The sequence below is a fragment of the Clarias gariepinus genome, chromosome 13, assembly GCF_024256425.1.
Source record: "Clarias gariepinus isolate MV-2021 ecotype Netherlands chromosome 13, CGAR_prim_01v2, whole genome shotgun sequence".
Lineage (NCBI taxonomy): Eukaryota > Metazoa > Chordata > Actinopteri > Siluriformes > Clariidae > Clarias > Clarias gariepinus.
In genome coordinates, this window is record NC_071112.1 from 11096510 (window position 1) to 11166538 (window position 70029).

Here is a 70029-nt window from a genome sequence, read left to right on the forward strand (position 1 = left end):
AAACTACCATGCATTATCATCATGCTACCATGGTATTTTTTTAAGGGCTAGTTGTGTGGCATGTTTAATGATGCTCTGATCCCAATTCCTTTTTGTTGCAGTTAATGGTTTCCTCTTTCGTTACAAAATGTTCATGGAGATGAAACAATTGACAGGAGCACAGATAGATAATTAATGAAATGCTACAACTAGGATTTTTAAAGAGGATTTAAAAGTTGGGTTCAACACATCGCTATGTTTAGTAGTGACACTGTATAAAGAAAGACTTACTCTACCAAGTTGAGCAATTTGAACAACTTAAGTTTAATGGAAGAATAGTTAGTCCACTTTCGCATTACTTTAGTTACAGCCCTTGTTGTATGCCTTTTCTCCTTACTTTGTTTAGAAAGAATGATTAGACCAGGGAGCCTTACTTGTGGTCTAAAGATAATTGGCAACACCTTTGTCTCCTGAATATCAAAACATATTGCAACAAGGGGATCTGCTGTCCCAAGTGAGTATCAAAGTTGGGCGTGACTACACCCTATAAAATGCTTAACATTCTCTGACATGGCAGCAGGAACTACATTCATTCATTAAAAGGTCCTCAAAATGTGTTATAACATTCTCCGACTATTAAATATCCAGGTGTCGTTTTTGATCTTACAAGTAGGCATCGCTTCTCAATATTGAGTTATATTTTCAGATGTTTTTAACACTGTTTTGTGAGTGGTCAGAGTCAATGTAAATGTAATACTGAATAGAGGGTTGCGTTTAAATGTGGCTTTAGGCCTGTAATTATTAACTGACGTAGGTGGGGCGGTGGACAGTACAACATTGAACATTGTCTGTAAAACATACATCAAGTGGAAAAGGCAAGTCTAATAGACCTAAAGACATGGACAGCACACATAGGAAACTTCAGCTAAAGTCAGAAGTGGGACTGATGGAAGGAGTGTCCCTAATTGCAGGGGTCATGATTGGTTCAGGGATCTTCATGTCTCCACAGACTGTACTACAAAACATTGGTAGTCCTGGAGCTAGCCTAGCAAGCTGGGCAGGCTGTGGATTGTTGTCAATGCTGGCAACACTAAGCTATGCAGAGCTAGGAACAGTGATCCGTGAATCTGGAGGTGAATACATCTACATACTACGTACATCTGGCAACTTGATGGCATTTGTATTTGCCTTCACTTCTCTTGTGGTTGTGAGGCCAAGCAGCAATACTGGAATGGCTCTCAGCTTTGCTCAGAATGCAGTTGCACCTTTCTATGAAGACTGTCAACCTCCAACCCTGGTAGTGAAGTCTGTAGCTGCTTGTGGCCTTGTGCTCTTGGCCTTAGTTAACTGCCTGAGTGCGCGTGCTTCCATTGCTATCACCACAATCCTTATGGCAACTAAATTCTTTGCACTGACTGTTATTTCTATTGGTGGTGTAATGTTGCTTATTCAAGGAAACACCAACAATTTTCAAAATGCATTTGAGGGGACCAACCATAGTGTTGGTGTAATTGGAATGACTTTCTATCAGTGTCTGTGGGCCTATGATGGCTGGAACAACCTCAACTCGGTGACTAAAGAGCTTAAACGTCCTGAGGTAACTATCACATGCTCAAAAGATGACAACATAAAATAAAAAAATTGGTGGACTCCTCATATCATGCAAACTTAATCTGTGTGTACTGAATCAGCATTTATGTGAGCCTACGAACGGCCACAATATAGTAATTTATTTAACATATTATTGTTTTATTAATAAACAGGAACGACCATTAGCCCTGAAAAGGATGATTTTATGGTGCAAAGAGGACTAGTACAAATTTTTTAACTGTATAAGGTATTAGTTGAACTAATTGATAACTTTTTATTCAATTTTTAGCTGTAAGGTGAGGTGTGATTAACACCGCTTTAACATATTAATTCCTTTGGTTATATTAAGCATCCTACTGTATACACAAAATGTATCTTTCTTCTCTACTAACTGCCAGGGATGTACACTTAACATCTGAATGTTTCTATGTGGACTGAGATATTTTAACAAAAAAATATCATAAAATGTTGATAAATTGTGTTAATGAAACACAACTAATTATGAGGTATCACGTGAGAGGGAGTGCTGTTGTGATGGGTATCACCATGGCTGTGATGTGGTCATAGGCATGAGGGCATTATTAGCTTAATTTACTGTTTTCTTTGCTTGATGCAGTCCGAAAATGTGACTCTTTTGAAATGGCACCTTTTATTTGTTTATTTATTTTATTTATTTCTTTTAGGCCAGGAAGTGTTTGCCCAAGGACATTTTGTTTAAAATTTTGTAGTAGCTTGGATCTTAGAGATGTTTGACCAGACACTTGTTGAGTGTTAAGTTAAAAGACCGCCAACTGCAATTTTCCCTGGCAGAGATAGATGGCATGCTCTGACCCACAGCTATCCCCATTTAATTTTTCTTCCTTATTGCCAATTCTTCCCACCCAGCAAGAGCAAAAAGGTTTACTTGTGGCTTTGAGATAGGCAGTACGAATTTTTTGCACTGCTGCTTTTACTGGTTTATTAGTCTGATTTCAACAAGGTACAGACATTGAATGTATGCACATGTGCATAGCCCTGTCATATGCTCTCAGTGAGATTAGACCTTCTTAACTCTTACGGAAGCCCATTATTAAAAATTGGTTTACTGGTGCTGCTGATTACCACCTGAATGTGACAATCATCTTAAAGTCAGTATGGAATCCCAGGTATTCTTGAGTTTTCAATTCAATGCAGACAAATTTGATCACATAGGAGCAAATGCTGGCTTTAGATGACTGGCTTCATAAACTACAATAGCAATATGATGACATCTTCTTGACTGGTTTGTCATTAAAAGATATTGTAAAGAAGTTAATTTACATTTAGCAGACACTCTTATCCAAAACGACTTACATTTTTATCTCATTACACATCTGAGCAGTTGAGGGTTAAGGGCCTTGCTCAAGGGCCCAACAGTGGCAACAGGTTGTGGGATGTCCTTGAATTATAATAATATTGCTACTTGTATTAATATTTGGTCCTTCATTCATAAAAATGTGACAGCACTTGCTTAAAATAGATGTGAGAAGGCATAATTCTGTTTTTAAATATTTTAGGTGACAGATCCTGCAAACCCTAAAGGTTTAGTGTCAGCCTTAATCCATGAAATTAAATTAATAATTAAAAGTAAAAGAAGTAAAATTAATTCCTAACTAATAAATTCTTGAATTTTGATTATCTAAATAAAAGTTAAATTCAAGTTTGTTTATTTATTTATGGCATCATTATATATCTAGATACATATTTAAAACTGCTTAATACTTTTACTATATCCTAAGTCTTGATCAGGCTTTAAAGACTACTTAAAAAATGTTAATTAAATACATTTTTTTTAAATAAAGTTATTGTAGCTAGCTGATCATTTTCTCGCTGACAAGATGGGTTAATAAAACTCATGATTTACGTGACCAATGGAGAAAAATATTACACACAAAAAAGGGGCTTGGCATAATCATAGCTTCCCTGACTCTGTAGATAATACTGACTAGAGGGTTGAGTTTAAAGAGACTTTAATCCTGTAATTATTAACTGACTTAACTGCAGGTTGGGCACAGTGCGCATGAAGTACACAGTGCACTATGAAATGTATGCATTATAGCTCTGTTTGTTAATGCACGTGTAGACATGGACAGCACATCTAAGAAACTTCAGCTAAAGTCAGAAGTGGGACTGATGGGAGGAGTGTCTCTTGTTGCAGGGGTAATGATTGGATCAGGAATCTTCATGTCCCCACAGACTGTAATGGTGAGCATCGGGAGTCCTGGGGCTAGCTTGGTGATTTGGGCCTGCTGTGGGCTGTTGGCAATGCTGGCATCACTGAGTTATGCTGAGCTGGGAACAGTGATCCGTGAATCTGGAGGTGAATACATCTACATAATGCGCACTTCAGGCAACCTGATGGCTTTTATTTTTGCCTTCACCTCTGTGTTAGTTGTCAGGCCAACTGGTATGGCTGGACTGGCTCTCAGCTTTGCCCAAATTGCTATTGCACCCTTTTATGAAAACTGTACACCTCCAGAAGTGGTACTGAAGTCTGTAGCTGCTCTTGGCCTCTTAATCTTGGTCATAGTGAACTGCCTGAATGTGCGCATTTCCATTGCTGTCTCTACAATCCTCATGGCAGTTAAATTCCTTGCACTGCTGGTTATGTCCATTGGTGGTATGGTGTTGCTTATTCAAGGTAACACTGATAATCTACAGAATGCATTTGAAGGGACAAGCCAAAGCGTTGGGGTGATTGTAATGGCTTTCTATCAATGTCTATGGTCCTACGATGGCTGGAACAACCTGAACTCTGTGACGGAAGAGCTTAAGCGTCCTGAGGTAATTCTTATCTTATAACATAAAAACAAGATAAGGAAGATAACAGTGGTAAACCGCTTACTTATTGCATGTAATCTATTTAGTGAAATAATGTGAAATTATAAAAGGCGGCTTTAATAATTGGTGCAAATGTAAACTGTGCATCTTTCAACAAGGCTTTAATAAAGTAAGAGTAAATGTTTATAGAATAATCCACATGAGTCATTGTAGATTTAACACAGTCTTTTCTTTGCAAGCATAAGATAATCAAAACAATAGATAGATAGATAGATCTATAGATCAGAAAGTCACATGGCACACTTGTTAAAGGTACACAGGCACACTGGCTAAATTCAATGAGTAAATATCAGGGGGAGATTTAATATAATAACAGGTGGGGAATGGAAAGAAAATAGGTAAGGTTGGAAAAAAGGGCACCAAAATCAAACAAAGGAAAAGGGAAGTGCTGGTAGCAGGGAGGTGGCAGTCTGAAAATAAACAGAGATCAACATGGTGAATATATGGAAAGTCAAAAATGACAGAGTTGTGTGAATGTAATCAAAAGTAAAGAATCATGGCAACTTGAGCTCTTTTGTGGAACTGTGATTTGTAGGTAATAAATAAGCAACTCTGTCTATAAAGCATCTTATGGTGCTTATCAGTGAAAGATACAGTATAGCTGTATGAACTCTTCCTCAGCGTTCATCTCTTTATAGTTCATTGGCATTTCCTTATTTTTTAGGTTGTAGTGTGCATGATAAATCCCCTTCTGGGACCAACAGACACACTACAATGTGCTTTTCATCAGCTTTTTATTTAGATATAGACATACATTTGTGGACAAAACATCTCAATTTGGGGAATTTTGGACTCAGTGATGCTTGTTAATGAATTGATTTGTGTAAAAGCAAACTTTGAGCACCTGAATTGAAGTATAAGTGAATATGCAATCCATTTACATTATGGCATTTGTCAGTTGCCCTTATCCAGAGGGACTTGCATTTTATCTCATTATACATGAGAGCAGTTAAGGGGTTAAGGGACTTTCTCAAAAGCCCAAAAGTGGTAACTTGTCCAATGCCTTTATCACTAAGCTAGACCTGGCCCATACATCCTCACAGTGAAACTAATAAAAATAAATAAATAAAAATAGAAAAAGTAGCATGCAATGCTCGGGTGTTTTGTTAAGTTTAGAGTGATCTTGTCGTCCTAGGGGCAGATTATAGAACTAAAGATCTCTACTGGTACAGCATCACTATTATATGGGGAAATGGGGTTATTGCATCCCTTTTAGGTACTATATGTCATGTATATAAACATAACACACAGTTAAGACTTTTAACATAAATAGAACAAAATAGGTTTTACTGAGCTTCTTACAAATTAGACAAATATAATATAATAGGCGGAGAATAGGTGAATCATAAGCTTAAAATAAGTCACTAATCATGAAAACTGGAATGCCTGTGTAAAAACATAAGAAACACAAGACAGTAACGCAAACTTCAAAATTAAAGCACACTTGACATTAAGTCCATAAAGGTCCACTCCAGGACTCATTTCTGAGACAATAAACAACTCCAGAAGTAAGCTAGCTAAAAGGTGTTTTTCAGATGGGAAAGTGTTCCTTTGAAATAAAGGTGAAAGGGCAAAAAGCTTCACGCACATCTACACTACATGTTTACGTTTACATTTTGGACCATTGCAAAAAGACACTTTAATAACCTTTGCACAAAGTCACTTTTTCTATGCATATTTGCACACCATTATATTTCTATTTCTACAGTACATTTCTATTTTCAGTTTCTATTTTTCCTAGTTAAATTTCATTTTATTTTTTTTATTTAAATTTTCTATCGTATTTCTTTTATTCATATTTATTACTTATTATAAGCTTTAATTTTCTTTTTAAGGTCACTGGCGGTCGTGTAAGCATTTTACTACATTTCGTACTGTGTATGACTGTGTATGTGACAAATAAAATTTGAATTTGAAATTTGAATTTGAAAAGCAGCCTAGGTTGTCCGTGACAAAGATTCCTAACCTTTCCTTTGTGCTGTAGGCTACCAATTTAAATCAGTCTTAGCTTCTGAAATCTCGCAAATCCTCACACAACACTAAAGTTTATTCATTGTTCATTGTTCATAGCCTCAAACTCCAGGATATATTTAGTGTGGCAAACAGTTTCTTCCAGACTGTCTAGCATATGAGTCTCTTCTGCATCTTCATGATCTAGAGATGGTGAAATTATAAAAATAAGGCAGTGATATCTATTGAAAGGGAAAGATAAAGGTTGTACAGTAAATGGGACAGAACCCCATTGGGACTCCAAAATACAGTAGGTGCATCACTTTTAAAGCAAACCTTTTCCAGTGTCCATGTTGATACTAAACCCCATTATCTATATAGATATATAAGTATGGGGCTCCCACTGCACAATTTGATTATCAATCTTATTCAGTTTTAACTGTTATTGATTATACTGTTGTGTACAGAAATTACCATTGGGTTTCACATAAAAGTTCAAGCACAACATCAATGAATGAGGGTCATTCTGTAAGGAATTTGTTGCTTCCAGTTTGCTTTCTATGAGGGGTGTTTAAGTCAAACTCAGTTGTGATAAAGCTTATTGTGAATGGGGTAAAGCTGATTGACATTTACAAAAGTCTTCTAGCAGTGATGAGAAACTTAGCCACAATAAAGCATTTGAATGGTGTAAAAGGCTGTAAATCTGTGAATGATGAGCCCATCATAGTCTCTCCCATAAACATTCAGCGAGTAGAATTGTCTCATGAAAAAAAAAAAAACCTGGTCTGATCATCTAAGGCTTTCTGCTTTTGCAGACTAATGCATAACCTCATGCTGACCACCACATCAACAGCACAGTACATCACATCTTGCATACAGTCCTGACCTCACTTTTTTCTCACATGTTTGAACCATTAAAGGAGTTCCTGGGAGGCCAGCATTTCAGATGTGAAGCAAGGATCCGATCATCACTTCGGCATACTGAGAAATCTTTCTGCCTTGATGGTTTTTAAGCAGTAGTGAATCCCTCGGATTAGGGGGTAATATAGAGAAATAAAGGTTAATTTCTTTAAATTAGATATGATGTTTGTAAATATACAGTATGCAACAGATAGAGTGCCTCAACCTCCTGAGAACCAGACTATACAGAAATAAAGTAAGTTGCCCTAAACCATAGTGAATCTTCATCTCATTTTACATCCGAGCAGTTGAGGATTAAGGGACCTGGTTAAGGACCCACCAGTGGCAACTTTGTGATCATGGGGTTTGAACCTACAGTAGGACCTTCCGAACCATAAACCAACGACTTAACCCAATATCACAATGCTGAGCTCGTTGAATTTTAGCCAATCAGGGGCTAAAGGAGGAACAACATCAATTAATCAGAAGCTTGAGAAGGGGTAAATTCTAATGTAATCTAATTAATCCTGTTTCTGATTGGCTCCTTTTAACCTCTCTGTGTCCCTTAATGTGCATGTGTCAAATCACAATATTTTCTAACTTTTTTCTTTTTTACATTTCATTGTAAACTGTGTATTTAATTACAAACTACTTAACTGTCTCTGTGACCTTCACCTTATGCTGATAACAATAATAATAATAATAATAATAATAAAAACTAATACATGCAATGTTGAAGTAGTGGGGTGGCAACTTTTTTTTAAAATTGAAAGTCCTCTGTAGACAGACCTGAGATGCAATTAATATTTTGGTTGGAATATAAAGAGAAAACTATTTGAGGAAATTGTGATCTCAATTTCAACTGGAAAAAAATCATGATTGACATTTTGGCCTACTTGGCATAATCTTTAGAGAATCCGGAGGTAAATTTCTCTACATCCTGACAATCTTCCTGACAAGCATTCTTTGTGACATTTAAGTTTATAAAGTTGTTGAAGCTGGAAGGTTTTACAGCCATGGCCCCGAGTTTAGCTTAATATGCTGTGGCTCCAGCTGTATGCCACCTGCAAATGTATGGCAGTGATGTTCTTGTGGCCAAAGTTGTGAGGTTGATAATAACTGTGATTGGTAGAAAAGTGATCTTGTTTCAAAGTGGTCTGAAAAGCGTATTCCATCATGCTCTATTGGATATTGGATATATTTTTTGAAGTCACTTAGTGATTATTATGAAATGCTTAAAGCTTATCAGTAAAATATGTACTGATTTGTATATTATATCTGTTTACTGTCCATATGTAAGGTAAATCTCCCCCGGGCATTAATGATTGCCATCCCAATGGTAACAATCCTCTACTTACTGGTCAATGTCAGTTATCTGACTGTCATGACTCCAAGAGAGATGATGGTATCCAGTGCTGTGGCGGTTACTTGGGGGTAAGTTATTTTATTCCCTGTATATATAAAGATCAAAATGAACACTGAATTAATTGTAGGTCAAAGATTGAGCAGCTTTTAAAAACTCTATGTTTTGTCTCTAAAAAAAGAAATAAGGTCCTGGGCAGTTGGGGCTGGGTGATGTCTACTGCAGCAGCACTTTCATCCTTTGGCTCTCTGAATGGATCATTCTTCAGTGGAGGACGAGTTTGCTTTGTAGCAGCTCGAGAGGGTCATATGGTAAAAAAAAAAAAAAAAAAAAGAAAATTATTATTTATCTTTGTCATTGTATAGGCAGGAGTCTATTTTTCAGTGGCACATTTAATGTTAGATTTTGCAAAGTTGATCAAGATCATGCAGTATTTTCCCTTTAGAATGTTGTCATGTAGCTGTTTCTACATTGGTATTCTGTTAGTTTCTAAAACAATGTTTCTGCAGGTTGGGGGAAAATTGAAAAGGCAATATTTACTCACTCACTAACTCACACTGTCACGACACGTCAAGCCACAGCCCCGTCATGATCACCTGAGAACTTCCATTCCATTCCTCCAACCACCTCTTATCTCTTACCGCCTCACTCTCCGCTCTCCACACACCTGTTCACTATCAGTCATCACCCATCATACCTATTTAAACCATGCCATGACACCACCATGTCGCCAGATTATTGTGTGCCTTTTGATAGCCCAATTCTCCAGCGTTAATTCTATGTCTTGACTACCTGCTACCGACCACGCTTTGTCTTTTTCTCGACCCCGTCCTTGTCTCACGTTTGGATTCCACGCTCACAGACTTTTGTTATCGACCTTTGGATTTTCTACAACGACTACGAATTTGGATCACGGACTTTCTCTTGTCTCTCTGGCTCTGAACCTCCCTCGCCTTCGACCACGAATAAGCTTCTGAAACCCGCCACCAACCTGTGCGACATTTCCATCCTCGCGCCGGCTTTCCACGTCTCTGCAACACTGCGCGAGTCACGCTGCACACACAACTTCCCCGCCGGCTCTTTGCACTTCCGCATTCCTGCTCAGGACACACAAGGCGCGCTCGCCGACTCGCGGCGCTTCAGCATTCTTCCCAGGCCTGCGTCGCACACGGAGCTCTCACGCGCGCTTACGCATTCCACCGCGACTCTCCGCTCACACCACAGCACGGGGCTTAACCCGCGCCTACTCCTTAATCAACTCGGCCGGCTCAGTCTGCCCCACACAAGCGCTATCACGAACATATCTGTCACTCGGAATCACCGGCCTAATTCTAGCGCCCCTTGACAGAATAATCTGGCCCAAAAGGAATGGATCCAGCAGAGGCTGCCCGCCTGAGGGGGGCATTAGAGAGCCAAGGAACCCTCTTAGGGACACATCAGCAGGAAATCATACAGATCTCTAATATGCTTCAAACTATCACTGAAACCTTGCAAGCTCTTTCTGCTCAGATTCAGAATCAGCCACCTCCTGCACCCACTCTGCCACCCCCACCCCCGGTGGTCTCTCCTGTCCATGAGCCACGCCTCCCTGCTCCGCCTACCTATGACGGGAATCCAGCCACATGTCGCTCTTTTCTGTCCCAATGCTCTCTCGTTTTGGAACTGCAAGCCACGTCATTTCCCACAGAGCGTGCTAAGGTCGCCTACATCATCACCCTCCTCTCTGGAAAGGCAAGAGAGTGGGGAACGGCACTGTGGGATGCCCAAGTTCCGTGTTGCTTTACTTATAGAACTTTTACTGAGGAAATGAGGAGGGTTTTTGATCGTTCCTTCACAGGACATCAGGCTGCGAACCAAATACTTCAGTTACGCCAGGAAGCGCGTTCTGTCTCTGACTATGCCATTGATTTCCGGACTTTGGCTCCCTCTTGTGACTGGGACGAAAAAGCTCTTTTTGACTGCTTCCTCCATGGGCTTTCAGACTCAGTTAAAGACGAGCTCGCGGCTCGTGAACTCCCCTCAGATCTGCAGGGACTCATTGATCTAGTAACACGTATTGACGCCCGCAAGCGGGTTCGCCGATCTGAGCGGCAGCCCTGTCACACACCATGCACCCCTGCACCGGCCTTAGTCACTCCCGAGTCACCCCCCGAACCCATGCAAATAGGCCGCGCCCGCATCTCACCCAAGGAACGCCAGCGCCGCCGAGACGACGGCGCCTGCTTCTATTGCGGCCAGACCGGCCACGCTGTACGATCCTGCCCACTAAAAGGTCAGGCCCCCCTGTAATTCTGGGGATGCAGGAGGGGCCAGCTTCCCGTTCGTCCCCGGACCAGCGATCATGTTTTTCAGTGACCTTGACCCATGGTGACAGATCCTATGCCACTTATGCTCTAGTGGACTCCGGGGCGGACCAGAACTTAATTTCCTCCTCCATTGTCTCAGAGTTTCGAATTCCTCTCTCACCCCTACACCAACCTTTTACAGTTCAGGCCCTTGATGGTAGTAGTCTAACTCCCATTACTCATTGCACTGTCCCCATTACCCTACAGTTCTCAGGCAATCACGTTGAAACCATTACATTTCTAATCATTCAGAACGCTCATGCACCCATTGTGCTGGGGCTCCCTTGGCTAAGGTTACATAACCCCCACATTGATTGGATAAGAAGGAGCATCCTTGATTGGAGCCCCACCTGTCTCTCCTCATGTTTACACTCAGCTCTCACGAGCCGGACCACGCCTTCATCACGAGAGGAGATCCCCGATTTAACCAAGGTCCCGCCTGAGTATCACGACCTGCAACAAGTGTTCAGCAAATCACGGGCCGTATCCTTACCACCTCACCGCCCCTATGACTGTGCGATTGACCTCCTTCCCGGCACCGCCCCACCCAAGGGGCGACTCTACTCCCTTTCTCGGCCAGAAAGAGAGGCCATGGAACAGTACATTAATGAATCGCTTACAGCAGGGATTATCCGCCCATCATCCTCACCGGCGGGGGCGGGATTCTTCTTTGTTGAAAAGAAGGACAAGTCCCTCAGGCCCTGTATTGATTATAGAGGTTTAAATGAGGTCACGATAAAGAACCGCTACCCTCTCCCACTGATGTCATCCGCCTTCGAACTCCTCCAGGATGCCCGTGTCTTCACCAAACTAGATTTACGGAACGCCTATCACCTTGTCAGGATACGGGAAGGCGATGAGTGGAAGACTGCCTTCAACACACCCACAGGCCATTACGAATATCTTGTTGTTCCATTTGGTTTGACCAATGCACCGGCAGTGTTCCAGGCCCTCATCAATGACGTTCTTAGGGATTTCCTCAATGTTTTTGTCTTTGCGTATCTGGATGATATCTTAATTTTTTCACGCTCTATAAAAGAACACAAATGTCACGTACGCCAGGTCCTGCAACGGCTGTTAGAAAATAAGCTGTACGTCAAAGCAGAGAAAAGTTCCATTGTACCTCCACCTTCTTTCTGGGTTACTTCATCTCCCCGGCAGGCATCCAGATGGACCCCACCAAAGTCAAGGCGGTCACCGACTGGCCATCACCATCCTCAAGACGCGAACTCCAACGGTTCTTGGGGTTCGCTAACTTCTATCGTCGCTTCATTCGAAGTTATAGCTTAGTGGCGACCCCACTTACTGCACTCACCTCATTAAAGACTCCGTTCCGATGGAACTCACTCGCCGAAAGGGCCTTCAAGGAACTTAAGCGGCGCTTCACCACGGCCCCAGTTCTCATTTTTCCAGACCCTTCCCTCCAGTTTGTCGTGGAGGTAGACTCATCCGAAACAGGAGTAGGGGCTGTCCTGTCACAGAGAGTTTTGGAGGATAACAAGCTTCATCCCTGCTGCTTTTTCTCCCGCCGCCTTACACCACCTGAACGGAACTATGGCATTGGGGATCGTGAACTTTTGGCGGTCAAACTGGCCCTCGATGAGTGGAGACATTGGTTGGAGGGAGCAAAATCCCCCTTCCTGGTCTGGACCGACCATCGGAACCTTGAATATTTAAAGACAGCAAAGAGACTGAATTCACGCCAGGCACGATGGTCGCTGTTCTTCTCCCGCTTTCAGTTTACGTTGTCGTATCGCCCGGGTTCCAAGAACGTCAAGCCCGATGCCCTCTCCCGACAGTTTTCCACTCCCCAGGACATGACTATGCCGGAGACAATCATTCCCCCTCATTGCCTCGTGGCAGCGACCCGACTTGAGGTGGAGCACCTCGTCCAACATACCCTTGAACGAGAACCAGGCCCAAGCACTGTCCCCCCCAGGGGACAAACTCTTTGTTCCCATTTCTGTGCGCCCCCAGGTCTTGGACTGGGCCCATAGTTCCAGATTGGCGTGCCACCCCAGGGTGACACGCACCCTCTTCCTCCTACACCAACGCTTCTGGTGGCCCACCATCAGGGAAGACGTCAAGAGCTTTGTGGCGTCCTGCGACAGCTGTTCCAGGAATAAGAGTTCTAACCGACCACCTGAGGGTCTACTTAGACCTCTCCCCGTTCCCCACCGCCCCTGGTCCCACATATCCATTGATTTTGTCACGGGACTACCACCGTCACAGAATAACACCTGCATCCTAACTATCGTGGATCGTTTTTCTAAGGCAGCTCATTTTATTCCACTACCCAAGCTTCCGTCCGCCAAAGAAACGGCTGAACTCCTGGTTAACCACGTCTTTCGACTCCATGGACTCCCCATCGACATCGTCTCTGACAGGGGCCCCCAGTTCTCCGCCCGATTCTGGAAGGCTTTTTGCAACCTCATTGGTGCCACCCCCAGTCTCTCATCCGGTTTTTACCCCCAAACTAATGGCCGAACAGAACGGATGAACCAGGAACTAGAGAAATCACTAAGGTGCATGTCCTTCCGGGACCCATCCTCCTGGAGCCGCTTCCTCCCCTGGGTGGAGTATGCCCACAACACACTCCCTACTTCCTCCACAGGCATGTCCCCTTTTCACTGCTGTCTGGGTTATCAACCACCCCTCTTTCCGGCCCAAGAAGAGGAGGTAGCTGTCCCATCAGCACTAACATTCATCCGTCGCTGCAAAAAGACATGGCAACGTGCCCGCAATCAGCTGCTACGCACGGTAAGCATGTTCCAGCGTCAGGCTAACCGTCACAGGTCGTCAGCACCCCGGTATCGCATCGGTCAAAGGGTCATGCTGTCCACACGTGATCTTCCCCTCAAGACCACTTCAAGAAAGCTCTCTCCAAGGTTTGTCGGCCCCTTCACAATCAACCGCATCATTAACCCATGCTCTGTCCGACTCTCTCTACCCCTCTCCATGCGTCGAATTAACCCCACCTTCCATGTGTCCCAGATTCGCCGCCTGGTCCCTTGCCCACTATCCACACCCCCCCAGCCTCCCCCACCCCCCCGACTAATTGATGGGGGCGAAGCCTTTACGGTCCGCAGGCTTCTCAAGTCTCGCCGCCGCGGACGTGGCCTCCAGTACTTGGTAGACTGGGAGGGTTACGGCCCCGAAGAAAGAAGCTGGGTACTCGCTAGATTCATTCTAGATCGTTCTCTAACCACCAATTTCCACAGACTACACCCAGATGCACCCGCAAGAACGCCTGGAGGCGTTCATAGGGGGGAGGGTACTGTCACGACACGTCAAGCCACAGCCCCGTCATGATCACCTGAGAACTTCCATTCCATTCCTCCAACCACCTCTTATCTCTTACCGCCTCACTCTCCGCTCTCCACACACCTGTTCACTATCAGTCATCACCCATCATACCTATTTAAACCATGCCATGACACCACCATGTCGCCAGATTATTGTGTGCCTTTTGATAGCCCAATTCTCCAGCGTTAATTCTATGTCTTGACTACCTGCTACCGACCACGCTTTGTCTTTTTCTCGACCCCGTCCTTGTCTCACGTTTGGATTCCACGCTCACAGACTTTTTTTTATCGACCTTTGGATTTTCTACAACGACTACGAATTTGGATCACGGACTTTCTCTTGTCTCTCTAGCTCTGAACCTCGCTCGCCTTCGACCACGAATAAGCTTCTGAAACCCGCCACCAACCTGTGCGACATTTCCATCCTCGCGCCGGCTTTCCACGTCTCTGCAACACTGCGCGAGTCGCGCTGCACACACAACTTCCCCGCCGGCTCTTTGCACTTCCGCATTCCTGCTCAGGACACACAAGGCGCGCTCGCCGACTCGCGGCGCTTCAGCATTCTTCCCAGGCCTGCGTCGCACACGGAGCTCTCACGCGCGCTTACGCATTCCACCCCGACTCTCCGCTTACGCCACAGCACGGGGCTTAACCCGCGCCTACTCCTTAATCAACTCGGCCGGCTCAGTCTGCCCCACACAAGCGCTATCACAAACATATCTGTCACTCGGAATCACCGGCCTAATTCTGCACTTGGATCCATCACGCCCTCTAGCGCCCCTTGACACACACATCTTACATTCCGCTTTATCCTGTATTCAGGGGTGCAGGGGACATGGAGCATTTCCCAAGAGAAAAGTAAAAAAGTCACTTATTTTCATAAGTTACTTTTCATGCATATTTGCACAGCCATTGCCACTTTAAAACATTTTAAAATCTGTATATATATATATATATATATATATATATATATATATATATATATATATATATATATCCCCCCCATATTCCTATATTTTGTAATATTTTTATTATGCCCTTATTTGTACAGTTTGTTTATTTTACTAGTTACATTTATTTTCTTTAGTATTTCATTTCTTTTTATTAATATTTATAAATAGTTTTTATTTTCTTTTTAAGGTCACCGGTGGTCATACAAACATTTCACTGCATATCGTATGTGTATGACTGTGTATGTGACAAATAAAATTTGAATTTGAATTTAAGAGAGGGCATGAGGCAGGGTACACCCTGGACAGGGTGCCAATCCATCGCAACGGACACACACACACACACACACACACAAAATTTGGGAATGCCAATTAGCCTAATCTGCATGTTTTCAAACTGTGTGAGGAACATGCAAACTATTCCACTATACCACCGTGCCGCCCTTAGGCAATATTTAATGGCTTTGAACTTGTAGTATCACTGGAGTCATGATGAAAACAGTCTCCCTACATATTTTGCTCTTACTCTGCATGCGAGGTAAGACCAGCATTTTTAAGAATGTTGGCTGGGATGATACGGACCTCATAAATGGCCACCAAGAAGTCCAGATCTCCCTCCATGTGAGTTTTTCCCGTGGGTCTAAGCAGAGAAGGAGGTGTACAGGCAAAAGTCTCACACACTGGAGGACTCACGCAGGAAATTCTCTTAGCAATTTCCCAAATGACTTCCTTCAGGACTGTGCATTCGATCACTGGCCATTTGAGGGAACAGGTTGAAATTTAAAGATGAGTAAATGAGGAAAACCACACCAAGACAAGGATATGCCAAACCCCCACAGACAGTCAAATGCTTAATATGGACCTGTGAAGAAAGAATGCTTCACTCTGTCCCATCATGCTATATTTTTATTTCATTTGCATTTACAATATTAATATGGTTTATGTAAATATTGTTGTATTAGTTTTCCGTATAATAAAAATGTAAAACATTAAAACATTTCTGTTTTTGCACTCTCTCAGCCTAACATCCTGGCCATGGCCCATGTGCGGCGCCTTACTCCGTCTCCAGCTCTCATCTTCACCACCATCATCTCCCTCATTGTACTTATTCCTGGAGATTTTCAGGGCATAGTCAACTTTTTCAGGTCTGGATAACACATAACCCACAGCTTCACTGGTGCTACAAACTCAATATGTAATTATTATCTACACAGATAATTATTATCTACAAAAAAATCATTTGGCTCCATGCTTTCAAGCACCTGAGCTATAAATATTTAGTTAATTCAGGTTTTTTATCTAAAGTAATTTTACTCTTTTTGATTTTCAGCTTTACAGCCTGGTTCTTCTATGGACTTACGATATCTGGGTTACTCTATCTAAAAATTAAATTCCCTGATCTTCCTCGTACATACACGGTGAGATTGTTAAAATATTGTGGATGAAAAAATAAAAACTTTTATCTCCAAATCGAATTGTGAAAGAATACATGCACATGATGAGCCATGACACAACATTAATTTTTACCAGCAAACATTTTTATACCTTTTTCTCTTTCCTTTTTAAACACATTGCTATTCTGTTTTTTATATTATCTTCTCAGGTACCAATTTTTATCCCTATCCTGGTTCTACTAGCAGCCGTGTTCCTGGTTCTAGCCCCCATCATTGACAATCCGCAACTTGAGTACCTGTATGTCACCCTCTTTATCCTGAGTGGAGCTTTGATCTATATTCCATTAATTCACTTTAAATTGTGTCCCTATCTGTTGGACAAACTCACAGTGTTTTTACAGCTGCTCCTAGAGGTGGTACCAGCTGAAAAAAATGTATAACGCCCTTTACTGGACATTGAGGCAGAGCTTTTTGACCACTTATATTGGACCGTTTTTTTAGCTTTTTAAATGCACTGCAGCACAAAGCCTGATTTTATATGATAGAGCAGGGATTACACTGGACATGCCTTATTATGATCTTATACTTCAGATGAAATTGACTCATATTCCCTACCTATCTCATTGGTTGTTGTTGTTTTTTTAAACAAATAAATATGTGAAGACATGAACATGATTTAGTGTGTGTGTGTGTGTGTGTTAGACACTTAGACATAAGATCACTAAAATATAATTTTCATCCCACCTGTTGCTGTACTAAGTCTATTAATTATGTTATTATTATACTAATAATTATGTTATTAGGGCCCAAGCACTATGACTTTAGCCCTACTTTATCTCATCGTAGTGTGTGATGGGTCCTCTTTTTCTTCTAAGGAAAGGAAGCCTTTTGGGGGCCTTAACATGATCAAAAAGTCATAATAATCCCCAAACAGTTTGGAATCTTCTGTCATTAAGATGCCTAAGAGCCTTGGGACTGGACATGGCATGGGGCGCTCACATGAGATTTTGGTGCATAGCTCATACACACTTGCAGGTATGCACATGAAACCTGGTAAATCTTTAAACCCCATTTAGCTGAACAACTTTCGCACTGCATGTCATGGGCTTTACTCAACAGGAGATCAGTTTTTTTAAGTTGTTTGCAAAATGCACCCAATGGATTTTGATGAACTCCTCCCAGGGGATTTGTAAAATCGCCAAAAAACGGGCCTATGTGATCTCAATACATTGAGGAGGGATTTTTGAGATATTTCTGTACTAGCACTATTCCTGGTCAATAATGTTCCTAAAACTTTGTTTTACCAAATTTAAAGTTACTGTTCCTTGCATTACTTACATTTTCAAACAGCCTAAATCTAGAATTTCTAAATACACAGATGTTCATAATTTAGGTTTTCAGTAGAACTTGTGGCGGCAAGGTGGCGGAGTTTGCATGTTTTTTCCATGCTTGGTGGACTTCCCTCGGGTACTCTACAGTCCAAAGACCGGTAGGGTAGGCTGATTGGTTTCCCCAAATTGCCTGTAGTGTTTGTGTATGTGTGCTTTGCAATGTATTTAAACCCCGCCCTGGGTGTACCCTGCCTCCCATGAGCCTGTGCACAGGATAAAATGGTATGGATGGTGAGTGAGTGTGTAATATTTGTTAGCTTTTTAAGGAAAAAAAAAAAAAAAAAAAAAAAAAAATATATATATATATATATATATATATATATATATATATATATATATATATATATATATAAAACTTGATTTTTTTTGGGATGAAATATGATACAGTAAAATAATTTTATTTTTACTAATCACATGTGATTTCATAAAATTTTACTCTGCCTTTAAATTACTTATTTAAATTATTTTACTTTAAATTATTTTACTTATCTAAGTAATTTAAATTACTTAGGTTATTTACATTTACATTTAGGCATTTGGCAGGTTATTTAACTGTCTATGGTTATGGTTTAAAGTTATATAAACTTAAAATACTGGTGCTTAACACAAACGAAATGTATTAAGTTTAACTCCATGCTACCACACATAAATTATCATAATCTTCTGGGTTAATCAAAGACCTCTTCAGAATCCTGTAAAACAAGTTGTCTTATGTTAATAATTAATCACTACAGTTTGTGTTAAGTATCTTATTACCCATGATTCACATGTATTCCTTTACTGCAAGATGTTTTAGGTTCATTTTCACTCATACCACAGCACCATGACAGGCACCGAGCCTGAAGGGCTGAAGTTGAAACGGGAGGTAGGGCTAATTAGTGCGGTATCTCTGGTCGCAGGCACTATGATAGGATCGGGGATCTTTATGTCCCCCCAGTTTGTGATGTCCAACGTTGGAAGCCCTGGAGCAAGCTTGATCATCTGGGCTGTGTGTGGCCTGGTGACTATATGTGCTGCGCTCACTTATGCAGAGCTCAGTACGATTTTTAGAGAATCTGGAGGACAATTCATTTACATACTGAGACTCTACGGACCCTTGCCTGCATTCTTTGTGTCATTCACGGTAATAATCGTGCTGAAGCCGTCAAGTATTGCGGCTGTATCCTTAAGCTTTGCTCAGTATGTCGTGGCTCCTTTTTATCCAGACTGCATGCCACCTACATTGGTGGTAAAATGTATAGCAGCGGTGGCCATATTAGTGGTGGCTATTGTCAATATGTTGAATGTTCGCTTCGCCATGGCTATTCAGACTATCTTCTTGGTTGCTAAAACACTGGGTCTGATTGTGATCATGACTGCTGGAATACTTATCATTGCCAAGAATGGCCTGGAAAACCTTGATTCGGACATTGCCTTTGAGGGGACAACTTTGGGGCTCAGTAGTCTTGGAATGGCTCTGTATCAGGGACTCTGGTCTTTCTCAGGATGGAATAATTTAGCTGTTGTGCTTGAAGAGGTGAAAAAGCCAGAGGTAGGTTCAATTAGAGTTTGTATTAATATAATACAGTTAAATAGTCGACACATGATGTCTTTTAATATGGTAAATGTTTGAAGTGACCTAATTATTAAGTATAATATCCATAATTCCACAATTGAAAGTGGAATTTAGTCTTAAGATATTCTCTAAAGGACACAAGTTCTTCAAGAATGATATTTAAGCAATTTGTAAATACCACCAAAAATACAATTTAAACTTTAAGAAAGCCAGAGATAAAAACTTGAAAAAGCCAGAGGTGAGTTTTTTTTTTTAAAGATTTTGTGTTGATATTAAACCTAGACGTGTATCATTATATGAAATTACATCATACATAAATCATTATATGAAAATATGATTTGTAAATAATTGTACTGGGTTTTACATTATATTCATTTGCATAAGGTAAATCTTCCCCGTGCATTAATGATTGCCATCCCGGTGGTGACAATCTTCTACTTGCTGGTCAATATCAGTTATCTCGTCGTCCTGACTCCTAGAGAAGTGATGATGTCGAGTGCTGTAGCTGTCACTTGGGGGTAGGAGTTTGTACTCAACAGCACTAAATTTATGCATATGTTCTAAATAAAAAAAAAGACTCTTCAAAGATCATGTTTTCTCTGAGAATAGAAGTAAGGTCCTGGGCAGCTGGGGCTGGGTGATGTCTATTGCAGCAGCATTATCTTCCTTTGGCACGCTAAATGGATCATTCTTTGGTGGGGGACGAATCACCTTTGCAGCTGCCAGAGAGGGTCACATGGTAAGTACTAATAAAAGCTTTGATATCTTTTCTATCATGGCCAGCATTGAATTATTTTGGTTATTTGTCCTCCATTGGCTTGACAGGTTGGCCTTTGATCCTCATAAGCATGGGTGAGCCTCGGGTGCCTATGAATGTTAATGTGTTAATGTTTTGTGGTGTTAATGCGATGGTTCATCAGTGCATAACCTTTTTTTTTATTTAACTATGATTAACTGATATATATATTTCTATCAAGAACTCCTTAGATGACTTTTCTAAGATTTTGTATTCCAAATTGGTTTTGTTCTGTGCATTCTTATTTTATTTTTTTGGCTCTTTTAGCCTAGCATTCTGTCCATGGCTCATGTGCGATGCCTCACTCCCTCTCCAGCTCTCACCTTCACCACCATCATTGCCTTCATTGTGCTCATTCCTGGAAATTTCCGGGGCATAGTAAACTATCTCAGGTATAAGATATTATATGAGATATTATATGGCTAATAATATACTCAGAATGATTCATATCCTCAATAATAAATTATGAAATTAATTTAGTATGCATGAAAAGTGAAATAAATAAAAGCACACAACAGTTTTGTTTGTTCCACTCCATGTGCTCCTCAGCTTCACATCTTGGTTTTTCAACGGACTTACAATATCAGGACTAATCTATCTAAAAATAAGAAATTCTGATCTTCCTCATACATACAAGGTGAGACAGATTCACATGACCAAATTCCGCCCTTTTAATTTTCTTTGTCTTGTGTATTTGTGTTGACTTGATTAATTCAAATTATTTGCCCAAATTTCCATCATGAATCAGACATTTAAAACATTTTAAATTGCCCTTATTATAGCTAATTAAAATTTAAACTGCTTAATTATTTTAATATCCATTATGTAAATTAACTATATTAATTATTATATAAATTATATTATATGTTCTTTTTTATCATTTATAAAATAAATATTCTTAAGGCAATTTTGCCATATGTATACAGTATATAAATATAACATGTCTGTTATTAAAGTCTTTTTGCTATTCTGTTTTAAATGATCTTTTCAGGTACCCATTTTTATCCCTATCCTGGCTCTGATGGCATCTGTGTTCCTCGTTCTAGCCCCTATTGTTGACAAGCCTCAGATTGAGTACCTATATGCCACCATCTTCATCCTAAGTGGAACTTTGATTTATATTCCATTCATACACTTTAAACTGTGCCCTCACTTGTTGGAAAAAGTCACAGTGTTTCTGCAGCTCTTCCTGGAGGTGGCACCAGCAGAAAAAAATATGTGAAACACCAAAGCAGACTTGGAGACAGAGATTTTTTAGCATTTTGCTAGGATTTTTATAACCAGTAAATGAGGGCTAATGAACTTTTGGAAAACAAATAAATGAATAAAAACTTGGAACATTTTGCCTAAAAAAAAGCCACACTGTCTTGGCTTATAGTGAAAGCCTTAGAGCTTTACAGACTAAATAAACATGTTTTCAACATACAATTAAAATTTTATTTTATGGTTAACATATGCATTTGTGCATCTTTAAATACATTTAAAAAAATGTAACTGTATTGTTCATTTTGTTCAGTATTTACAAAATATATATAAAATAATAAAAATTTTAATAATATTAATATGAAATGGTACTCTAGGGGCTTTTGTGGCTTAGTGGTAGGCTTCTCATCTGCCATCTAAAAGACAACCCTTAACTCAAAATTAGAATAAAGTCCCAATTAATTTATTTTTGGTTTACAAAAGTATACATTGAAATATATTTTTGGTGTCAAGAGTAGTATACATTAAGTACACAACTAGTTCACATTTAAGTTTAAATGCATGTTTTTAAACTGCAATTATACCGTAAATGTATGGGTCCTAGTAATATACATGTAGCCCCCTGTTAAGTTTATTAAAGTATTATTTTATTTGCCATTTGCACCTATACATATGTGCATGTACATAGGAATTCCTGTCTGGTTCTCTTAGTCAGTTTTAAAACACAAGATATCACACAAACACAACTACAGTATTGCAAACAAATATTTACAGAAAGTGTAAACAGATATTTAAAGAAAAAAGAAACTTGATAAGGGCTACTAGTACATTTTAACTACTTTTTAATGTAAAACTACTGGTTTAGTTTTAATATTTTTTAAATAAATATTGTATTGACATAATCTATAATAACTCAACATTGCATATAAGAAATCAACATTGCAGTTCAAAACAAAACAAAACACAACAAACACATTGTAAGAACACTCTTAATCTGGGAAGGTATTTGTGGAGTAGCCAAAAGATGTACTCAAGTAGGAGTAGCTGTACTTCAAAATAAAATCAATCAAGTAGAAGTAAAAAGAAGGCATCAGAAATATTAATCAAGTAAGAGTAAAAAAGTATTCAGTGAAATGGCTACTTAAGTACTGAGTAACTGAGTAACTGTTTCAATCGCAATGTCTGATTTTTTTTTTTTTAATTATAATAATTATATATAAGTGCATATATATATTGTGGTGTGGGCGAAGTGGCGGCTGGCGGCCGTCATGCATTGCGGGGGTTTTCAATGTGTTTACCCTGTTAGGGAAGGGTGTTTGGGTTAGTAACTTCGGCCAGGGGTGTGTGTTAAGGTGTGTGTGTGACCTGTTGAATGTGCTCCGGTTTATGCTAAGGCTAAATTGGATGTGGTTCTCGTGTGAATGTGCTGCTCATGTTATACAAGTGCTGTGTTAAATAAAGTACTCCCAGCCATTGCATTGGGCAGCAATTAAGCTCGCTCGTCTCTCCAACATCCTTTCCCGGCGGTAAAATGATACATTGGTGTCAGAAGTGGGATGGAGAGTTACGAGTTGGAGCGCACTATTAAGGACCTAAAAAAGATCCAAGCAGGCCGCTGAGTAGCGGATCAACTACGGACGGAGAAAGAGCATCTTCCTGATGGGGCTAGCGCGAGCAAACCAGGGCGACCGAAGCAGCGCGGTGAGATGAAGATCCCGGCACTGGATCTCGGGGCGGAGCCCAACGTTGACTCTGCGCAAGCCCCGGAGCAAGCTACAGCTCTGTGCCCCGTCACTTGAACTGGAGGGTGACGCGCTCCGGGCGCTGCAAGACCTCTGGGGCGATGAGCGACACTACTCGTCGTAGCCAGGCAACAAGCAAGTCTCAGAGGTTTTACAGCGATGCCGAAGCACGGGACCTCGGGACTACCGCTGCAACATCCTCAGGCCTGGGGGACAGCGTACCCCAGCAGCCGCTAAACTAGCGCCGGGGGGCGCTAAGGGGAAGCCGCCTCCCGCAACCGTCCTTGTTCCCCCAACTAGTGCATTCAACTTCCGGTTGGGACGTGTAGGACATTGCGCTGGGAGCTATGTGAACTGTGTCCTGGACGGCATGTTACTACGGGCACTCGTGGACACCGGTTCTACTGTTGCACTGTGGATAACTGGGGCAAAGCGAGCGTGTTTGCAGACTGCCTGATCCCGCCTTCAACATTCGCACCATTACTGGGAGCTACGTGAAGGTACGGGCGTGTTGCACAGTCCGAGTCAAAAATAGGTGAGCGGATGCACTCTTATGAATTCTTTGTGGGAGACATTGAGGAGGACTGCATTTTGGGGTTAGACATTTTGGAGAAATGGGGTGCGGTGCTGAATTTAACTGACGGGACGGGGCATGTTAACTTCGGCGTAGCTAGGGTGCTAATATCCAAACCACAGCTGCACGTGTTAGTAGCAGACACTCGGGGGGCGGAACTTCCGGTAGCAGACCGAGCGGGAAATCTTCACGCTAACGCCGGCGCTTTATCCTGACAGCCGGGCAGCAAAGCACGTGGTCGGTACTGCGAGCGAGTTGAGCGCCGTAGGGTAAGAGATAAAAGCTCTTCGCTCCCAGTTCACTCACCTAGCCTTGCACAAAGGGTTACTCTACCGCCGCTGAAAACGGCCGCGTGGCGCGGGCGAATGCTTCCAGCTGCTGGTAGCAAGAGCTTTGCGAGCATGTATACTGGGTTTCGTGCATGGACATTCCAGTTCGGGACACTTCGGGGTAAATAACACTCTGCGGCATTCGCGCACTTGTTTCTACTGGCCAGGCTGTCATACCGACATTAAACTCTTTGTTCACCGATGCGATCTCTGCATGGCAAAGAAGGGGGCACCTATGGAACGTATGGGTGTGGACACACGCCGGCTAAACGTCGAACTCTGCGGAGGCCGGACCGCCTCAGGACACTGTTTGCGCTCCTCCTCCATAAAAGGACCCCGGCGTTCACAGCGCCAGCGCCGACCGCCTTTACCCCTCCAAGACTGAGAGAGTCACGGTGACCGTCCCGGTCACAGCTCGGGGGGCAATATTATATTATATACATACATACATTCATACATAAAATATCTATATTTCTGTACTGAAATATATTTATATATTCATAGACTGTTAAAGTAACATTATATGTAAAATTAAAATTAACATATAATCATACAAACATAAAAAAGCATTCTATACTGACCGCAAGATTGTACAATAACCGCAAGATCCCACTAGTAGCAGCATGGATTTATAAGCGTTCCGCAAAATTAGAGAAAGATGTGGAAACTTTTGTTCGTGCATGCTCAGTAAGAATGTAGGACGGATTCACAAGTAGAATTAATTTATAGAACAGCGGCTGAAGTTTTTTTTCCGCACTTTTGTTGTCGTGTTGTTTTGTCTTGTTATTGTTTTGTTCTGGAAGCTCTGTCACTGAAACAAATTTCTTGAACGTGCAAAAATACTTGGCAATAAAACTCTTTCTGATTCTGAGTCACCTAACCTAATTGGTCAAATTGATTGATTATTCTTGCTGCATTGCATTGATTAGTGAAACAGTCAGGTGGTAGATCTGCCAGCTGCATGGATAGAATTAATGGTAAGAAAAGTAATGAGTTCCATTTAGCCGAATGTAGTGGAGTAAGAGTAGCGTTTCTTCCTTACAAAGTACTTTTCACTCAAATAAAAGTGAAAAGTATGATGAACTGCATCATACTTTTCACTTTTATTTGAGTGAAAAGTACTTTGTACTTTAAACTGCTCATAAAAGTAAACTGCTCATAAAAGTAATTTTTTTCCCAAAAAGATACTCAAGTAAATGTAATGGAGTAACTCGTTACTACCCACCTCTGGTCATGCATCCCCTCCAAAATCAGTCTCTAGCTGCCTACAAACACTTGGCCCTTCTTTACAGTTTCTGCTCTGTTAATCTTTAACAGAGGTGTCAAGTAACGAAGTCAAAATACTTCGTTACTTTACTTAAGTAGAAATTTTGGGCATCTATACTTTACTGGAGTAATTTTTTCAGCCGACTTTTTACTTCTACTCCTTACATTTTCACGCAATTATCTGTACTTTCTACTCCTTACATTTTTAAAAAAAAGGCTTCGTTACTCCTATTTAATTTTAGCTTGTCATTCAAAAAACAAACAAGCAAACAAAAACATCCGGATAAATCGCGCCATCCGGATGGAATGAATTTGCTTGTGGTTGGATGAGAAGTATAAACATACCATTCCGACACCCTATTGGTTGGTACGCGATCCATCGCACCTGCACATGACGTCATGTCACACACTCCAGCAATGGACTTGTCCATTGCTTGTTACACTGCAGGAATAATACTGTCCCATCCAACTCTTTCTCTACACAGATCTTGAAGAATAATTTTAGCACATAGAATCACAGGAGACAAAAACCCAAGAGGGTCATAGATGGAACTAATGACAGAAAGAATTCCCCTTCTAGTAAGAGGTCTATCCTTGATGGTCACCTTGAATTTGAACACATCAGACTTAGCACACCACAACACTCCCAATGCTCTTTCCAAAGGTAAGGTGTTACGCTCTAAATCCAAATTCTTTACTTTCTTGTCTCTGTCTTCCTCAGGGATAGCATTCAACACAGTGCGGCTGTTACTTATCCATTTCGTTAAACGAAATCCACCTCTGCTACACATTTCCGTGAGACTTTGGTACAGTAGCACAGCATCGGAATCTGTAGGCACAGATACAAGACAATCGTCTACATAAAAGTTATTGCAGACAACGTCTACAGTCTTAGCATCGTATAGATCCTTATGATCTTCTGCAAACTTTCTGAGTGCATAATTAGAGCAACGTGGAGATGATGTTGCTCCAAATAAATGAACCAACATTCGGTGCTCTTCCAGACTGCCATCAATGTTTCCGCCTGGCCACCAAAGAAACCTCAAGAGATCACAATCATCAGGATGTACTCTGACTTGGTGAAACATTGATTCTATGTCTGCCATTACAGCAACATGCTCCATTCTGAATCGTACCAGAACACTCATCAGAGGACTGGTTAAGTCTGGACCTTGTAGAAGATGTTCATTCAGTGATGTTCCCTGATATGATGCTCCACAATCAAACACAACTCTGATCTTTTGTTTCGTAGGATGATACATCCCGTGGTGAGGTATATACTAAAGCGTCCATTAAGCCTTTCCAGTTCAGCTGTAGGAACCCTTTCAGCATGGCCTTTTGAGATGACATTTTCCATAAAGGTGGTATAATCTGTATGAAAGGAAGGATTTCTTCTAAACTTTCTCCGAAGACTTAGAACACGTTGTTCCACAATTGCTCTATTATTTGGCATAGCTAACCTTTCATTTCTAAGTGGAAGACTAATGTAATAATGTCCATTAATAAGTTCTGCAGAATGTGACACAGAATCCATAAATTGTTGATCTTCCTTAGACAGTCCTATTTGTTCTTCTAGAACACATTCAGGAAAGTCAACCTTGAACTGTCGTTCCCACAACTCATTCAAATTCATAACCGTGATCCTATTAACAGTCATGTGAGGATGGTCTTCAATAACCTGTTCTTTCAATTGTTTAATTGGTCCATTAACTGCCCATCCAAACATGGTATTTATAGCATATGGGCCATTGTCTTGACTATGAATGATCTGCCATGGCTCCAAAGCCTCTGGCACATTGGCTCCAATCAATATTTCCACATCAGCATCAATTGATGGCAAACATATGTGTCTTAAATGAGGCCAACATGCAAGGTCATTTTGTGTGGCAATATTAGACCTATCTACAGGCATGGTCTTTTGCGTGTATACCTCTGGTAAAGAGCAAAAACGTTCTTGATTCAAACCAGACACCTCCAAATCCTTCAGAACATGACAAGTGATGGATTTGTCCTGACTCATGGTTCTCATTAGAATATTAACCTTTTTTGCAGGAAGATTAAGCTTGGTCATTAAACTCTCAGTGCAGAAAGAGGCAGAGCTCCCAGAGTCCAAGAAAGCATAAGTTCTTACAACCTTACTTCCTTTCTTAGATTTCACACAAACGGGTACAATAGATAATGCACAATTATCTTTACCAGCCCCAGTAAGACCACTAGCTTGAATAGAGACTAAAGCACTACCCACTGTAGGCTTAAATTCTGTATCTCGATCATACTGAGTGCATTTTTTCTCTGGTGACAGAATATGAAGAAGACTGGGATGTTTAAGATGACATATTTTACATATGCTTCTCTTTTTGCAATCACGGCTGATATGCCCTGTACATAGACAACCAAAACAAATCCCCCTCTTCTTCAGAAAATTCATCTTTTCTCCATGCGATTTTCCAGCAAGCTAGTTACAAGAGTCCAATGAATGTTCTCCTTCACAGAAGAGACAAATCTCATTCACAAACCTCTTACTACATTCTTTTCCTCCAAGCGTTTCAGTAACTGTAGTTGCAAAACTACTTCTCGATTTTGGACAAAGTGATCTGGTATTCAAGGTTTTACCTCCACTAGGCAAAACATCTTGAATGTTTCCAAATACTGGATCCATAATTATCTTCACTTGTCTTTCTATGAAGTCAACAATATCAGAAAAGTAAGCTTGATCATTGCGTCTTTCCTGTAAGTCATATGCCACTACCCTCCATCTTTCTCTGAGTTTATAAGGAAGTTTTGCAAGAATGGCCTGCATATTAGTGGCAAGATTCAACTCATTCATATAACGGATGTTTTGCATAGCGTTGCAGCAACTCCTAAGAAATAGGCCATAATTCTGCAAGGCCTTAGCATCCTCAGCTTTTATCATTTTCCATGACAGAGCTTTCTCCATATATGCTGAAGCTATCTTTACTTCATTACCAAAGTGCTCCTTGAGCAAATCCTTAGCTCTTATGTACCCTTGTGAAGGAATCATATGTTGACAGCTCCGAACAAGCTCCCTAGGTTGCCCTCTAGTATACTGCTCCAAGAAATGCAAGCAATCTGCATAGCCATTTGATTTCTTTTCAACCATCTCTTCAAAAGTGCGCATAAAGTCATGATATCGTAATGGATCACCATCAAAGACTGGAACTTCCCTTGGTGGAAGCGAAGACAGGTTATTCTGTTGGACCAGTAGAGCTGCAATCTCATTTTGCTTGTCAATAAGCTTAAGAATATTTCCTTCCCCTGAGTCATTCTGCAAAGATAATCCATGTACATCTTGCAGCTGGGCTCCATGATTTTGTATACCATCATGACTGATACTAGATGGAAATACAGAATAAGTTGTCTTTAATCTAGACCGAAGATGCAGAGGTTGTTGTTGTTGAACTGAATTCTCTGCTGCCACTTGAATCTGTTTAGGAGGTACAAAAGGATATTTTGGCACTGCAGACGAACTTGAAGGTACAGATGGTTCCACGTTAGGATTAAGAGATTTGGTCTCTGGGGCACTGGCTGGCGAAGACTTAGAAATTTCTGATCTCACGTCGCTATATACCTTCATCTTGGCCATTGATACATTGATCTTAGTATCAAGCTCAATTTGTTCCTTTCGTCTCCTTAAATCCTCCTCTTCCTTTTGTAATGCATGTTTCCGTTGTAACATTTTTTGATATGTTTGCAAAGCAGCCATTTTAGCCTCAATCTTAATGCGAGCAGATGCAATAGAAGATCGACTGGATCGAGAGCCATGAGTAGTTGTTGCACTTCTAGTCGATGTTTTTGATGATTTTCCACTCACATTAGAAACACTATCTGAGGGTTGTATTTGATTGTCCACCTCCTCATGGTTAGACTCAAGGTTCTGATATTCACTTGAAATATGCTTATTTTGAGATGATGAAACTGCTTCAGGGAAAGATGGAATGTTAGAAGCACAACTCAACTGATGCTCAACCAGATTATCCGTTGCTCTCTGGCCAGGAATAACAGATTGTGAAGAGCAAAGATTTACACAGCTTTGAGAAGGATTCATATCTGATGTTTGAACTGTTTGACTCAGATTCTCGCTCTCATTCAACCATCGTTCAACATCTTCCATAAACCAGTCATTGTGCTTACACACAGAATAAAACCATTCATTTTGGTTTTCTTGTTCAATCAGAGGAAGATAAGGAAGTACATTGTTGTGCAACAAGCATCATTTTTCAAACATTTCAAGGATCCCAACATTGAACTCACTTCTGACGCATTACTATCACATTGTATGAAATCTTTCATTGACAGAATCATGTGCTTCATTTGATTCACCTTAGCTTTGCGATCCTTTTGCAACGTTTCAATTTTCAGTGCCACAGCCTTCGCCGTAGGCTTGGACTCTCTTTTACTGCTCTCAGCAGCATGCTCAGGCTCCTTAGTATCCATTTTACACACAACGCAATCTCAGCGCCTAGATTCAACGTGCACACACTTCTTTTAATTTCTTGAATGAGCGCTACATCATAGCGCGATAACAAGCACATAAACTTGCTCCGTATTCGTAACCATAATCCATCCAATCCAACGAAGCAATAAACAAATTTATCACGGCAACGAGTGCATCTTCAAGTTAAATACACTTCAATCGCACAGCCAAGCTTAGCAAACCGCTAACATACCTCGTCTGCCGACAGGATACAGGATCATTGTTTGTCTTCAGTGTGCACGCCGGCGCTTCTTCTTATATGGTATGCAAAACCAACCTTTCCAGAGATTGCCTTTTCTGTTGACTAAATGTAGCGGTGTCCAATATCCGCTAAGAGGCTGAGTAGTAGAGTAAATCCGTGACGCGTTTTGATGCATAAACAAAGAAGTTTTATTTACGACTATAAAAGTTACAAAGCAAATGATAACAGTAAAGCATAAAATGGACAGCAAAGCAATATAAATCTAGGCAAAGGATCAAAAACGATCTAAAACGGTCAACAGAAAGTGAGCACTCTAGCTACCCACCCCCTTCCTGCACACAGTAAAAACTACCAGATATTTAAGCACCTAGGCCACAGTGAGGTAGACAAACAGGAAACGATCATTTCAAAATAAAAGTCTAACCTTTCCCACACCTACATCTTCTTTTCCATAAAACAATTTTATGCTCAGTAGTACACATATATGGTTCTTTAATGTATTTACATTGTACTAAAATGCATTCTTTTTCAATTGCCATATACAGTAACCCAAATCACTATGACTGTTAAAAAATACAACAAAAAAACAACAACACATTTTTCTTTTATTTTTTTATGAGGTATTAGTGCAGTATATAGGCCCGTGGCACAGCTTAAGCTTTTATCCTTAATGCTTTTCCCTCCTTACATTACTTTTACTTTTATACGTTAAGTAGTTTTGAAACCAGTACTTTTACTTGAGTAAAAAGCTTGAGTTGATACTTCAACTTTTAAAGAAGTCTTTTAAACTCTAGTATCTATACTTCTACCCAAATAATAAATGTGAATACTTTTTACACTACTGATCTTTAATCCAACCAACTGTTCAACTAAATGGAAACAAATATTATCTTTGCAGTGGTTTGCTTGTCATATCAGCTAGGGCTCTGAGCTGCAACCAGATTTATTACATTAACATCATTTAACTTTAAATCTCTTACACTCTTCATGCAGTGTATAAGCACCTTCATGTGTATTCTCAACAAAAGTTTCAACATGATAAAGTGTTCATGTACAGTATTAAACATTGTGGTTTCTTTTAATATTAATACAATACAAATCAGTATTCAGAAAGAAAACCATGCTTTCGTAGCTTTAAACCAGAGTACAGAAAAATGAACTAAACAGAAAAAAACACTGTTTTGTGTGTACTAGTTTATCTCAAAAAACTTTAATGTCATAGAACGTCTCGGGTTACTTTGCTGTAACCCTGTTCCCTGAAAAAGCGGGAACGAGATGCTGCGCGAAAGCGCTATGGGAAACGATTCCTTGTGACCAGTTGTGAAGCGCGTGTGTGTCAAACACGCCAAATATTTTGGCATGTATAACCTCAGGCAGAGACGTCAACCGATGAGGTGCACCTGAAGGTTATAAATAGGCATAAACCGGAAACACCCTCAGGTCAATTTTGTCTGAAGGATGTCCAGTCACGCATGCAGTGCGGCATTGTAGCGCAGCATCTCGTTCCCGCTTTTTCAGGAAACAGGGTTACAGCAAAGTAACCCGAGACGTTTCCTTTTAAAAGCTACACTCGATGCTGCGCGAAAGCGCTATGGGAACGAGAATACCCACTCCGCCGCACTGCAAGTGTCTGGAACCCCGGGGTTGTGTAGTGTGCGCACAGTACCCCCAAGGAGTCTTAGACATCATTCTGGGATTCTGACTCGAGGCCCAGTGAGCCTGGCATCCAACCATGAAGCCTGACAGATGTCCTGCGGAAAGGCAACCTGCCGCATGACGTACTGGAAGCACCTCTTGCCAGAGCAGTTGATGAGGCAAGCTTCCTGGTCGAATGGGCCCTAATCACTAGAGGCGAAGTGTGCAACGCGCCTCCTAGGCTTGGGCACTAGTATTTATAGCCCGACTCGTGTAATAGCAGCTGCCCTTCGGCCGCGGCCCCAAGACGTATGAAACCCTGCTCTAATTTACGGCCCTGGCTTAATGCAGAGGTGCGCTGTAAATTGAAGAGCATGAGCTGGACACAGCGAATGAAGTCTTTACTGCTCCGGAGCTAACGGCGGAGGACAGAAGGCTTTGACTGTGGAAGATAGTAGGGCTGGAATGTAAAAGATCCCGAGGGACGGAATTTCTCCTGTCCTCCTAGGCTAGGGCACTAGCATCTCTAACCCGACTCGTCTAATGGTGGCTGCCCTCCGGCTGCGGCCCCAAGACATATGAAATCTGCTCTGATTTACGCCACTGGCTAGTGCGGTGGTGTACTGTAAATCCTAAGGAGCATGAACTAGACGCAGTTAATGAAGTCTTACTGCCCCGTAGCTGTAACGGCGGAGAACAGAAGCTTCGAAGACAACTGCAGAAGATAGTTGGGTGAGGATGAGGAATAGCTCTAGCTAGCCAATGGCAAAGCCTAAGCACAATAAAAAGGCTGATGAGGCCCGTGAATAAGCCTGCAACTAAGGGGTGCTTTCCACCAGCCCCATCAGTCAGGACGTAGGCGAGGAGTGGCTACGTATGTTCTGAGTGCATTAGGGCAAAGCCTGAGGTCAACTTTCTTGCAGAAGCTCCAGCACTGAAGCGGTTCGGCAGTGGACTTGGTCTGCATGTTTTGCCATGTCCTAGTGTAGTTATGTTAACCTCCTGACTGCTGGAGGGAGTATTTCAGGGCCAGAAATAGAGTCATCGTTTCGGGGAAATTGATGTGCCACACGAGCAGATGACCTCTCCAGATCCCTTGGGCTGGGCGGCCATCTAAGGCCGCACTTCGGCCCCTAAGGGAAAAACGTCTGCCGTTAGCAACTCGCGACGACAGCACGGACCTAGAGTGGGACCCAGGGTCAAGAACGAGGGTCTGCACCACATAAAAAGGGTACGAAGCTCCCGGCGCGTAACCCTTGTTGCCTCTGGGGATTGGCCCTTAGATGAAATACCCCAGCACTTAGCCACCACTGAAACCACTCTGGGAGCAGTAATGTTACCACCTGGCCTAGCTTATACTCTTTTGGAGTGCTGTATGGAATTCGGCGCACGCAGGAAACAGCTGTGCCGGCATTGCGCTCGGATTCCGCATGACACTCAAGCTCATATCTCGTGCAGGAAGGAGAACACTTTTGGGCATTAGAACTCTGCCCTGAAGAGAAAGATAGGTGAGCTAGGGCGACGTGTTGGCGCCGGATGGCTTCGTCTGGGAAGGGAACATGCGCTATGGCCCTCTTTGCCAGCCAGCCTGTGATTTGAATTAACAGAGGTGCTCACTGTGGTTTCACAGAGGTGGAAACCCACGCTGTAGAAACACAATGGCTGAATCCTGTAGTCCAGGAGACATGCTTGGCAGTAGCTTTCACGCTGCCAGCTCTCCAAAGGGGCGGTAGCTTTTTGCTCAGCTAGGCAGAGGAGTGGTGGTGATGGTGGTGGCTGTTAGGTGTTTGGTGTCCTGAAAACACGACAGGAGGGAACCGAGCACCTAACACTTTGTTGGAAACCGCTGTCTCCCCAAACACCAGTGGCGGCGGGAATTGAACTCCGGCCTCTGAGGGTGGTGGTCTTCTAAAACGCCGCTTCGTTAGCAACCCCGCGAGTGCTCAAGTCATTTAGCAAGTCAGCCTGGTATGCCTGTAGGACCGCCATGGTGTGCAGAGCAGAACCAGCTTGACCTGCTGCCTGAAAAGCCTTCCCCACCAGCGAAGATGTCAATCTGCACGGCTTGGAGGGGAGCGTGGGCTTTTCCAGGGAGGATGACGTCCCAGGAGAGAGATAGCCCGCAAGCGTCTCTTCTATCTGGGGCATCATCGTATAACCACGTGTATTTGCACCCACGACATTAGAATACATCGATGTCGTTGGCACAAACACACGGGATGAATATGGCTTCTCCCATGAACGGGTTAATTCGTCATGGAGATCGCCAAAGAAGGGGAGGGAGCGCCGATGAGGCTCCTCCCTCCAGCCACCCGACAGAAACCTGTCATCTAATTTCGACCGCTTGGGGAAGTCTTGCTCCCGTGGCCATTCAAGGTGTAGGCGCTCGACAGCGCGTGTCACTACCTCCAATAGCTTCTGAAACGCCTGCTCCTCTCTGGAGGGGCGCTCCGAAGCGACAGTTTCCAGGTCCGCGGAAGCGAGAGAGGAAATTTCTTCAGCTACTTCACAAGCGACGTCGGTGCGCGCTTGAAAAGTAAGCGGCAACGGTACGCGATTCGGCGAAAGAGCAAGAGAAAGAGAAAACTCGCTCTGCTGTACTTCCGCCAAATCAACACGCGAGCCCCAGGAACGCGCTGCGGCTCGTAGTTCCGATTTAAAGAAGGCGAGCCGAGCACGAAGGACTTTAATAGGGAGGAGATCGCAATGCTCACATCCTCCCTCAAGCCCGAGGACAGCGTGCTTTTCCCCCAAACACTCAACACAATAAGTGTGGAAATCGCCGTCCGGGAGACTCCTCTCACACGGATAAACGCATTTCCTGCAAGAATCAGCCATGGTAAGTAAATAAATAGATTTTATTACTTCCCTGAAAGTCTGCTTACACACCGCACACACCACAAGACGGATCCTGAAGAGAAAATGATCTGAGGGTGTTTCCGGTTTATGCCTATTTATAACCTCCAGGTGCACCTCATCGGTTGACGTCACCTGCCTGAGGTTATACATGCCAAAATATTTGGCGTGTTTGACACACACGTGCTTCACAACCTGTCACGAGGAATCATTTCCCATAGCGCTTACGCGCAGCATCGAGTGTAGCTTTTGAAAGGGAACAGGTTATTTTTGTAAAAAAAAAAAAAAAAAATTCATTCAAAAAAGGGAACTCTTATATTCTTCATTCATTACATATAAAGTGAAACATTTTAGGCCTTTTTTTGTATGATTAAGGCTTACAGTTTATGAAAATTAAAAATCCAGTATCTCATAATGTTATAAAAGTAATGACAGGGTGATATTATTGTCAGCAAGTTCAAGTTCAAGTAGGCTTTATTGTCATTACAACCATATACAGTTAGTACACAGTGAAACGAAACAACGTTCCTCCAGGACCAAGGTGCTACATGCAACATGTAACATGTGCTCTTGTTTGCACATTTGCATGTGCACTTTATGTTGTCTATAAAAATGTTATACTTAGCGAGTTAGTTTTTTTGTTAATTTATGTTGTAATTTATGTTAGGTCTCTCTGTCCTGTCTCTGCTAGCCAGCTAACTAGGCCAGAGAGACCTAACATAAATTACAACATAAATTAACAAAAAAACTAACTCGCTAAGTATAACATTTTTATAGACAACATAAAGTGCACGTGCAAATGTGCAAACAAGAGCAACAACAAAGTGATAGTGCGCAACCACGACATAACAGAACATAAAATATGGTGTTGAGGTAGTGGGTAAACATAAACATTCCTTAAAACAGCAGCAAGAATTAAGGAATTAGTGCAAAAAGTAGTCCAGTAATGATCATTGTGCAAAAGAGATAAACAGTGAAGCATTTACAGGTTGGTGTGTACGATAATTTGGTGGTGTAGGTCAGTGTGTCTGCACTTGTGTTGATTAGTCAGTCCAGTCGAAATATTTTGAGGTAGTTGAGTTAAGCTGTGTGATAGTGTTTGTGTGTGTGTGTGTGTTTATCAGTCCAGTCCCTTTATTACGGTTGCCCTGAAGTGCAAAACAAATTAACAAAACCCAAAACAAATTAACAAATTTAAAACTAAATTAACAAAACGGAAAACAAAATAACTAATATCTGACTGGCCGAGAAGTGCAATACAAATTAACAAAACGGAAAACAAATTAAAAACCAAATAACAAAACCCAAAATTTTTTTTTTTTGGAGGAGGGGGGTTGTTGTTTTGTTTTTGCTTTTGTTATTTTGTTTTCGGATTTGTTAATTTGGTTTTGAATTTGTTAATTTGGTTTTGAATTTGTTAATTTGTATTGCACTTCTCGGCCAGTCCGATACAAACCGGAAAAGGTAGGTATAGTTAGCGAATGAAATGCCCACCACTGATTGCTATCTGGTCAGCCAGCAGAGTGGGCCACAGCGGTTATGCGCTCCGATTCAGACACAGCGCACTCCTACAATGAATTCACCCGCCAACTAAAGCTCACTTTTGAACATCCTGCCAGTGAGGTGGTGACCGACACCAAGAAGCCCAACCGACCTTCGCGCCCACAGTCACCAGATCAGTCGGATCTCCACTTCCCGCCGTGGTTGACACAGGAGCCGGGGAACCCATGCAATTAGGATGCGCCTCCTTAACCGCGGCTGAACAGGAACGACTGTTCAGAGAGGGGCTCTGGGCATATTGTGGGTCTGCAGCACACCATCGAGCCATCTGTCCTCTCCAACCGGGAAACGCTCAGACCCAACCCATCACCTTTTCCATCAACCAACATCAAGAACAAATCCAGTTTCATTTCACCACCATCTCATCACCGTCCATCATCCTTGGACATCCCTGGCTGATCCAACATGATCCCCTCATCTCCTGGATACAAAACCAGATCCTGCAGTGGGGGCTGACCTGCACTTAACTCTGCCTGCGGGCTTCGGCTGGGATGTGCTCTAGGGAGTCCGAGGCCCCCGACATCGACGCCGCCTATCAGGAAATGGCTGAAAACAAAGTACGGCCACCTCTACTCACTGTCATCTACGGAGAAACAGGCGATGGAGGAGTACATATCTAACACTCCGCCAAGGCAAACTCAGGCCCTCCTCCTGCTGCCGCCGCGGGGTTCTTCTTTGAAGAAGAAAGGCGGTGAACTCTTACCAACTCTGCCCTGGACGCCTTCTCTGATGCCACCACACTTTTTCACAAAGTTGGACCTCTGGAGCGCCTACAACTTTGTGCGCATCAGAGAGGGTGATGAGTGGAAGACAGCCTTCATCACCCCGACAGAACATTATGAGAGCCTTGTCATTCCATTTGGACTTTGCAACGCCCCCGCAGCCTTTCAACAGTTCATAAATTATGTCCTCTGGGACATGCTGGGCTGGTGGGCATTTGTTTACTTTGACGACATCCTCATTTTGGGTCTATTTTTCGGACTAGTGTGTGTTATTAAAACGTGGGTTTATTTGTGTAAACTCTTGCTATTGTGCTGAGAGAGTTCTTAAAGTAATACGCGAGGTTATCCTGCCGATTCCCGCTACTTCCGCATTTGGGTTTACCGTCCACGCTATACAGACTAACTGCTAAGTCTTCTGTTTCACCCCAGTTAGTTCGTAACAGTTCTTTGTTCTTGAGCCAAGAGATAAAGCAGGAATCACATTCTGGTGGTCAGCAACTGCCAGGGGTGATGTGAAACTGTCTTCGTCCTTAATAAAGGGAGTTGCTTGCTGATTTCCACCGTTTGAGTGGGGATATGTAACTGCTTCTTTCTTGCGCAAGGGAATTGCTTGCTGATTTACACCGTTTGAGTGGGGATGTGTAACTGCTTCTTTCTTGCGCAAGCGAGTTGCTTGCAGATTTACACCGTTTTAGTTGGAGATGTAAAACTGCTTCTTCCTTTGTTTACTGATGTCGTGAAACTGTCTCTTACTTGTTGCTGATTTGTACTATTTGAGGTCGGGGTTGGTTAAAGCTATCTGGGTTTCCACTTTAGACCCGCTCACGCTTCCAACTGTTTTGTATCACAGAGAGAGATAACATTTTTCAGCATGGTGCCGTTTGCTGGACGGTGACAGATTCTTGGCTCTCTTTGAGGTGGCCTGTTAGTCCCTTTTGCTCGGTGAGGTTCCCATTCCCAGGAACATCACCAGGCACTGGAACAAAAGGCAAAGAGAGGGCAGGCACATGCAAGACACAAACAACAATTTCATCTCCAGCTGAGCCATGGTGCAAGATTTATTTAGTTTTGGTAAAGATGGGTTAGGGACACTTAAACATAGTGGTTATTTCTTGGGGCGTTACCTTAATTGTGAGCTGGACTAAAAGATTGGTTAAGGTAGTTCACTTAGGATAGAGAAAAAGGACACAAAGAGGGCTGCAAGGACACAAAAAGGTTATGACAGCAAATCCAGTGTCACATGTGTGGAGCACCTCCTCTTTACTAGAGGTTGGGCCTAGCAGTGCAGCAGAGAAGGGTGATTAGGTGTTGTGTTTACAAAAATAAACAACAAAAAACTGTATATACCTTCCTAGAAGGACCAAACTATGTTAGTGGGGTGTAAAGTATAGGACAGTCGATCTGTGTTCTTCCCCCTTCTTTGGTCAGTTTGAAAAAACTCTTCCATCATCATTCTCTTCAGTTCTTGGGGGTCGAAACATGGTGATGTCTTTGGCTTATTTGTGGCTTTGGCTGAAGGCTGTTTAGTTTAGAATCTCTCAGGCCCTCCTCCTGCCTGCCGCCGCGGGGTTCTTCTTTGAAGAAGAAAGGCGGTGAACTCTTACCAACTCTGCCCTGGACGCCTTCTCTGGTGCCACCACACTTTTTCACAAAGTTGGACCTCTGGAGCGCCTACAACTTTGTGCGCATCAGAGAGGGTGATGAGTGGAAGACAGCCTTCATCACCCCGACAGAACATTACGAGAGCCTTGTCATTCCATTTGGACTTTGCAACGCCCCCGCAGCCTTTCAACAGTTCATAAATTATGTCCTCTGGGAGATGCTGGGCTGGTGGGCATTTGTTTACTTTGACGACATCCTCATTTTGGGTCTATTTTTCGGACTAGTGTGTGTTATTAAAACGTGGGTTTATTTGTGTAAACTCTTGCTATTGCGCTGAGAGAGTTCTAAAAGTAATACGCGAGGTTATCCTGCCGATTCCCGCTACTTCCGCATTTGGGTTTACCGTCCACGCTATACAGACTAACTGCTAAGTCTTCTGTTTCACCCCAGTTAGTTCATAACAGTTCTTTGTTCTTGAGCCAAGAGATAAAGCAGGAATCACATTCTGGTGGTCAGCAACTGCCAGGGGTGATGTGAAACTGTCTTCGTCCTTAATAAAGGGCTGTTTAGTTTAGAATCTTGTTGAGTTTCTTCGTCGATTCCTAGAGCTGGTGTGTTTGTCGTTTTTCTTTTGAGGTTCTGTTGGATTCCCACGAGCATTGCCCTTTTGAGCCAATTCCATGATCTCTTACACTGACTTTCATGAGGTCTGGTCTGGTCCCAGGGTTAATTCCAGTGATCTCTGGATGATGGTTTTTCGTCCATGCGATCCAGCCCAGTGGTGGTTCCTCTGTTTACAGTAGGTTGGGTACCAGCATAGGAGTCTTATTTCCTGTTGGACAAGGATGCATTCCACTCTTTGGGTGATGGCTTGGCATTTGTCCTGACGTTGGACGTCCTCCAGAGCCAGCCCTATGTGTTGGAGTCACAAACTGCTGTGGTTTTGACGCCCTTTCCTAAAGCCATCTTCGTTTGCTGTAGGCTTCGTTTTGCACGTTTGCTGTAGGCTTTCTGTGGCAAGTCTCGCAACTGCTGATTATTCATGGTTTGTGGACATGTCTGTTTCATTGCGAGTGCCGAGGTAGGCTCGTCTATATGTCAGCTTTTAGCTGTAGTCAGCTGTAGTAGGCTTGCGAAGGTTTGTGGCGACCTAGTCTTATTTCAAGAGCAGCCACTAGTCCTAGTTCCATCAAATTCTTTGATGAGTGCTTTTTGGAGCAGGTGGTACCCTTTGTGTGAGCAGACTGCTGGTCCAGAACGCTGTGCACTATAGGACTGGAGTCAAATAGAGTCACTGTGATGTGGGGTCTCATTTATAGATGGAAATAGATATCTCGTAGATAAGCTTGGACATCCTAGCTGCTTGGCATATGCAGCGTAAATTTGTCAATGTTCCTGGCGAGCTTGTCGAGGTTTTTGTTGAGGAAGCAGGTTACCGGTGGTTTGCTGCGAGATAGAGATCTTTGGAGGGAGCTTGGGGATGCTTCGGCCCCTGCCCTGTCCCTTCTTCCACTATGTGTCGGTCCAAGAACAGAGGACCTGGCTCTGCTCAGCAGGCAGCCTGGAGTTCCTCTTTGACGCTGACGGACTCTTCTTTAATATGGTCCAGCTGTCGCATGAAGCGGCTGAACTCATTCCTTGCCTTGTCCAGGTGAGTTTTAAGGGCTCTAATACTGTCGTTTTTATCCCTGGAGTCAGCCTTGGCCTTTTCTAGTAGATGGTCTTCATACTGCAGGCTGTCGGAGAGATCAGCATAGACTGCCTTACCTTGTTTCCTTTCATGCGCAGTAGTTGCCAGGGTTTCTTGGAGCCTGGTGATTTTCTCTTTGCCTTGCTCTACCTCATCACTCCCTTTTCGTCGCTCCTGAGCTTCCAGTTCCAGCTGCTTGATGCGTCGTTGTGTGCGTGTAAGCTCTTGCTGGCATGCCTGTTGCATGAGTGTGTGACTTAAGGAGCCAGTGACCTTGACTAGTTCATTGGGACCGTAGCACTGACTTGGGTCTTGTCCCTTAAGGCTTGTTAAGTGGTCATCCAGCTGGTCCTGTGTCTGGTGCTTTAGTGTTTTAGCGGCCTTAGGTAGGAGGCTGTTGGTTGCAACATTTAGAAAACAATAACAATGACAATATGGGTTTACTCAGCTAGTCAGGATAACCCATACACCAATTGTATGCTTCTAGACGCGTTTTCAATTTTTTCTGACAGTGTCTGGCTGACCTGCTTTAGCCTTAGCTTTGGTAGGATCCCAGTACGAAATGGGACTGGACAGTGAGTGTCGGGTGCCTTTGAACCAAAGAATTCACATTTCCAATATTTGTTACATTTTTAAAGTTCTCTGCTTTTGTGAATTTCACAGGTACAATCCTATTAGGTCTCCATCCCCAACGTATTGCAGTGAGCCTCTCAAACAGCCTGCAGCTTTTAGCACAGCCATGCAAGGTTTGGGAGAGGCATGTCAACAATTAACTGGCCTGACAAGCGAATGGGCTAAACCTTGGGGCTACCCATCAATAGCCACCAGGTGGTATGCTCAAGCCCTCTTTGCTGATGTCTGCTGCGTGCTTACACATGAAATACTAGGACGAAGATATTCTGTTCCACCCCCAGCCAGCACCAGGTTACGCAGAACAGGTGGCTTACACCGCTGTACCTCAACGTGAAAACAATACTTACTGCACCGATCAAGCACTAGGGGAAGCGCTATCAACTACCAAGCTGAAGGGAAGGAAAGCCTGTAAAGCTTGGGCTCAGTTAGTTACTAAAGTAGAGAGAATATGATCTAGTAGGTAGTAAGAAAACTTGGTTGCAAAAGGAAATTTGAATTTCAAATTATGAATTATATCTAATTATTGAGCCTAAATTAGCACTAAAATTGGTAGGAGCAATTTGTAATTATCTTAATAAATTCAATATTATTGAATTAGGGACCAAACTTTAATTGATTACTTAATGAATTTTACAATTTCAAAGTAATAATGATGGATGATGATCAAGCTTGAATGCTGTTGATCATCAAAATCATATAAGTAGTTACAGTTAAGTTAATTTCCCCATGTCTGTACGATGGAAGATTAAACTAAATGTGTTAAGTTTAACTCCTGCTACTAACCAGACACATAAATTACCATAATTTTCTGGGTTAATCAAAAACCTCTGCAGAGTCCTGTAAAACAAGTTGCCTGATGTTAATAATTAATCAGAACACTTTGTTCTAAGTATGCTTTTACCCATGATTCACATATATTCCTTTACCGCAAGATGTTTTAAGTTCATTTTCAGTCACACCACAGCACCATGACAGGCACCGAGCCTCAAGGGCTGAAGTTGAAACGGGAGGTAGGGCTAATTAGTGCGGTATCTCTGGTCGCAGGCACTATGATAGGATCGGGGATCTTTATGTCCCCCCAGTTTGTGATGTCCAACGTTGGAAGCCCTGGAGCAAGCTTGATCATCTGGGCTGTGTGTGGCCTGGTGACTATATGTGCTGCGCTCACTTATGCAGAGCTCAGTACGATTTTTAGAGAATCTGGAGGACAATTCATTTACATACTGAGACTCTACGGACCCTTGCCTGCATTCTTTGTGTCATTCACGGTAATAATCGTGCTGAAGCCGTCAAGTATTGCAGCTGTATCCTTAAGCTTTGCTCAGTATGCCGTGGCTCCTTTTTATCCAAACTGCATGCCACCTACATTGGTGGTAAAATGTATAGCAGCGGTGGCCATATCAGTGGTGGCTATTGTCAATATGTTGAATGTTCGCTTCGCCATGGCTATTCAGATTATCTTCTTGGTTGCTAAAACACTGGGTCTGATTGTTATCATGACTGCTGGAATACTTATCATTGCCAAGAATGGCCTGGAAAACCTTGATTCGGACATTGCCTTTGAGGGGACAACTTTGGGGCTCAGTAGTCTTGGAATGGCTCTGTATCAGGGACTCTGGTCTTTCTCAGGATGGAATAATTTAGCTGTTGTGCTTGAAGAGGTGAAAAAGCCAGAGGTAGGTTCATAGACAATATAAGATGTCTTTTAATATGGTAAATTTCTGAAGTGATCTAACCATTTATGTCTAATATAAGACAGGTAAGTATAATATCCATAATTATAATATCCATAGTTCCTCAAGTGAAAGGGGAATTAATTGTTAAGATATTGTCTAAAGGACACAAGTTCTCCAAGTATGATATTTAGGCAATCTGTAAATATCAGCCAAAAAAAAAACAATTTAAACTTTGAGCTTGAAGAGGTGAAGCCAGAGGTAAGTTTTTTAAGATTTTGAGTTGATATTAAATCTAGAAGTGCATAAATGATTATACAAAAATATGATTTGTAAATAATTGTACTGGGTTTTAATTTATTTATTTATTTGCATAAGGTAAATCTTCCCCGTGCATTAATGATTACCATCCCAGTGGTAACAATCTTCTACTTGCTGGTCAATATCAGTTATCTCGTCGTCTTGACACCTAGAGAGGTGATGATGTCAAGTGTTGTAGCTGTCACTTGGGGGTAGGTCATTTTAGTTTGTACTCAACAGCACTAAATTTATGCATGTGTTCTAAATAAAAAAGACTCATGAAGATCATGTTTTCTCTGAAAATAGCAGTAAGGTCCTTGGCAGCTGGGGCTGGGTGATGTCTATTGCAGCAGCATTATCTTCCTTTGGGACGCTAAATGGATCATTTTTTGGTGGAGGACGAATCACCTTTGCAGCTGCCAGAGAGGGTCACATGGTAAGTACTAATAAAAGCTTTAATATCTTTTCTATTATGGCCAGCATTGACTTACTTGGTGATTTGTCCTGCAGGGGCTTGTCAGGTTGGCCTTTGCTCCACATGAGCATGGGTGAGCCTCAGGTGCCCATGCATGAATGTTAATGTGTTAATGTTTTGTGGTGTTAATGCTTTGGTTCATCAGTGTATAAATTTTAAAACTGAACTATGACTAACTCTTTAGTGAGAGACTAGAGACTTTAGATGTCTCTCTTTATATGTTGCATTCCAAATTGTGAATTCTTTGTTTTGCTCTTTTAGCCTAGCATTCTGTCCATGGCCCATGTGCGACGTCTTACTCCCTCTCCAGCTCTCACCTTCACCACCATCATTGACTTCATTGTGCTAATTCCTGGAAATTTCCGGGGTATAGTTAACTATTTCAGGTATGGATATTGGTTATTTAAAACATTTATTAATATGCTCATATAAGGGTTACAAAATGTAATATATTGCTAAAAATATACCCAGAATGATTAATATCCTCAATAATTAATTATGAATAAATTTAGTATGTAATAAAAATAAATAAATAAATAAATAAAAGCAAACAGCAGTATTACTCATCTCCAGGTTTATTTCAGAGAACCACTGCAAAAAAGCAATAAGCAGTAATTTAGAAACTTTCTCTAGAATTGTCAAGCAACGATAAGAACTCAGATAGTAAGGTGATATTCACACAGCATTGTCTAACTAAAACATGTCCCAACCCATTCCTAACATTAACAAAGTTTGCTTAACAACTTTTATGAAATTTTAAGGTTAGCCCAAAGAATCAAAAGTAAAAATCAAGTATAATGAATAATTTACTTAACTATACATTAACTAACTCTATAGTACTTCATCAGCAAAAATAATAGTATATAACTATATAGATAGTAAATAACTTTTAGCATTCAATATTTGATCAATTCTAAGAAAAGATACATTTAAGGCCATAATAACTTCTGGGGTTTTGGGATGACAACACTGTTGTAATAGGCAGTTGTTTTTTTATACCACCTGTACAAATCTTTGCATCTAAACATCAAATCATATACCAAGTAAATTAAATCAATGTGTATACATTATATTTTATACACAAAAACTATCTGCTTTCTTACATTTTAAACAAAAGGCACCAAAATTATCTTTGCAAATAATGATGGTTAAAACTTAAGATGAAACAATGAACACTATTTAACATTAAAAGACAATTAAAAACAATGTAATAAGGCTTGATGAGGGCAAAATCCATGAAAATGTAAATGAGTTACTCACATGTCAGCACTGAAGTAAGTTCTAAAAACATTTTCACAAGCTCGATGACCTTCGCACAACACTGCGCCACTCTGAGGCAATTGTTTCTGCATCTGATCGGTGAAATTGACTTGTATTGACTTGATAAATATAACGGTAGTCAGACGGTAGATCTACTGGCTGCATGTGTAGAATAAATGGTTAGAAAAGTAACAAGCTATATGTAGCAGAGTAAGAGTAGCTTTCTTCTTCACAAATATACTCAAGTAAAAGTAAAATGTATGGTTCAGTAAAACTACTCATAGAAGTAAATTATTTTCAAAAAGTTACTCAAGTAAATGTAACTTCTTACTACCCACCTCTGATAAGAAGAGTTATTATACGCAACAATGTACTGTAAACGCTTTGCATGTAATGTAACCATTTTTATTTATTTTTATTGTTTTACTGAAACAATTTATTCTTTTTCCATTTCCACTCCATGTGCTCTTCAGCTTCGCAACTTGGTTTTTCAATGGACTTACAATATCAGGACTAATCTATCTAAAAATAAGAAATTCTGATCTTCCTCATACATACAAGGTGAGAGATTCACACGTAAATTCCTCCTTTTTATGTTCTTTGTCATGTGCATTTGTATTGACTTGATTAATAGAAATAATTTTCCATCATTTATTACACTTGTAAAATATTTTTATTGCCTTAATAATACATTTTTACATACTGTACATAATGACATTTTAACTGCTTAGTTATTTTAATATCCATTGTGTCAATTTTGAAAATTACATTTTGTAAATTATATTTGGGAATTAAAATGTGGTCAATTAAAATATGTTATGTTTCATCATTTATAAAATAATTTTCTTAAAGTTGTTAACAATTTTGCCATATGTATACAGTATATAAATATAACATGTCTGTTATTAAAGTCTTTTTGCTATTCTGTTTTAAATGATCTTCTCAGGTACCCATTTTTATCCCTATCCTGGCTCTGATGGCATCTGTGTTCCTCGTTCTAGCCCCTATTGTTGACAAGCCTCAGATTGAGTACCTATATGCCACTATCTTCATCCTAAGCGGAACTTTGATTTATATTCCATTCATTCACTTTAAACTGTGCCCTCACTTGTTGGAAAAAGTCACAGTGTTTCTGCAGCTCTTCCTGGAGGTGGCACCAGCAGAAAAAAATATGTGAAACACCAAAGCAGACTAGGAGACAGAGATTTTTAGCATTTTGTTGTTGTTTTTTTATTTTATTTATATAACTAGTAAATGAGGGCTAATGTACATTTAGATCTGTCTTAAAAAAACATTTAAAAAAAACCTGGAGCTTGTTGACTTTTTTAAAATAGCCACACTGTCTTGGCTTATAGTGAAAGTCTTATAGCTTTACAGACTAAATAAACGTGTTTGCAACATAAAATTTACATTTTATGGTTAATATATGCATTTGTGCTTCTTTAAATAAATCTAATAAACTTAGAACTAATTAATAAAACTTCCTAATGGAAGTAGTGCAAAGAATAAGTTCATTATTAGTTCATTAACCCTTAACCCTTAATTTCCTTGTGTCCATACAGAAATAGCACAATAGGAATAAAGTCCCAATTAACCCATTTTTGGTTTACAAAAGTATACATTGAAATATATTTTTGGTGTCAAGAGTAGTAAACATTGAGTACACAATTTGTCACATTTAAGTTTTATTTTGAATTGCAATTATACTGTAAACGTATAGGTACAGTACTAGTAATGTACATCTAGCTCACTGTTTACTTTATTACAGTACTGAACTATACTGAACTTTTTATTTGCCATTTGCACCTATACAGGTGTACATGTTCTGTACATTGTTCTTGTTCTTACACAAACACATTTATTGCGAACAAATATTCAGGGAAAGTGCAAACATATATTTAAAGAAAAAAAGGAACTTGATAAGGCCTACAAGTACATTTTAACTACTTTTTAATGTAAAACTACTGGTTAAGTAGTTTTATACTGCAAGTATACTTGTACATTTTCATAAAATAAACTTTAGCTCATACTTGTTTTCTACTTTTATAGTATTTTTGTTATTTGATGGACAGTACTTAAAGTTGGCTACTAGACATTAGTTCAGGGATAGAAAATATTTTTTTAACAAATATTGTATTGACAATAAACTTTAATAACTCGACATTGCCTATAAGAAATCAACACTCCAGTTCAAAACAAAACACAACAAACACACAGTAAGAACTCTCTTAATCTGGGAAGGTTGAGATAAAAATTTGTGTCATGCATCCACTCCAAAATCAGTCCTTAGCTGCCTACAAACACTTGGACCTTCTCTACAGTTTCTGCTCTGTTAAATGACAGAGGTGGAAGAATCTTTAATCCAACCAACTGTTCAACTAAATGGAAACAAATATGCATCTTTGCACTGGTTTGCTTGGTGTATCAGCTAGGGACCCGAGCTGAAACCAGATGTATTACATTAAGAACACTTGCCTGACAAAGTAGCATCATATTTAAATCTCTTACAATCTTTATGCAGTGTATAAGCACCTTCATGTGTGTTCTCAACAAAAGTTTCATCATGTTAAAGTGTTGATGTACAGCAAACATTGTGGTTTCTTCTAATATTAATACAATACAAATCAGTATTTAGAAAGAAAACCTGTAGGAAACAGCTTTTGGAGCTTAATACCAGAGTTCAGAAAAATGAACAGAAGCACAAAACACTATCTGTTTGTGTGTGTACTATTTCATCTAAAAAAATTAGAATGTCACAGAAAATGTCAAAATGTTTTAATTCTAATGACATGGTGATATTATGGACAGAAAACCATTTACTGGTAGGTTTGGCACTGTGGACAGCAAAACAGTTAGTGGTAATTTTGACACTGTGGACAGGTGTTAAGTTGTACTGGAAAAGGAAATCAGCATCTCCATAAAGACTATCAGCATATGGAAGCATTAACTGCTCTAAAATCTCCTGTTAGATGGCGACATTGACTTTAAACTTGACTAAACACAGTGAATTAACACTAGCAGATGATGGCACCCCAAATCATCACAGACTGTAAAAACTTCACACTCAGCTTGAAGCAGCATGGTATTTGTGCCTCTCCACTTCCTACTCTGGGATCTTGATTTACAAATTAAAATCTTGATTTCCTCAACAGTCTGGTTCTTTTTAGCACCTAGCCCAGTTCTTACCCAGGAAAACAACAGTTGTAGCCAATTTCCTGAAGATGTCTATATATGGTGGCTCTTGACGAACTAAATTTAGGCTCACTCCACTTTGTGTGAGGCTGCAGTCATCCCTCTTTCTCGTGTAGCTTTTTCTACCACACTTTTCTCTTCCAGTCAATTTTCCATAAATATTTTTAATTCAGCACTCTGCAAACAGGCAGTCCTTTCAGCCATGATCTTCTGTGGTATACCCTGCTTGTGAACAACTTCCGAAACTTCTGAATCTTCTGAACAACTGTTGAGTTAAAACATAATTGTGGCTGCTTGTACTGAACTAGACTGAGAAAAATGTGAAAACATGCTGCATGCAAGGGCTCAGGAGTAGCTCAGTGGTTATGCAATTGGATTACCGTTTGGAAGATCCCTGGTTCAAATCCCATAAACACCAAGTTGGCCCTGTTGGGCCCTTGAGAGCAAGGCCCTTAACTGCTCAGATGTGTAATGAAATAAAAATGTAAATTGCTCTGGATAAGGGTGTCTGCTGAATTGTAAAAAATATATTTTGAGATACTGGATATCTTATTTTCATAAGCTATAATCTGTAATAATTGAAATTAAAACAATTGGACAATTGGGTTGGACAATTTCACTTTATATGCAATAAATATGAGTTTTCTTTTTACAATTAAATAAATTAAAAAATTCCACATTATTTTGATTTTTTTTTACACGTACTTGTATATGTTTACAGCTTATAGTATCAACTAGTAAGAATAAAGTCTGCACAGAACAGTTATGAGACACTTAGCCACTTGCAAATGTTTTAAAGAAAGCTGTACATACGGGAATGATGAGCCAACTCAAGTATACCACAGAACTGTAATCGTTACCGTAAAACATTCAGAGAGTAAAATGCTCTCAGGAAAAACGAGCCCGTTCTGATTATCGAAGCCTTCTGCTTTTACGGGACAATGCATAACCTTATGTTGCGCACTACACCAACTGCACATTACAGGAACTTAGCTAAGAGTTATGGCCACATCATGCATACAGTTCTGACCTCACTCCATGTGATTTCCACATGTTTGTGACATTAAACTAACCCTAACCCTAACCCTAGTTCCTGGGAGGCCAGGGAGTAAAATCTTTCTACTTTGTTGGTTTCTAAGCACTAGTGCACAACTGGGTAATTGAATTAGTGTAGCAAAAGATTAAATAGAAAAATAAAGTCAAATTTCTTTTAATATGATGTTTGTAAATAAAAATATATGCAACAGATAGAGTGCCTTAACCTCCTGAAACCAATAACCTACTGTTTTGTATAATGCATTTTCTCCTTAATGTTTATCTTTATATGCCTTTGATAACTATAAACTTAATGTCTTCAAACAGAAATAAATTTTTCTTTTAAGTTTAAAAGAATTATACTTAACAGTCATCATAGGAGGATCAAACAAGGACATATAGACAATGTCATTAAGATAAAAAGCAATGTCCTCGAATGTGGATATTCAGTTCAGAGAATAACAATCCTCTACTTACTGGTCAGTGTCAGTTATCAGACTGTCATGATTCAAAAGAGATGATGGTATCCATTGTTGTGGCAGTTAGCAGTTACTTGGGGGTAAGTTATTTTATTTCCTGTATATACTGTATATAGTTCAAATAGAACACTGACTTTTTTGTAGGTCAGTGATTGAGCAGTTCTGGTCAGTTGGGGCTGGGCGATGTCCACTGCAGCAGCACTTTAACCCTTAATTGGCTTTCTGAATGGATCATTCTTTAGACAAGTTTGCTCCGTAGCAGCTCGAGAAGGTCATATGGTAAGAAAAACAATAGATAGAATATAGAACATTTTCTGTCTGCACCATTTTAACTGCAGGAGCCTGTTTTTCTGGTGGCACATTTATTCCCATGTATTCTGTTAGTTTCTAAAGCAATGTTTCTAGCTTCAATTCAATCAGTTCAACATCTGCTAATCCTGATAAGGGTTATGACAGGTGAATAAATGATGGAGTCTATTCCAGGGACACTGAACATGAGGTAGGAATTCACCCTGTATGGCATACAATTAAGTACAAATTCAGCCACGTCCGCATTAAGCACATCAGATTTGCCTAAACGCTAGTGTTTTAGAAGTAAAAATAGGATATGGAAAAAAACCACACCAGGACCATAAGAATCAAAACCCCCACAAACAGTCAAACGCCTAATATGGAGCTGTGAAGAAAGAATGCTTTACACTGTCTTATCATGTTATATTTTTATTTAATCTGCATGTACAGTTCATGTAAATATTTTTGTATTGGATTTTCTGAATAACCAAAATGTAAAACATTAAAATATTTTTTGTTTTATGGCCATCAGTTTTTAACTAACATTAACTAACATTCTGGCCATGGCCCATATGCGGCGCCTTACTCCGACATAGTCAACTTCTTCAGGTCTGGATAACATGTAACCGACAGCTTCACTGGTGCTACAAACTCAATATGTAATTATTATCTACACACAGAGGGCAAGAAGGAGTGTTTTGAATGGTGTGACTTTTTTATGGCCTTTTAATCCAATCAGTTAAACTGTAAGCATACAATATTATTGCTGTTGTGTAACATAAATAGTGTGGCTAAAATGATAGGAACTACCAATACAGTAATAAAAATCATTTGATTAAACTCCATGCTTTTAAGCACCTGAGCTATAAATATTTAGTTAATTCAGGTTTTTCATGTAAAGTAATTCTACTCTATTTGATTTTCAGCTGGGTTACTCTACTGTATTAAAAAAAATTTAATTTCCCGATCTTCCTTGCACATACACAGTAAGAGAACTTTACATGATTAATAAAACACTGTGGATGAAATATTAAGTTTTATCTCTAAATTGAATTGTAAAAGAACATGCACACTATGCATGTATGCATGTAAGGATGGGTGGACATGTCTCAGCCTCCCTCACCTCCTGTAACTTCCAGCTCCATCACCATCATTGAGTTTGCTGACGACACCGTGTCGGCCTACCTGAAGGAGATTGGGAATCTGAAAAACTGGTGCCAGAGGAACAACCTCCTTCTAAAAGTCAGTAAGACAAAGGAGTGGATAGTGGACTTCAGCACTAAGCAGGAGAGAAACTACCAGACCCCCATCATCAACAAGAGCCCAGTGGAGAGAGTGGAGAGCTTTAAATACTTTGGTGTTCACATCACACAGGATCTGTCATCAACACCGTGGTGAAAAAGGCCCGACAGTGTTTCTACCACCTCAGACGCTTAAAAGACTTCAGACTGCCCTCCAAGTTGCAGCACAAAGCCTGATATTATATGGTAGAGCAAGGATCACAATGGATATGCTTTGTATATGTACTATATAGTGAATCCTCCGATTACGAGTACCGCGGTTTGCGAGTGTTCCGTGAGCAACAATTTTTTATAAATTTTGACTTGGAAAACAAACAAGTCTTGGTTTACAATTACCAAATAGGATGGCGTCATTGGACACCGTGACCCCCCCCCCCCCCCCCGCCCCACACACACACACACACACACACGCACACAAACAGACTCCTCCTACTTTCGCCTCCACAGACACATGCACTCTGAACACAGAAACACTGCTCTGTTGCGATTCTTTTCAAAGGTAAAGTGCAGGTTAATTTGTTTAATTTTTACTTGAAAGCAGTGATTCTGATTGTGTGTCGCTCAGTTCTCAGTTGAGTGTGATTAGAGAGATTTCCTGTTTATTTTTCCAATAAACCAGTGTTTCCCTGTGTGTGGGTGCGCGTGTGTAAAAAGCATGGAGGAAGGGTAACTGTGTAAAACGAGAGGGGGAGAGGGGAGCGGGGAGCTTACTTTAGATTCACACATACACAGCGCCTGCCCACACAAACGGAAACACTTATCTGTCGGGATTTATTTTTAGTTTTTTTTAAAGGTAAAGTGCAGGTTAATTTGTTTTATTTTTACTTTGTATTTTGTGATCATTATTTTTATGTATTCATTTTTTGGGCTGTGAAACAAATAATTTGAGTTTCCATTATTACTTATGTGAAAAAATTCGATTTGGAGTACTAATGTTTTGAAAAAAGAGCCCGCTTCTGGAACGAATTATGCTCGTAATCCAAGGTCCCACTGTATTATGATCTTATACTTCTGATGAAGTTGGCTTATATTCCCTATCTCATTGGTTGAACTGTTGTAAAACTAAAATATAAAAATATGTTTTCACCCCACTTGTTTATGTACTAAGTGCTATTATATCATATTATTATTTTATATATTTCAGTACTACCACTATTCATGTTCAATAGTGCCCCACCCCCACCACCAACCCTGTTCAAAGGATAAAGGGGTATGAATGATTAGTGAGTGAATGAGTGAGTAGTATTTGTTAGCCTTTTAAGAATTTAAATGAAAATAAAAATAATAAATTTTTCTGGGAGAAAATGTAATACAGTAAGCCCAACAAAAATCAATACTTTTAATACTTACTAATTAAATGTGTGTTCGTAACATTTAAGTCCTTAAATCACTTAAATTATTTAAATGTCTTTAAATGGTTATGGTTTAAATTTGTGTCAACTTATGGTACTTGAGCTAAACTCACATAAATTAAATGTGCGAAAGCTCATCTTCTTTAAACTCCCTCTCAGTTTAACTCCCGCTACTAACCAGACACATAAATTACCATACTTTTCTGGGTTAATCAAAGACCTCAGAGTCCCGTAAAACAAGTTGTCTTTTGTTAATAATTAATCACTACAGTTTGTGTTAAGTATCTTATTACCCATGATTCACATGTATTCCTTTACTGCAAGATGTTTTAAGTTCATATTCAGTCACACCACAGCACCATGACAGGCACCGAGCCTCAAGGGCTGAAGTTGAAACGGGAGGTAGGGCTAATTAGTGCGGTATCTCTGGTCGCAGGCACTATGATAGGATCGGGGATCTTTATGTCCCCCCAGTTTGTGATGTCCAACGTTGGAAGCCCTGGAGCAAGCTTGATCATCTGGGCTGTGTGTGGCCTGGTGACTATATGTGCTGCGCTCACTTATGCAGAGCTCAGTACGATTTTTAGAGAATCTGGAGGACAATTCATTTACATACTGAGACTCAATGGACCCTTGCCTGCATTCTTTGTGTCATTCACGGTAATAATCGTGCTGAAGCCGTCAAGTATTGCGGCTGTATCCTTGAGCTTTGCTCAGTATGTTGTGGCTCCTTTTTATCCAGACTGCATGCCACCTACATTGGTGGTAAAATGTATAGCAGCGGTGGCCATATCAGTGGTGGCTTTTGTCAATATGTTGAATGTTCGCTTCGCCATGGCTATTCAGACTATCTTCTTGGTTGCTAAAACTTTGGGGCTCAGTAGTCTTGGAATGGCTCTGTATCAGGGACTCTGGTCTTTCTCAGGATGGAATAATTTAGCTGTTGTGCTTAAAGAGGTGAAAAAGAGTTTTGAATTAGAGTTTGCGTTAATATGATATAGTTTCATAGACGATATAAGATGTCTTTTAATATGGTAAATGTTTGAAGTGATCTAACCATTTATGTCTAATATAAGACAGGTAAGTATAATATCCATAATTATAATATCCATTATCCCACAAGTGAAAGTGGAATTAATTGTTAAGATATTGTCTAAAGGACACAAGTTCTCCAAGTATGATATTTAAGCAATTTGTAAATACCAGCCAAAAAAACTATTTAAACTTTGAGCTTGAAGAGGTGAAAAAGCCAGAGGTAAGTTTTTAAAGATTTTCAGTTGATAGTAAATCTAGAAGTGCATAAATGATTATATAAAAATATGATCTGGGTTTTACATTATATATTTATTTGCATAAGGTAAATCTTCCTGGTGCATTAATGATTGCCATCCCAGTGGTAACAATCTTCTACTTGCTGGTCAATATCAGTTATCTCGTTGTCCTGACTCCTAGAGAAGTGATGATGTCGAGTGCTGTAGCTGTCACTTGGGGGTAGGAGTTTGTCCTCAACAGCAATAAATTTATGCATATGTTCTAAATAAAAAAAAAAGACTCTTCAAAGATCATGTTTTCATTATTTTTCTCTGAGAATAGCAGTAAGGTCCTGGGCAGCTGGGGCTGGGTGATGTCTATTGCAGCAGCATTATCTTCCTTTGGCACGCTAAATGGATCATTTTTTGGTGAGGGACGAATCACCTTTGCAGCTGCCAGAGAGGGTCACATGGTAAGTACTAATGAAAGCTTTAATATCTTTCCTATCATGGCCAGCAATGCCTAATTTGGTGATTTGTCCTGCGTTGGCTTGACAGGTTGGCCTTTGGTCCACATGAGCATGGGTGAGCCTTGGGTGCCTATAAATGTTAATGTGTTACTGTTTTGTGGTGTTAATGCGATGGTTCATCAGTGTATAACTTTTAAAACTAAACTATGACTAACTGATATATATTTCTCTCAAGAACTCTTTTGATGTCTCTCCTAAGATGTTGTATTCCAAAGTGTAAATTCTTTGTTTTGCTCTTTTGACCTAGCATTCTGTCCATGGCTCATGTGCGATGCCTTACTCGCTCTTCAGCTCTCACCTTCACCACCATCATTGCCTTCATTGTGCTCATTCCTGGAAGTTTCCAGGGCATAGTAAGCTATCTTAGGTATGGATATTAGTTATTCAAAACATTTATTAATATGCCCATATAAGGGTTACAAAATGTACTATATGGCGAATAATATACCCAGAATGATTAATATCCTCAATAATTTATTATGAATAAATTTAGTACACAATAAAAAAGAAATAAATAAAAGCATACGGCAGTATTACTGTTGCGTAATTCATGTAAATTATGAAGCACACATAACAGAATCGATTCTGTCTTTCGAGAAATAAAGATATGTATAAGAAAGAGTGTATCCAAATGAGTAAAAAAAAAAATCTGCTCAATCTGCTCAAGTAAAAGTAAAAAGCATGGTGCAGTAAAACTACTCAAAGAAGTTTTTTTTTTTTTTCAAAAAGTTACTCAAGTATAAGTATGTAACGGAGTAAATGTAACTCGTTACTACCCACCTCTGATAAGAATAGTTATTATACTTGTAGCAACAATGTACTGTAAATGCGCATTTAATTTATGCTTTGCATGTAATGTAACTGTTTTTTTTTATTGGTTGTTTGTTTTTACTGAAACAATTTATTCTTTTTCCATTTCCACTCCATGTGCTCTTCAGCTTCGCAACTTGGTTTTTCAATGGACTTACATTATCAGGATCAATCTATCTAAAAATAAGAAATTCTGATCTTCCTCATACATACAAGGTGAGAGATTCACACGTAAATTCCTTTCTTTTATTTTTTTGTCATGTGCATTTGTATTGACCTGATTAATACAAATGATTTCCCCAAATTTCCATCATTTATCAGACATGTAAAATATTTTTTATTGCCCTAATTATACATTTTTATATATACTGTATAATGACATTTTTAACTGCTTAGTTATTTTAATATCCATTGTGTCAATTTTGAAAATTACATTTGGTAAATTGAATTTGGGAATTAAAACGGGGTAAATTAAAATATGTTATGTTTTATCATTTAGAAAATAATTTTCTTAAGGTTTTCAACAATTTTCATGCCATATATATATATATATATGTAAATATAACATGTCTGTTATTAAAGTCTTTTTGCTATTCTGTTTTTAAATGATCTTTTCAGGTACCCATTTTTATCCCTATCCTGGCTCTGATGGCATCTGTGTTCCTCGTTGTAGCCCCTATTGTTGATAAGCCTCAGATTGAGTACCTATATGCCAATATCTTCATCCTAAGTGGAACTTTGATTTATATTCCATTCATACACTTTAAACTGTGCTGAAAAAGTCACAGTGTTTCCGCAGCTCTTTCTGGAGGTGGCACCAGCAGAAAAAAATATGTTAAACACCAAAGCAGACTAGGAGACAGAGATTTATAGCATTTTGCTGGGATTTTTATAACCAGCAAATGAAGGTTGATGGACATTTAGATCTGACTCAGTTGTAGAAGAATAAATAAATGAACCAATAAGCTTGGAGCATGTTGCTTTTTTTATTAATTTTTTTTTAAAGCCACACTGTCTTGGCTTATAGTAAAAGCCTTATAGCTTTACAGACTAAATAAACGTTTGCAACATCATTTTTTTATTTTATAGTTAGTCTATGCAATAGTGTTTTTTACAAAATATTATCATGTTTCAAAACAGTATTTTTAACCTTTTGTTTAATTTTGTTCAGTATTATTTTAATTTTGTATAGTATATTTGCATTTACGTCAATTCATATACAGTGCTACTCTAGGGCTTTTTGGTGGTTTAGTGGCAGACACATCTGTCATGTAAAAGACATCAAAGTCTTGTCAAATTTAAAAGGTTTGAATCCCATCCATGGACACTGCAGAGTAAAAAAATTAAAAGAGACTTTTATTGTCATTATACAGAGTACTACATGATTAGGAGTATGACTTCGAAAACAGTGCAATGACTACATTCAGTAAAAAAAAAAAAAAAAAAAACAGTAGACAGCAACACACTGACAGACAGACAAACAGACAGACTCAGAACAAGAAACACATTGGACAAGCGTGCAATATGTCATGACTAGAGAGAAAGAACATCACTCACAACATATAGCACTCATCATGTAGTAAAATTATGATAGGTCTGTTTATAATTGCCCTTGATAAGATAAGACTGTAACAAGTAATGATAGATAATAATAAATTGACAAATTATTGCACCAGTTATATAAGTATGGCAGCACGGCGGCTTAATGGTTAGCACTTCCAGGTTCTGGGTTCGATTCTGTGTGCATGGAGTTTACATGTTCTCCTTGTGCTTCTTGGGTTTCCTCCCAGTTCTCGTTCCCAAATTGCCCACAGTGTGTGAATGCTGATAGTCAATAATGGATGGATGAGGTTATACAGTATGGTATTGATTAAATAAATATTCATCTAAATTGGGTCTGTAAAGATTGCACTAGTCAAGAAGTTTTTTGGGAAACACAGGTTCTTCCTCCTCTCTTCCCACACTTCAATTGGCAGACAGCATATTGCACCAGAGAGCCAATTAGTGATTGTTTTAGTTAAGTGTGATTATTAGAGCATCTAATGCCTAAATGTACAGTAAATGCAAAGTGGAGCTGGGTCTGCACTATCAATAAAGAGTTCTTTTGTTTTTGTATTGGTCAGTGTCAAGTTGTTAACTGAGTACCATGCTGACAGTTTCAAGATCACATCCCCCCTGTAGGCTGATTCATCTCCTTTTTTGATGACTCCAACCACTGTGGTACCCACAAACTTAATAAGGGTGTTAAAGGGTGAACTGAAATGCAGTCAAAGGTGTATAGTACGGTATGTAGGGTATCAGACTTAGCTTGCAGCCTTGTGGAGACCTGGTTCTAAGTGCGAGGGAAGGGAAGTTCTGGAGGCTAAGCCTAATGACCTGTGAGCAGTATGTGGAAAAGTCACAAAGTGGACAATTTGATCTGCACATACTTTAAGTACTTTATGTAGTATTCTGTCTGGACCTGCAATCTTTTTATGGGTTCACTAATTTAAACACTCCTCTTGTTCGTGCTCTTGTAGAAAGAGTGCATAGGTGCTGCCTGATGACAGAGTCAGTGTGTCTGTGGTGGAAGCATGCAGTGGCAGCGTGTTCATGATTTAATTATTAACCTCAAAGCGAGTAAAGAAACAATTTAGTTCCTTTGTTAAGTGCTTAACAGTCATGTGACTGTTGCTTTTGTAGATAGTGATCTGCTCTATGCCATTCCACACCTGTTAAGGATTGTTGTCTATAAGGTGGTCTCAATATCTCAATGTTCTACTTACAGTATATGCTGCCTTGGCATCTTTTATACCACTCCTCAGATTGGCTCTAGCTAAGCTGTACTCGGCCTTATACACTGATGTGAAGGCAGAGTTGTGTTCCTCCAAGTAAAAAAAAGTATGCTAAGTATATTAAATCCTAGCATGCCAAAGCGTACATAAATGTACTTGCAGCCAGACTAATGACTAGTAGACTTGAAGTTTGCTATTTTGTAACAACTAATTTTGTACTTACTGCATTTAAGTTGTAATTAAATTGTACAAAAGCACAATTTTAAGTGTATTGTGTGCTAAAGTGGAACAACTTTAAGTATACTTAGTACACTTAAAGTATATGGCTGCATATGTACTAATGTACATACCTGACATGAATCAATAAAATTAAAGTATATATTTAATGTATTATAAGTACATTACAGCAATTTTTACTGTGTAACATATACACTAGTTATATACTCTAAATATATTCTTGTTGCAGCAGTAGCATGCTGTTATACCTCTGGCCAATTACAAATACTTAAAATGTATACTTTTTCATTAATACAAATATACTTTATTATATCACACTGTACACACACAATCTTCTATACTGTAATCCTGTATTGCAAATTTGTTACCAGTTCACTGAAGGTGTTTAGGATAATTTACAAATACTGATGGCCAACACTGACTGGGCATCCATGGCCACTTTAGACACATTCATGCACACTTTGCACTACATATTTATATTTTTATATTTATATTTTTATATTTTCATATTTTCATCTATGGACCACTGCACAAATCACTTTAATAAGACACATTATCATATTTATATTTTCATCTATGGACCACTGCACGAATCACTTTAAATAAGACACTTACAAAGTCACTTTTTATGCATATTTGCACACCATGTTATTTCAAACTTCTAAATTTCTGTTTTGACAAATTTCTAGTTTCTATTTTCTTTTCTATATTTCTATATCTGTTATATTGATATTTTGTTCTCATTTCTCTAGTTAATCTTATTTTCTAACGTATTTCTCTTATCACAGTATATTTTTTGTACAGCATATTTTACCAGTTAATTTTTATTCTTAACATATTTTCTTTATTCATATTTATTTTCTTATGTATAAGCTTTTATTTTTTTAAGGTCACTGGCAGTCGTGTAAGCATTTCACTGCATTTCAAAGCACTACTATAGTTTATTTGTGTTGTAGAGTTATTTGTGTTCAACATAATGTCAGATTGTCTCTCAAAAAAAAAAAACTAAACTGGTGTCTGAAGTAATGGACAACAATAGTATTGGAATATAGAGTTGTAGTTTAAACCTATCTGTGTTAATTGTAGCTGTTACACAGAGACTGAAAACAGGACGAGAGCTACAGAAATTCATACCAGAGGCAAAATACTTAAGATTTAGCAATAAAACATTAGACAATACATTCTATAGTTTAAACTATGTACTTAATTACAAACTACCTAACAAGAACCATGAAATTTACCTTATGCCGAAGAAACTAAAATAATAACAATGTGAACTTACGCACACAATGATGCAGCTTTTAGCCATGAATTCAAACGAAAAGCGGAGGACTGGGGAGCCAGCCAATCAGATGTAGGTGCAAGTGTAGCTTTATGATAGTGAGCGCACAGAAGAGACAGAGTTTAAACACAAAAATGTCTTAAACACGCAAAAGTGAGTTTCAGTGCGCAAAAATGAGTAGTGCACTAAATTTATGCATAAATAGGAACAAGTTGAGTCAAATTTAAATCTAGTTTTAAAATATACTTACAGTAGACAACCGTATATTAAAATTTGTATTCTAATGTATACTTTTTGTAAATTTTTGTACAATTCAATGTATGACTATTTCAAGCATATTTTTTAATATGCCAAAAATAAATTGAAAAACGAAGTTTAAATAAGTGTGCTTTGGAAATGATGTGCTTTGGAAATTATGCCAACCTTAAAGTATATTTTTGAAAGTGGCCTATAACTGAATTATTTTAAGTATGTTTAAAGTTTAATTCCAAAAATTGGTAAATTTAGTATACTTTTTGTATATTAACTGATGGTACAGTACAACTTTTTTGTCAATATATTTGCAATGTACTATCAAGAGGTGGCACGGTGGTGTAGTGGTTAGCACTGTCGCCTTGCACCTCCAAGGTCCTGGTTCAATTCCCGGCTAAACTCGATTACCGTCTCTGTGTGCATGGAGTTTGCGTGTTCTCCCTGTGCTTGGTGGGTTTCCTCCCACATTCCAAAGACATGTAGGTTAGGTTAACTGATGTTCCCAAATTGCTCATAGTACAGTATGTGTGTGTGCCCTGTGATGGATTGGCACCCTGTCCCCGCCTTGTGCCATAAGCCTCCTAGGATTGGCTCCAGGCTCCCCACGACCCTGAATACAGGATAAAGCAGAATGGACGATAAGTGAGTAGGGCTTTAAGGAATGACTGGACTTCTTTTGTTATCCAGAGTTTCTGGTTAGGAAAGGCTTAGATGCATAATGCAAAAGAGAACAGTTCCTGTATACTCTTTTAAGTGTTGTTGCTCAAATAATTGCCAGTTTGCAAAGCACTCCTAGTAAGGGGTTCAGAGCTATGCTAACATTAGCGTGTTATGGTGGTGGAATGTAAACAACAGCATTAAATATTGATATAAGCTCTCATGGTAAGTAAAAGGGTCTGCATTAAACTGAAAATAAATTCATGATCGAGAGAACTGAGATTTTGCAGTTAGTGCACCAATCATTGAGCATGTGAATGCACAGCCCCCACGGTTTGTGGTTGAAGCTAGTTTTCATCATGCAGCAATCATGAACAAAGCTGTTTGCAGCAGTCAGCAGTTTTAGTTTATCCATTTTGAATCGCTGAATCTAACGTTGGTGAGAAAAATGCTTGGCAATGCAGGTTTTTGACTCCTTAGCCTATCAATTAGGTCTTCTTGCTTTTGTTTTCTGTCCCTCTGTCTTCCATTTTGATTTCCAGGCATCACAATAATCCTAGATAAAGGGATTTGCTATAAAATTTAGAATGTGACAAGAGACAAGATTCTTTTGCAATGTCTACACTTTGAAGAGCATCAAATGCATGTCATGAATTACAAGTGATAGTGGATGCACATGCAGATATATTTATTTAGTAATGTGCTAACAAATAACAAGCACACCAAGGAAACCAAGAATAAACATACACTGTGGAAATGAGGCAAAAAGATTTAAAGAAATACCACACATGGCACAAATGATAAGAAAAAAATTTGTAACCAATTATTAAAAAACTCCAAGTTAAGTATGGGTGTTAATTATTGTGAAATTTGGCATCCTAGTGAGTGATTACTGGCGTGAGACATACTGAGGCCAATGGGAAGTGCAATCAAGAGCCGCTTTGGCACAACAATGACGATGCATAATACAGTATATCACTTTGTAGTCACTTTTCCTCATTGCACCAAGTGTTTTTTTATATTGCAACAAGCTCCTTGCCACAATTTATCACATGCTTCTTATACAGATAGATGCCTTTAAACATACTTTTCAAGGTTGCCCTACATACAGTGGTTTACATGTAGCTCCCATAAATGTTAATATTTAATCAGAAACACTTTGTACTTAGTATCTCATTGCCTGTGCTTCAGATCTTTTCTTGTACTGCAAGATATATTAGCTCATTTTACATACACGACAGCGTGATGGCAAGCAACGTTGAGGAAAAGCTGAAGCTGAAGCGGGAGGTAGGGTTAATTAGTGCAGTATCTCTGGTCGCAGGCACTATGATTGGATCGGGGATCTTTATGTCCCCCCAGTTTGTGATGTTCCATGTTGGAAGTCCTGGAGCAAGCTTGATCATCTGGGCTGTGTGTGGCCTGGTGACTCTATGTGCTGCGCTTACTTATGTAGAGCTCGGTACCATCTTCAGAGAATCTGGAGGTGAATTTATCTACATCCTGAGAATCTATGGATCCCTACCAGCATTCTTTGTGGCATTCACATTTATAATTGTGGTGAAGCCAGGAGGTGTTGCAGCTATAGCATTGAGCTTTGCTCAGTATGCTGTGGCTCCTTTTTATGCAGGCTGCACGCCACCTACATTGGTGGTAAAATGTATAGCAGCGGCATGCATTTTCGTGGTGGCTACTGTCAATATACTGAATGTTCGCTTCGCAATGGCCATTCAGCTTATCTTTCTGGTGGCCAAAGTTGTGGGCCTGATGGTGATTGTTATTGGTGGAATAGTAACTATGGCCCAAAATGGCCTGGAAAGCCTCGGACCTCCAGACATTTCCTTTCAGGGTACAACTTTGGGTGTCAGTCAGATTGGAATGGCACTGTATCAGGGACTTTGGTCTTTTGCAGGATGGTACAGTTTAAACTTTGTGCTTGAAGAGGTCAAAAAGCCAGAGGTAAGTTGTATGAGATTTTATTTTGATATAAAATATTCAGTTGACATATTAATACTGTATATTTCACTTTCTTTCATATTTTTATTTGATAATGTATACTCAATTGTTGATCAATATAGATATACAGGAACAAAGATAAAGTTGTTTAAATTTCATTTTATTCATACAGCACTTATAAGCACTTTAAGAACATACAGTATACTGTACTGTGGATTAGATCTGTAATGAGGAAGCCAGAAGTAGCAACAAAAAAGTAATGCCTTTTTGCAATGACATAAGGCAGAAATATTCAACTCTGGGATTTTTAACTCTGGCCTCAGTAGCATCTGGAAATGTGTTTGAGGAGACGTATACCACCGATCTGGCTATAAACTAGCTGAGTGTGGTCTTTGGAGTTTAAAGTGTTAATAGATAAGATGAAGAAAGGAATTTTAGAAAAACCTTTTACAATGTATTCAAGTGGTTGACTGAAGAACTGATTTTATCTAGTTTGAAACATTTCCAGACAAACAAACTGTATTCATTTGTTTTCTTTATTACCTTCCTTGCTGTTTGACTAGTATAGATGACTAGTCTATACAAACCCTATCAGATAGTAGGATTATAAATCAATTCAATGTATATGTGACAAAGATTAGAAGGAAATGGTACAGTATTAAATGTTGAAATGTGCTTGTTTAAGGTTTTCTTAGAAAGAAACAAAAATCTAAGTTGACAGCTAAAACTAAGTAAAAATTTTTACTAAACTTTACATTATATGTATTTGTGTAAGGTAAATCTCCCCCGGGCAATAATGATTGCCATCCCCATGGTAACAATATTCTACTTGCTGGTCAATATCAGTTATCTGGCTGTCTTGACCCCTAAAGAGATGATGGTGTCCAATGCTATAGCAGTTACTTGGGGGTAGGTCATTTTAGCTTGCAATCGCTAAAGATAACGCAGGTGAAACCTTTAAAACATCATTAAATTAATTCATGCATTATTGAAAAATGACCCACTGAATTTCAGCATCCTTTCTCTGTTATCAGAAATAAGGTGCTGGGTAGCTGGGGCTGGGTGATGTCCATTGCAGCAGCATTGTCTTCTTTTGGCACACTGAATGGATCGTTCTTCGCTGGAGGGCGAATTTGTTTTGTAGCTGCCCGAGAAGGTCACATGGTAAGTGAAAAAAAAAATCTATTAAACCACATGTATTTACCCACTCCCCACCCATCTACTAAAACAAACAAACAAACCGACAATTAAATAAAAATTAATATGCACTCTGTGTATTTTTATTAAATTAATGCCCCTTTGATTTGAGCTTTAATGTAAGAGAGTTCCCTTTCAAAGGCTACACTCGATGCTGCGTGAAAACGCTATGGGAAACATCTTGTCATGTTGCCGGTTGTGAAGCATGTGTGTATCAAACACGCCAAATTTTGGCTTATATAACCTCGGTCATCTGATGAGACGCACCTGCAGGTTATAAATAGGAGTGAACCGGAAACATTCCTCAGATCTTTTGTCTTCACTGACCTTGTTATGTTTGCGTGTGTGTTTAAACCAGCAAAATAAGAAAGTGTTTAACTCACCGATATGGTAGAGTTTTAAACGAGATGTCCCTCCGTGTGTATAATCCAGATCGGAGGGCGATCTCTACACTTTACTGCTTCGATTAAGTGCTACGCGCGCGCCTCGCATTCCGAGCCGCCGCGCATTCCTGGGGCTTAAACACGTGCATCCGGCAGAGCAGTGAGAAACGGATTTAAAACTCCTTTCTTTCGCGTTCTCATCGGATCGGGAAATCCCTCTGTCCGCTCGCAAGCGCGCGCCGCGCTTCTTGTGAATGGGCAAGGATAAACATCCTCTCTTGCTTTCGCGGAGATGATAATAGCTCTAAGCACTTAAAAAAAAAAAAAAAAAATAGACGGCAGGTTCTGTCGGGTGGCCGGGGGCGGAGCCTCAACGACGCTCTCCCCCCCTTTTTCTTAGCAATCTCCATATAAGTTAACCCTTTCATGGAGTAAGCTGTATTCATCCCGTGTTTTCCTGCCATCAACTTATTTATTTATTTAAATATAATTGAGGTAGAAACGCGGAATTATATGATGACTCCCAGATAGAAGAGACGCTTCCAGGCTATCTCTCTTCTGGGACATCATCCTTCCTGAAAAGCTATTACTTCCTTTCAAGCTGTGTAGACTTTTATCTTCCCTGGAGGGAAAAGCTTTTCAGGCAGCAGGTCAGGTTGGTGCTCCATTGCACACCAGGGCGGTTTTGCACGCCTACCAGGCTGACCTGCTGAAAGACTTGAGTACTGGCGGGGCTCTGCAAGGTAAGGCGTACTGGATTTACGCCGGGCCACAGACTTGTCTCTTCGTGCAACAAAGCAGACGGCTCGTGCTATCGGCCGTTTTATGGCTGCTATGGTCTCCGCGGAGAGGCACTTGTGGTTGAATCTCAGGGACATTAAGGAAAAGGATCGTGTATTCCTCCTCGATGCCCCATCTCGCCTCCCGGCCTACTTGGCGATGTCGTTAACTCGATCGCCACTAGGTTCATGAGGCGGAGTTATATAACAAGCCTTCGGGAAATTCCTTCCCCGCCTTGCTCAAGAGTCGGGACTGTCGGCCACCCAGTCTCGACCGGGTCTGACTGTTGCGAGGCATGAAACACACAAGAAGAGATCCGCGTCAAAAGAGGTCAGACTGGCATATTGTCTTTACAAAGAAGCCCTGAGGTTCAACAGGATCGTGGGGGGTGCCCCCCCCCCCCCAATGGGGAGAGGCACGCAGAATTCCTTTTAAAGAATGAAGTGTTCTCCCTGGCACCCCCAGGAGGTTGGTGTTCTTGCTCCGCCACCGCTGGTGTTTCGGGCAACTCCAGTCTTCAATAAAATTGTTAGTTCTTCGGGTTTTTCCTGCTGTGTTTCAGGATGCCGAACATCTAACATCCCCCCCGTTTAACCAAGCCGCTGAGCTTTGCCCCTTTCTGAGAAACTGGCAGCGTGGAAGCTACTGCCAAGTATATCTCCTTGGGCACTAAGCACTGTACAGAGAAACTACAGGATTCAGTTCTCACATCACCGCGTTTCAATGGCGGGGTCTCCACCTCCACGAAACCGGAAAGTGCAAGAGGAACGGGGGGCTGAGTACAATTTTTTAGATTTTGCGGGCCTTACCGCTATCTAAAAATAAATCAATGGAAATATTGCCACAACACAGGAGGTTCCTGAGGTTCGCTTTCGGGGACGAAGCTTACCAGTATCGGGTCCTTCCATTTGGTCTAGCTTTTTCACCCGCACATACACAAAATACATGGATGTAGTTCTGGCTCTTACGACTCCAGAGCATCCGTATTGAATTACATGACTGGCTGGCCCAGTCTCAGAAGCTAGCGCTTCGACATCAGCATGTCGTTCTAGCTAATCTTTGTTTCCTAGGATTGAGATCCAATGCCATGAAAGCATGCTCTTTCCTGTTTAGAGGACAACATTTTTGGGTGTCACATGGAATTTGGGCGTAAGCGGGCACAGCTGTCTCCCGCTCGTGTCGAATCCATTCTCAACACCGTCAAGGAAATCAAGCTAGACCAGAAAGTGACCTTCACTTTCAGAGATCTTAGCTCTCATGGCAGCTGTATCCACGGTGACACCTTTGGACCTTCTGCACATGAGAGCATTTCAGTTGTGGCTAAGAACCAGGGGATTTTACTCTAGGGCCAATCCCCAATAAGGGCTACGCGCCAGGTGCTTCGTACCCTTCCTATGTGGTTCAGACCCCGGTTTCTGACTCTGGGTCCCACTCTAAGTTCGTCTTGTCGTCACAGATGCTAACGACAGACGCTTCCCTCGTGGGCTGGGGTGCGGTCTTAAATGACCGTCCAGCCCAAGGGAGCTGGAGAGGCCATCTTTTTGCGCGGCACATCAATTGCCTCAAAATCATGGCTCTATTTCAGGCCCTAAAGCACTTCCTCCAGCAGTTGAGACTACCATGTCCTAGTGCGGGTGGACAACACTATGGCAGTCTCATATATTAATCGCCAGGGCTGACTGTGCTCGCGCCGCTAAATAGCTAGCGCACCAGACTCCTGTCCCTCAGGGCGATTTACATTCTGGGAAAATTTCATGTAGCATAGGTGGACCTCTTTGACTCGCAAGATCAGCAAATGTCCCCTTTACTACTCTCCGACTCTAAGTCAAGCTGGTCTTCCAGCCAGCGTAATTGAGACTATTCTAAGTACTAGGACTGCCTCCCCTCAAATAGAATGTATTTGAAAAGTTGGTGCATGACGAAGCAGGTAGACCCAGTCCACTGCCGAATTGTTTCAGTGCTGGAGTTTCTGCAAAAAAAAAAAAAAAAAAAAAAAAATTTTTTTTGTCCTCTGGCTTGTGCCCCTTGTTGAACCACTAGAGTCAGCGCCTCAGGTTTCTGACCCTTAAGATGGTTTTTCTAAATGGTGTTACCTCTCTAAGAGGAGCGGACAGCTATTGCCCTCTCCTATGAGGCGCGTGGGCTCACTTCGCCTCTAGGAATCAGGGCTCATTCAACCAGGGGAATCGCCTCATCAATTGCATTAGCAAGAGGTATTCCCTTGCAGCAAGTATGTGACACGGAGGGTTGGTCCTCTCCGCACACATTTGCCAACATGCATCCTATTGTTTTGAAGCCTTCTGTCCTCCGCCTTTACAGTTTCGGAGCAGGAGAGACATCACTTACTGTGTCCAGTACGTGCTCTTCAGATTTACATCCACCGCATTAGCCAGTGGCGTAAGTCAGAGCAGCTTTTACATGTTTTGAAGCCGCAAGCTCCGTGAGAGATGCTATTGCCCTCTCCTATGAGGCGCGTGGGTTCACTTCGCCTCTAGGAATCAGGGTTCATTCAACCAGGGGAATCGCCTCATCAATTGCACTAGCAAGAGGTATTCCTTTGCAGCAAGTCTGTGATGCGGAGAGTTGGTCCTCTCCGCACACATTTGTAATCTGGATGATCATGCCACTCCGGGCTCACAGGTCCTCGAGTTAGCTTCCCAGATATAGTTCTGAGACCTTTTCGGCCTTGTGCGCACATGCCACACAACCTTGGGGTCCAGACACTTGCAGTGCGGCGGCGTTGGTATTCTCGTTCCCATAGCGTTTTCACGCAGCATCGAGTGTAGCCTTTGAAAGGGAACGTCTCGGGTTACTTTGCTGTAACCCTGTTCCCTGAAAAGGCGGGAACGAGATGCTGCGTCCCAATGCCGCACTGCCTACGTGACCGGACGTCCGTTCAGACAAACCAATCTGAGGAATGTTTCCGGTTCACTCCTATTTATAACCTGCAGGTGCGTCTCATCAGATGACGTCACCCGACCGAGGTTATATAAGCCAAAATTTGGCGTGTTTGATACACACATGCTTCACAACCGGCAACATGACAAGATGTTTCCCATAGCGTTTTCATGCAGCATCTCGTTCCCGCCTTTTCAGGGAACAGGGTTACAGCAAAGTAACCCGAGACGTTTTGTAATACAATGTAATAACTGTTTTATTGTTTCTTTAGCCAGGCATCCTGTCCATGGCCCATGTGCAACGCCTCACTCCCACTCCATCACTTATTTTTACCACTATCATTTCTTTAATTGTGCTCATTCCTGGAGACTTCCAAAAAATAATCAACTTATTCAGGTATGGATACATGTAACATTTGCAGCGTCACTTAGAGTACAAGCACATTAAATAGACTGCCTGGTCAAATACTATAAGATTTCTATTAATTACCCATCAGGTGGCACGGAGGTGTAGTGGTTAGCACTGTCGTCATGCAACAGTGTTTTTTGACTCCCGGCCAGGCTCAATTCCCGTCTCTGTGTGAGTGGAGTTTGCATGTTCTCCCCGTGCCTGGTGGGTTTCCTCCGGGTACTCCGGTTTCCTCCCACAGTCCAAAGACATGCAGGTTAGGCTAATTGGCGTTCCCAAATTGCCTGTAGTGTGTAAATGAGCATGTGAGTGTGTGTAAGTGTGTGTGCCCTGTGATGGATTAGCACCCTGTCCAGGGTGTGCCCTGCCTCGTGCCCTAAGTCTCCTGGGATAGGCTCCAGGCCACCCGTGACCCGGGTATGGACGATGAGTGAGTGAGTAATTAACCAGCTTTAGCTTTCATTACAGCAAGCAATGTAAACAATTCATGTGTGAAAATTATTCCTCATGCTTCCAGAACCACGCTGTCATTATCTGAAATACTGGAACATGCGTGAATAATTAATTTTTCACAAAAGAAAGAAAAATTTCACTAAGTAAATGGTTATTCAATACATTCAGGTAAACAGGAACCAAATTTTATTGCTACATAACTTTGCTGAGCTTGGACCCGACCAAGTGAAGCAACCCCAGATTCAATTAAATTACATTTTATTGTATAGTGCTTTACATGCAGGGTAGGCTAATTGGCATTTGTCCCAAGCCTGGTTAAAGAGATGGATTAAATGGAGGATTGTAGGTGAAGTGCCCTGAACACCAAAGGGAATAGTTTCCATGGATAAAAAATAATGAATAAATAAATAGACTTTTATGTTTATATCTTTATCAAATTGTCCTTAAAGAGCAAGCCAGATTTGGCAAAGACAAACGCCTGGCACAGAGGAACTAGATCGCATCTGCATTTGGGTGATACCGGGTAACATGGGTATAAATGAATCCCTGTTATAGCCTCACTAACACATTTCTTCCATGACTTTTACAGTTCAGCACTGTCCATTTAGGTTATCCTTTCTTTATAATTCATTAGACAGGCCCTAAACCAGTTCAAGTAATTTCAAGGTTTATTTGATAAATACCAATTATTTGACCCTTCTGCACTGTACGTTATTATGGCTACAAAGGGTACAGAATATATTATACAGTAGCATGTATAATATACCAAGAACAAAACATATATAACTGCCTCTGAATAAAAATATTAATTTAGTGAACAATAATTTTAGCTATGAAATATAACTATACAAAAAATTGCTGTCATGTAACTGTTATGATTGCCTGTTTACAATTAGGATCATATAAATGTATAAATACTGCGATCAATCAAACAAAAAAAATTAGGCGAAACTCAATAATATAAGGGAAAACTATTTTCTAAAATAGTTTAGGAAATGCATTTAATGATCAACTTTTTTTTCTTTTTTTTATCTGTTTCTCTAATTCTACTCTAACCTGCAGCTTTACCTCCTGGTTTTTCTATGGAGTTACAGTATCTGGACTTCTCTATCTAAAAATCAAAAAGTCTGATCTTCCACAAGCATACAAGGTGAGACTGATTGTATAAACAGATTGTATTGTAACAGATTTTTATCAACAGTGGAAGTATATGAAAGATAATTAATTTAAATATGATGATTAAAATTATTTAAAAAATTAAAATATATACACGAAATTACATTCCCATATAAACTCTAGGTGTCATTATTAGGAACACCTGTGCATAATATTCATGAAATTATTTATGATGAGCCAATTATACTCCTTTAAAACTACTTAATGTAAGTTTTATAGGTCATCAGAAGGTGTTTGTAAAGGTTGAAGCTAAAACAACTTAGATCATGCATTCTGCTTGATTTTGTTTCTGTTTTACTCATTTTTCAAATATTTCATTTCACTGTCTGTAGTTTTAAGCCATCCTTGACCATCTTTATCAAAAAAATGTTTAATCAACATTGATTTGTATAGCACTTTACAGCAACCTAAGTTGAACCAAGGGTTTAACCCACAAAAGTGCATTTTTCTAGCCAATTAGAATGCAGATACTAGAATACCCCCTTTTTAACCCACCTATGTTCTGTACATTATTTTTAATATAAACACTTCTTAAACTGAAAAATGCCCAAGCTTCCCGCTAAAATGTAAATATTCTGGCACTAACAGAGTCCTGGATATCTCCACAGAACTCAGCTACACCCCCTGCTCTATCCTCTGTCTATGTGTTCTCTCATACCCCACAAGAAACTGGCAGAGGTGGTCTTACAGGTCTGCGGTTGCCTAGGAGACGGTCCTTCACACCTCTCCCCCTGTCTCAAATCAT

The 70029-nt window shown here is 40.4% G+C and overlaps 8 protein-coding genes across 11 annotated transcripts in view; 7 read left to right on the top strand and 1 right to left on the bottom strand.

Moving 5' to 3' along the window:
- Window positions 1-877: 877 nt before the first annotated feature.
- On the top strand, window positions 878-3127 carry LOC128535749 (b(0,+)-type amino acid transporter 1-like). The gene is made up of 3 exons (XM_053509794.1): window positions 878-1576; window positions 2155-2194; window positions 3105-3127. Exons 1-3 carry the CDS (start codon window positions 878-880, stop codon window positions 3125-3127), a joined length of 762 nt encoding a protein of 253 aa, XP_053365769.1.
- Window positions 3128-3620: 493 nt separating this feature from the next.
- LOC128536008 (b(0,+)-type amino acid transporter 1-like) lies at window positions 3621-17310 on the top strand. Its single transcript, XM_053510146.1, has 6 exons — window positions 3621-4371; window positions 8579-8712; window positions 8823-8952; window positions 16262-16386; window positions 16572-16659; window positions 16845-17310. Exons 1-6 carry the CDS (start codon window positions 3673-3675, stop codon window positions 17073-17075), a joined length of 1407 nt encoding a protein of 468 aa, XP_053366121.1. The 5' UTR covers window positions 3621-3672; the 3' UTR covers window positions 17076-17310.
- Window positions 17311-18846: 1536 nt separating this feature from the next.
- Window positions 18847-21828, top strand: LOC128535878 (b(0,+)-type amino acid transporter 1-like). 2 transcript variants are annotated; one of them, XM_053509959.1, is made up of 6 exons: window positions 18847-19557; window positions 19966-20099; window positions 20191-20320; window positions 20645-20769; window positions 20927-21014; window positions 21369-21828. In XM_053509959.1, exons 1-6 carry the CDS (start codon window positions 18850-18852, stop codon window positions 21597-21599), a joined length of 1416 nt encoding a protein of 471 aa, XP_053365934.1. In that variant the 5' UTR covers window positions 18847-18849; the 3' UTR covers window positions 21600-21828. The 2 variants fall into 2 exon arrangements, with proteins under 2 accessions (XP_053365934.1, XP_053365933.1); XM_053509958.1 differs by having other exon boundaries at window positions 18880-19542.
- Window positions 21829-40112: 18284 nt separating this feature from the next.
- LOC128535750 (uncharacterized) lies at window positions 40113-41791 on the bottom strand. The gene is made up of 3 exons (XM_053509795.1): window positions 41788-41791; window positions 40778-40843; window positions 40113-40696 (listed from the first exon to the last, which is right to left on the bottom strand). Exons 1-3 carry the CDS (start codon window positions 41789-41791, stop codon window positions 40113-40115), a joined length of 654 nt encoding a protein of 217 aa, XP_053365770.1.
- A 35-nt stretch (window positions 41792-41826) lies between these two features.
- Window positions 41827-45823, top strand: LOC128535879 (b(0,+)-type amino acid transporter 1-like). The gene is made up of 6 exons (XM_053509960.1): window positions 41827-42562; window positions 42938-43071; window positions 43166-43295; window positions 43596-43720; window positions 45068-45155; window positions 45541-45823. Exons 1-6 carry the CDS (start codon window positions 41855-41857, stop codon window positions 45769-45771), a joined length of 1416 nt encoding a protein of 471 aa, XP_053365935.1. The 5' UTR covers window positions 41827-41854; the 3' UTR covers window positions 45772-45823.
- A 6773-nt stretch (window positions 45824-52596) lies between these two features.
- Window positions 52597-53252, top strand: LOC128536220 (b(0,+)-type amino acid transporter 1-like). Its single transcript, XM_053510394.1, has one exon. The coding sequence runs from the start codon at window positions 52605-52607 to the stop codon at window positions 53238-53240; it is 636 nt and encodes a 211-aa protein (XP_053366369.1). The 5' UTR covers window positions 52597-52604; the 3' UTR covers window positions 53241-53252.
- A 239-nt stretch (window positions 53253-53491) lies between these two features.
- On the top strand, window positions 53492-55772 carry LOC128536221 (b(0,+)-type amino acid transporter 1-like). Its single transcript, XM_053510395.1, has 5 exons — window positions 53492-53735; window positions 53838-53967; window positions 54272-54391; window positions 54963-55050; window positions 55453-55772. Exons 2-5 carry the CDS (start codon window positions 53909-53911, stop codon window positions 55609-55611), a joined length of 426 nt encoding a protein of 141 aa, XP_053366370.1. The 5' UTR covers window positions 53492-53735; window positions 53838-53908; the 3' UTR covers window positions 55612-55772.
- A 4814-nt stretch (window positions 55773-60586) lies between these two features.
- LOC128536218 (b(0,+)-type amino acid transporter 1-like) overlaps window positions 60587-70029 on the top strand; it is a 16058-nt gene continuing 6615 nt past the window's right edge. The window contains exons 1-6 of one of the 3 annotated variants that reach the window (XM_053510391.1): window positions 60587-61992; window positions 62765-62898; window positions 63024-63153; window positions 67519-67643; window positions 69171-69258; window positions 69893-70029. The exon at window positions 69893-70029 is cut by the window's right edge and continues 28 nt beyond it. In XM_053510391.1, coding sequence (XP_053366366.1) covers window positions 61171-61992; window positions 62765-62898; window positions 63024-63153; window positions 67519-67643; window positions 69171-69258; window positions 69893-70029 — 1436 coding nt within the window. In that variant the 5' untranslated portion in view covers window positions 60587-61170. The remainder of the gene's footprint in view (window positions 61993-62764; window positions 62899-63023; window positions 63154-67518; window positions 67644-69170; window positions 69259-69892) is intronic. The other 2 variants (XM_053510393.1, XM_053510392.1) reach the window with 2 other exon arrangements.

What these genes read in the sequence shown, in the direction of transcription:
- LOC128535878 (XM_053509959.1), top strand. Translation starts at nt 18,850, where the DNA reads ATGACAGGCACCGAGCCTGAAGGGCTGAAGTTGAAACGGGAGGTAGGG. An exon ending in GCTGTAGCTGTCACTTGGGG is followed by an intron (nt 20,100 to 20,190) that starts GTAGGAGTTTGT and finishes CTCTGAGAATAG; the next exon opens with AAGTAAGGTCCTGGGCAGCT. An exon ending in GGCATAGTAAACTATCTCAG is followed by an intron (nt 20,770 to 20,926) that starts GTATAAGATATT and finishes TGTGCTCCTCAG; the next exon opens with CTTCACATCTTGGTTTTTCA.
- LOC128536220 (XM_053510394.1), top strand. Translation starts at nt 52,605, where the DNA reads ATGACAGGCACCGAGCCTCAAGGGCTGAAGTTGAAACGGGAGGTAGGG.
- LOC128536221 (XM_053510395.1), top strand. Translation starts at nt 53,909, where the DNA reads ATGGATCATTTTTTGGTGAGGGACGAATCACCTTTGCAGCTGCCAGAG. An exon ending in CTGCCAGAGAGGGTCACATG is followed by an intron (nt 53,968 to 54,271) that starts GTAAGTACTAAT and finishes CTTTTGACCTAG; the next exon opens with CATTCTGTCCATGGCTCATG. An exon ending in GGCATAGTAAGCTATCTTAG is followed by an intron (nt 54,392 to 54,962) that starts GTATGGATATTA and finishes TGTGCTCTTCAG; the next exon opens with CTTCGCAACTTGGTTTTTCA.
- LOC128535879 (XM_053509960.1), top strand. Translation starts at nt 41,855, where the DNA reads ATGACAGGCACCGAGCCTCAAGGGCTGAAGTTGAAACGGGAGGTAGGG. An exon ending in CTGCCAGAGAGGGTCACATG is followed by an intron (nt 43,296 to 43,595) that starts GTAAGTACTAAT and finishes TTGCTCTTTTAG; the next exon opens with CCTAGCATTCTGTCCATGGC. An exon ending in GGTATAGTTAACTATTTCAG is followed by an intron (nt 43,721 to 45,067) that starts GTATGGATATTG and finishes TGTGCTCTTCAG; the next exon opens with CTTCGCAACTTGGTTTTTCA.
- LOC128535749 (XM_053509794.1), top strand. Translation starts at nt 878, where the DNA reads ATGGACAGCACACATAGGAAACTTCAGCTAAAGTCAGAAGTGGGACTG. An exon ending in AAGAGCTTAAACGTCCTGAG is followed by an intron (nt 1,577 to 2,154) that starts GTAACTATCACA and finishes GGGCATTATTAG; the next exon opens with CTTAATTTACTGTTTTCTTT. An exon ending in GCTTGATGCAGTCCGAAAAT is followed by an intron (nt 2,195 to 3,104) that starts GTGACTCTTTTG and finishes TAAATATTTTAG; the next exon opens with GTGACAGATCCTGCAAACCC.
- LOC128535750 (XM_053509795.1), bottom strand. An exon ending in CAAAGCTAAGGCTAAAGCAG is followed by an intron (nt 40,697 to 40,777) that starts GTCAGCCAGACA and finishes TGACTAGCTGAG; the next exon opens with TAAACCCATATTGTCATTGT.
- LOC128536008 (XM_053510146.1), top strand. Translation starts at nt 3,673, where the DNA reads ATGGACAGCACATCTAAGAAACTTCAGCTAAAGTCAGAAGTGGGACTG. An exon ending in GGCATAGTCAACTTTTTCAG is followed by an intron (nt 16,387 to 16,571) that starts GTCTGGATAACA and finishes TTTGATTTTCAG; the next exon opens with CTTTACAGCCTGGTTCTTCT. An exon ending in ATCTTCCTCGTACATACACG is followed by an intron (nt 16,660 to 16,844) that starts GTGAGATTGTTA and finishes TTATCTTCTCAG; the next exon opens with GTACCAATTTTTATCCCTAT.